The sequence below is a fragment of the Hordeum vulgare genome, chromosome 4H (assembly GCF_904849725.1).
Source record: "Hordeum vulgare subsp. vulgare chromosome 4H, MorexV3_pseudomolecules_assembly, whole genome shotgun sequence".
In the NCBI taxonomy this organism is placed as follows: Eukaryota; Viridiplantae; Streptophyta; class Magnoliopsida; order Poales; family Poaceae; genus Hordeum; species Hordeum vulgare.
The window spans coordinates 216,451,540-216,523,628 of record NC_058521.1 but is presented as its reverse complement, the minus strand read 5'-3'; the positions used below and the strand labels follow the sequence as shown (position 1 = coordinate 216,523,628).

General features: G+C 45.2%; 1 protein-coding gene across 2 annotated transcripts; it reads right to left on the bottom strand.

Moving 5' to 3' along the window:
- Positions 1 to 43,664: 43,664 nt before the first annotated feature.
- On the bottom strand, positions 43,665 to 49,427 carry LOC123448410 (auxilin-related protein 2-like). Of its 2 annotated transcripts, none has more exons than XM_045125269.1 (8): positions 48,724 to 49,427; positions 45,449 to 46,838; positions 45,208 to 45,361; positions 45,006 to 45,103; positions 44,779 to 44,844; positions 44,484 to 44,573; positions 44,197 to 44,373; positions 43,665 to 44,115 (listed from the first exon to the last, which is right to left on the bottom strand). In XM_045125269.1, exons 1-8 carry the CDS (start codon positions 49,332 to 49,334, stop codon positions 44,077 to 44,079), a joined length of 2,625 nt encoding a protein of 874 aa, XP_044981204.1. In that variant the 5' UTR covers positions 49,335 to 49,427; the 3' UTR covers positions 43,665 to 44,076. The 2 variants fall into 2 exon arrangements, with proteins under 2 accessions (XP_044981204.1, XP_044981205.1); XM_045125270.1 differs by having other exon boundaries at positions 44,197 to 44,298.
- Between the last annotated feature and the right edge of the window lie 22,662 nt (positions 49,428 to 72,089).

Here is a 72,089-nt window from a genome sequence, read left to right as displayed (position 1 = left end):
AACCCATCTGATTAGCCTAGAATTAGCGTCCTTCTTCTCCATAAGGTACTTAATGGCAGCATGATCAGAGTGAATAGTGACTTTGGAGTCAACTATATAAGATCTGAACTTTTCACATGCAAACACGACTGCTAAAAACTCCTTTTCCGTAGTGGCATAGTTTCTTTGGGCACTGTCTAGAGTTTTACTAGCGTAGTGAATAACATTCAACTTCTTGTCAACTCTTTGTCCTAGAATAGCACTAACAGCATAATCACTAGCATCGCACATGATTTCAAAGGGCAAGTTCCAGTCAGGTGGTTGAACAATAGGTGCGGTTATCAAGGCCTTCTTAAGTATTCCGAAAGCTTCCTCACAATCCTCATCAAAAACAAACAGAACATCCTTCTGCAAGAGGTTGGTAAGAGGCCTAGAAATCTTAGAGAAGTCTTTTATGAACCTTCTATAGAAACCAGCATGACCTAGGAAACTTCGTATACCTCTGATATCTATGGGGCAAGGCATTTTCTCAATTGCATCAACCTTAGCTTTATCAACTTCAATGCCTCTTTCAGAAATTTTATGTCCTAAGACGATGCCTTCATTAACCATAAAGTGGCACTTCTCCCAATTCAAGACGAGGATGGTATCTTTGCATCTCTGTAAGACTCGATCAAGGTTGCTGAGGCAATCATCAAAGGAAGACCCATAAATGGAGAAGTCATCCATGAAAACCTTGACAATCTTTTCACAAAAGCCAGAGAATATAGCCATCATACATCTTCGAAAGGTGGCAGGTGCATTGCATAAGCCAAAAGGCATACGTCTATAAGCAAAGGTACCGAAGGGGCAGGTGAAAGTGGTTTTCTCCTAATCAGATTGTGCAACAGGTATTTGCAAGAAACCTGAATAACCGTCTAGAAAGCAGAAGTATGTGTGTTTGGATAGCCTTTCTAGCATTTGGTCGATAAACGGTAAAGGATAATGGTCTTTCCTGGTTGCCTTGTTCAGTTTCCGGAAGTCTATCACCATCCTATAGCCAGTAATAATCCTTTGTGGGATTAATTCATTCTTATCATTAGGAACGACGGTGATACCTCCCTTCTTAGGTACGCAATGTACTAGACTTACCCAATCACTATGAGCAACATGATAAATGATTCCTGCTTCCAGAAGCTTTAATATTTCTTTTCTCACGAACTCTTTCATCTTAGGATTTAATCTCCTTTGATGATCAGCAACTGGTTTGAAGTCAGCATCAGTTTTAATCTTGTGCTGACATAGAGTGGGACTAATACCCTTAAGATCATCACGAGTATATCCAATAGCCGCATGGTGCTTCCTCAAAGTTTTTAGTAACTTCTTCTCTTCGTGATTCAAGAGGAGAGCACTAATAATAATAGGATATATCTCCTTCTCATCAACATAGGCATACTTAAGAGTATCAGGCAACTGTTTAAGCTCGAACACAGGATCACCCTTCGGTGGGGGAGGATCCCCAAGCAGTTCAACGGCCAGATTATTCTTGAGAATAGGATATTGTTCTAAGACAATTTTATCTATCTCATCTCTTTCATCCATATGCATATCATTTTCATGCTCAAGCAGATATTGCTCTAAAGGATCCGTAGGAGGTACATCAATGGAGGCAAGAGCAATGATTTCATCCCTACCAGACGACTCTTTTTCATGGGGTTGTCTTCCAAACTTGGAGAAGTTAAATTCATGAGACACACCCTCGAAACTAACAATGACAGTCTGCTTAATGCAATCAATGTGACCATTGACAGTGTTGAGAAAGGGTCTACCAAATATGATGGGACAAAAGCTATCTTGTGAAGTAGCAAGGACGAGGAAATCAGTAGGATACTTCGTCTTACCACACAGGACTTCTGCGTCTCTCACAATTCCCAGAGGGCAGATAGTGTCTCTATTAGCTAGCGTAATAGTGACATCAATGGGTTCTAACTCAGCAGGTGCAATCTCATCTTTGATTTCATCATATAGGGAACGGGGTATTGCACTAACACTAGCACCCATATCACATAAACCATGATAACAGTGATCTCCTATCTTGACAGAAACAACGGGCAGGCCAACTACAGGTCCGTATTTGTCTTTCGCGTGAGGTTTAGCAATTCTAGCAGAGTCCTCACAGAATTTGATAACATGCCCGTCTATGTCTTCGGCTAAGAGATCTTTGATAATATCAACACTAGGTTCAACTCTAATTTCCTCAGGGGGTGCAAGTGGTCTAATGTAACCCCTACGTATCATAGTTGGAGCTTTAGAATAATCCTTTTTCCTAGCAGGGTATGGTGGTTTCTCAGCGTAGGCACAAGGAACAATAGGATCACTAAAGGCAATGACTTTCTCCTCAACTAGATTGGGTTTAGCTATGTTGACTTCTACAGGGGGATGATATTTAAACCACTTCTCTTTGTCAAGATCAACATGAGTAGCAAAAGATTCACATAGAGAAGCTACTATCTCAGAGTCAAGTCCATACTTAGCGCTAAAATCTCTAGAAGTGTTTGTTTCAACAAAAGATTTAACGCAATCAAACTGGAAATTCATACCTGACTCCTTACCTTCCTCAAGCTCCCAATCTTCAGAGTTACGTTTGATTCTTTCCAATAAATTCCACTTGTGGTCAATATCCTTCTTCATAAAAGAACCGGTACAAGAAGTGTCAAGCATGGTACGATCTTCAAGAGAAAGCCGAGCATGAAAGTTTTATGTGATAATTTCTCTCGGGAGCTCATGATTGGGGCATGAATATAGCATTGATTTAAGCCTCCCCCAAGCTTGAGCTATGCTTTCCCTGTCACGAGGCCAAAAGTTATAAATATAATTCCGATCACGATGTACTAAATGCATAGGATAAAACTTTTGATGAAATTCCAATTTCAACCGATTGTAGTCCCGTGATCCAGTATCATCACATAGCCTATAGCATGTCAACGCCTTATCCTTCAAAGATAAAGGAAAGACTTTCTTATTTACCTCATCCTCGGGCAAACCTGCAAGCTTAAATAAACCACAAACTTCATCTACATAGACCAGATGCAAGTCTGGATGTGAAGATCCATCTCCTGTAAAAGGATTAGCCAGCAGTTTCTCAAGCATACCCGAAGGAATTTCATAAAATATATTTTCAGTAGGTACCTCAGGTTGAGGAACAACTCCTCGCGCTTCCGTTCTGTTGAAGATACCCCGAACAAATTCCTCAAAGGAACACTTTCCATAGTGACAAGTGACAATAAATTTCATCATAGTATATAAATGTTTCCTTACCAAATTCCACTTACCAAAGGCGCTTCACTCCCCAGCAATGGCACCAGAAAAGAGTCTTCATGACCCACAAGTATAGGGGATCAATCGTAGTCCTTTCGATAAGTAAGAGTGTCGAACCCAACGAGGAGCAGAAGGCTCTCATAAACAGTTTTCAGCAAGGTAATAACTGCAAGCACTGAAAGTAGCGGTAACAAGTGATGGTGTAGCAAGGTGAAACGTAGCAAGTGAAAAGTAACAAGTAACAAGTAGTAGCAACAGTGCAGCAAAGTGGCCCAATACATATTGTAGCAAGGGACAAGCCTGAACAAAGTCTTATAGGAGGAAAAACACTCCCGAGGACACACGGGAATTTCTGTCATGCTAGTTTCATCATGTTCATGTGATTCGCGTTCGTTACTTTGATAGTTTGATATGTGGGTGGACCGGCGCTTGCGTACTGCCCTTACTTGGACAAGCATCCCACTTATGATTAACCCCTCTCGCAAGCATCCGCAACTACGAAAGAAGAATTAAGACAATGTCTAACCATAGCATTAAACTAGTGGATCCAAATCAGCCCCTTACGAAGCAACGCATAGACTGGGGTTTAAGCTTCTGTCACTCTAGCAACCCATCGTCTACTTACTACTCCCCAATGCCTTCCTCTAGGCCGAAATATGGTTAAGTGTCATGTAGTCACGTTCACATAACACCACTAGAGGAAAAGACAACATACAGCATATCAAAATACCGAACGAATACCAAATTCACATGACTATTATCAGCATGACTTATCCCATGTCCTCAGGGACAAAAGTAACTACTCACAAAGCATAATCATAATCATGATCAAAGGTGTAATGAGTAGCATCAAGGATATGAACATAAACTCTTCCACCAAGTAATCCAACTAGCATCAACTACAAAGAGTAATCAACACTACTAGCAACCTTACAAGTGCCAATCGGAGTCACGAGACGGAGATTGGTTACAAGAGATGAACTAGGGTTTGGAGAGGAGATGGTGCTGATGAAGATGTTGATGGAGATGACTCCCCTCCGACGAGAGGAGTGTTGGTGATGACGATGGCAACGATTTCCCCCTCCGGGAGGGAAGTTTCCCCGGCACGATCGTCCTGCCGGAGCTCTAGATTGGATCTTCTCAAGTTCCGCCTCGTGGCGGCGAAGAATCCACGAAAAAGCTCCGCCTTGATTTTTTCTAGAACGAAACCCTTCATATAGCAAAAGAGGGAGGCCAGTGGGCCATCAGGGTGCCCACAAGCCCTGTAGCCGCCACCACGGGGGCGGCGGCTACCAGGCTTGTGGGGCCCTGGTAGCTCCCCTCTGATACTTCTTTCGCCCAGTATTTTTTATATATTCCCAAAAAATTCCACGTTGATTTTCAGGGCATTTGGAGGTGTGCAAAATAGAGGACTCAGACTTGCTCCTTTTCCAGTCCAGAATTCCAGCTGTCGGTATTCTCCCTCTTCAAATAAACCTTGCAAAATAAGAGAGAAAAGGCATAAGTATGGTACCACAAGGTAATATAACAGCCCATAAAGCGATAAATATCAACATGAAAGCATGATGCAAAATGGACGTATCAAGCATCAACGTCCAGCATGTCTTTTGCATCCTTTGCCCATTCCCGAGTGGAAGTTCGACCATATTGAGATGGATTTCATCACTGGGTTTCCGAAGTCCAAGAAGGGTAACGATGCCATCTTCGTCGTCATTGACAAGTTGAGCAAAGTAGCTCATTTCCTTCCATTCATGGAGTCCATCTCGGCAGCTCAACTTGCAGAGCTGTACACTTCGAGGATAGTCTCTTTGCACGGCGTGCCAATGCTGATTTCTTCGGATCATGGAAGTATCTTCACTTCCAAGTTCTGGGACTCTTTTTAGTCCGCGATGGGTACGAAGATTCGATTCAGCACAACCTTTCATCCTCGGACTAGTGGGCAAGTTGAGAGAGTCAATCAGGTCCTCGAGGGTATGCTAAGAGACTGTGTCATTTCCTTTGGCATGAAGTGGGAAGACTGTCTACCTTTTGCTGAGTTTTCATATAACAACAACTATCAGGCAAGTTTAGGCAAAGCTCCGTTTGAGATTCTCTATGGCAGGAAGTGTCATACCCCGCTCACCTGGTCCGAGACCGGCGAGCGTCAGATTCTTGGGAATGACTTGATCGAAGAAGCAGAAGAGATGTGTCGGGTCATTCGGGATAATCTCAGAGCAGTGCAATCCCGTAAGAACACCTACTATGATAGCAAGCATCATGACATGTCTTATGAGCTCGATGACTTCGTCTATCTCAAAGTGTCTCCTATGAAGGGCACTCAGCGTTTTGGCATCAATGGCAAGCTTGCTCCTTTTTTCGTTGGTCCTTTCAGAGTTGTTGGCAAGAGAGGCGACCTTGCTTATCAACTTGAGCGCCCTTCAAACTTCGCAAATGTGCATGACGTGTTCCATGTCTCTCAGCTCTGGAGATGCTTCAAGACTCCCGAGCACACAATTGATCTTCAGGATATCGACCTTCAACCCGACCTATCCTATCGTGAGCATCCAGTTGCAGTTCTTGAGACGACTGAGCGCAAGACCCGCAATAAGTCAATCAAGTTTCTCAAGGTGCAGTGGTCACATCATTCCGATAAAGATGCCACTTGGGAGCGTGAGGATCACCTCCGTTTTGAATTTCCAGATTTCTTTCAGTCCTAGATCTCGGGACGAGATCTTCTTGTAGTGTGGGAGAGTTTGTAATGCCCCACATGTAACCTTGCCATATTTGGAAACCCTTCATGTTTGGATCCATGATGTCATGCTTTGGAGTTATCATTTCATGTGATCATGTGGCTTACTTTCATGTCTTCTCTCATGCATCATACCATTCAATGCATCATGTCTTCTCCCTATGTTGTTGTTGTTGTTGGATCTATGAGGAGTGCATGTGTTATGTGGTGTGTGATGATGTGGTGTTTGCAAGCTTGGGTTTTAACCTATGTTAGTTTTCAAACTAGATTTCAAAGGACACCCCTTCTTCTTATTTTCTTGAGCTCAAGTTTTACTTGCTCCAATCCTGTTTTAAAAATGTAAATCATTTAGTGCCTTTTCTTGTGGATGTGGAGATGTGACTAGGGAATTTTAAAACTTTGCTTAAATGGGGTTTTATTTACAAAATAGATTAATTAATTCTGTTTTGTAATTATTTTATTTGCTCCACAAATCATCTTTGTACTTTATTTAATTGGGTCATAATTACCTTATGACCAGGTTATTCTTATTTTTATTTTTGGAGACCTAGATTTCCCTAGGTGATTTAATTGTTGCGGTTTCGTTTTAAATGGAAAAACCAGAAGGTTTTTCCCTCTATGTTATCTGGCGCCAGTGGATGGGCTTCCTCCCTCCCTCTGGCCCATCTATCTTATTCTCTCGCGCAGCAGCCCATCTCCCCCCGTGCCTCTCTTCCTCGTGACGTCGTTTCCCCGTGCTTGCTTTCCGTCAGTGTGGCAGAGAGAGAGAGGGGCGACGTCGTGGCTTCACGGGCGAGGAGCAGTCCCCCTCGCCCTCTATTTATTCCCCCTCGACGTCCGGACCCGTCTAGGGTTCCTCCTCGCGCCGCCACCTCCTTCTCATTCCTCCATCTCCCTCTTCCTCCCCCTCTACAGGTGAGTATCAGAGAGGTTCAGAGAGAGAGTGCAGTGCAAGGTTCAGTTAATTCAGAGAGCGCCGCCGATGCCCGCCATCCTCCTTGTCGCCGGCAGCCTTCCCCGCGGCGTCTGAGGCATCCGCCAGGATGCAAGAGCCTCCTCCAACCCGTTCCCGGTGCTAGGAAGGTCGACCCCTTCCTCTATCAGCTCCTCCTCGCCGTCATCGTCTCGGGCAGAAGGAGCAGAGCGTCGCCGCTGCATTGCCTCTTCTTCCCCTTCGTCGAGCCGTCCTCTTTCCTCGATGCCAGGGTGAGTAGCTTCTCCCCTCCTTACTCTTCCCCTCGCGCGTAGAGTCCCTAGATGTCGTAGCATCGCCGCTTCTGTCGCCGTCGCCATCGTGATGAGGCGCACAGGTGCGCCGCCGTAGCGGGCCTCCTCCTGCTGCGGTTGGTACGGGAATGGATCCCCAGGAACCTCCTCTTCCTCCCCACTAGAGTCGCCGTGCCAATTTGGCCCGTAGCAACGCCGATGTGGTTCCCCTGTTCCGGTCGCGTCCATCTGTAGAAGGAACAGAAGGGGATGCTCAAAAGAGCAACGCCCTGATACGTCTCCGTCGTATGTAATTTTCTGAACTCTTTTGCCCTTATTTTGGACTCTAACTTGCATGATTTGAATGTAACTAACCCGGACTAACGCTGTTTTCACTAGAATTGCCATGGTGTTGTTTTTGTGCAGAAATAAAAGTTCTCCGAATGTCCTGAAAATTTACGGAGATTGTTTCTGGAATAAAAGAAAAATACATGCGCAAAGATCCACCGGAGGGGGCGTGCCAGTGGCCCACAAGCCCACAGGCCACGGCCACCCCCCTAGGCTGCGCCGTGAGGGCTTGTGGGGCCCACGTGGCACCACCGCCCCCAAACTCAGCTCTATTTATTCCGTCTCGCCCGACAAAAAAACAGAGAGAAGGTTTCATCGCGTTTTACGATACAGAGGCGCCGCCACATCTTGTTCTTCATCTAGAGGGCAGATCTGGAGTATGTTCCGGGCTCCGGAGAGGGGAAATCGTCGCCGTCGTCATCATCAACCTTCCTCCATCGACAATTCCATGATGCTCTTCATTGTTCGTGAGTAATCTCATCATAGTCTTGCTGGACGGTAATGAGTTGGATGAGATCTATCATGTAACCGAGTTATTTTTTACGCGGATTGATCCCTAGTATCCACTATGTTCTAGATTGATGTTGCTACTACTTGGCTATGCTTAATGCTTGTCACTAGGGCCCGAGTGCCATGATTTCAGATTTGAACCTATTATGTTGTCGCTAATATATGTGTGTTTTAGATCCTATCTTGCAAGTTGTAGTCACCTACTATGTGTTATGACCCGGCAACCCCGGAGTGACAATAGCCGGAACCACTCCCGGAGATGACCATAGTATGAGGAGTTCATGTATTCACCACGTGTTAATGCGTTGGTCCGGTTCTTTATTAAAAGGAGAACCTTAATATCCCGTAGTTTCCATTAGGACCCTGCTGCCACGGGAGGGATGGACAATAGATGTCATGCAAGTTCTTTTCCCTAAGCACGTATGACTACATACAGAATACATGCCTACATTAGATCGACGAACGGGAGCTAGTTACTTATCTCTCCGTGTTATAGCTGTTACATGATGAATCACATCCGTCATACTCATCCATCACCGATCCACTGCCTACGACTCTTTTACTACTGGTCCTTGCTACGTTACTTTTTCTAGGCTTGTCCATTGCTACAAAAGGGATTGGGCCACTTTTCTACTACTGTTGCTACTGATGTTACTCTGTTGCTGCTGCTACTGTTGTTCCTTGCTACTTTGCGGTCACTTGTTGCAAGACCCTTTTTCGACACCCTTGTCGGGAAAGAATAGTTCCTCGCCCACGTGCAACACTGGCGCCATTGATACAACAGTTAGGAATAGTCTGTCGTCAACAGTTCTGTTTCTGACACCGTTGCTGTCATACTACTTTGCTACTGATACTTTGCTTGCAGACACTAATCTTTCAGGTGTGGTTGAATCTGACAAACTCAGCTGCTAATACTTGAGAATATTCTTTCGCTTCCCCTTTGGCGAATCAACAAATTTGGGTCGAATACTCTACCCTCGAAAACTATTGCTATCCCCTACACTTGAGGGTCATCAAGACATTTTTCTAGCGCCGTTGCGAGGGAAGCACAGCTATATTCTCTAAGTCACTTGGGATTTTCGTCTACTGATCACTATGAGGAATCCCAAAGATTCAAGAACTAAAATCTTGCCTTCCACTACGAGGAGAGGTAGGGAACTGCCATCTAGCTCTGCACTTGATTCACCTTCAGTTTTGAGTAAGTTTGCGACTTCGCCTCCTGCTAGAAATCTTGATATGTCGCCTGTGCTTGATGATGCTACTTCTGCTGCCCATGATGCTATGGTTGATACTATGCCTGATGATGCTATGCTTGATACTATGCCTCATGATGTTATGCTTGATACTGCTTTGCCACTAGGTGCATTCCTTGATGCACAAATTGCTAGAGTTGCTGCTAGATGTGATGATACTTCTGAAACTGCTAATACTATTGAAGTAGAACCTGTTACTATGCCTGCTATGCCAGATACACGCTATGTTATGGAGGGAGAGATAGCTGGGATTTTCTTGCGTGTAAGGATAGCTATGATGTTGAGAAACTACTGCGCAAGTGGAAAGAAAAATCTCTGAACGCTAGGATGAAATACGACCCGAAGTTTGCTACTTCGCCTATCTTGGTGACCGATAAGGATTATGAATTCTCTATCGACTCTGATCCCTTTAACGGTTATGAGTCTGAAACGGTTGTAGCCCATCTTACCAAACTGCACGATATAGCCACCCTATTCACTAGTGAGGAAAAGATCCGCCACTACTATATCCTCAAGTTGTTTCCTTTCTCGCTAAAGGATGATGCTAAGACTTGGTTCACTTCTCTTGTTCCTTGATGTGTGCGTAGCTCCCAGGATATGGTCTACTACTTCTGTGAAAAATATTTCCCTGCCCATAAGAAGCAAGCTGCCTTGCGGGAAATATACAACTTCGCTCAAGTTGAAGAAGACAGTCTCCCACAAGCTTGGGGGAGGCTCATCCAGCTGCTGAACGCTTTGCCTGATCACCCTCTTGAGAAGAATGAAATACTTCATATCTTCTATAATGGACTTATCGATGCTTCCAAAGACCACCTAGATAGTTGTGCCGATTGTGTTTTTAGGGAACGAACCGTAGAACAAGCTGAGATTCTACTGAATAACATCTTGTGCAATGAGAATGCTTGGACTATTCCCGAACCACCTCCTAAGCCAACTCCGAAGAAAAGAGGTATTCTATTCCTCAGTCTTGAAGATATGCAAGAAGCCAAGAAATCTATGCGAGATAAAGGCATTACATCTGAAGATGTCAAAAATCTACCACCTATCGAAGAGATCCATGGTCTCGATAACCCAATACAGGTAGTAGAAGTAAATTCTCTGCGTAGGTTTGATGAGAGTGATATTCCTTTTGATAAACCTGCTAGCTTATGCATGGATGAATTTGATAACTTTGTTGCCAAACAACAAAGTTTCAATGATTATGTTAGCAGACAATTGGAACAGAATGCTCGTATGCTTAGTCATTTAAGTGTTTGTGTGGATAGAAATGTCAATGATCTTAAGCTTTTGAGTAAACTACTCAGGTAGAACAAGTACTTAGCTTAGTGTGAAATTCTGTCCAGAAGTTTATCTTCTCATCTCATGCATATGAAAGTGACTAGAATAGTGATGCATGCTTCCTTCTCAATTCATGCATCATATTGTTTGTTGCATCATGTTGTGTTGGTGTTCATTGGCTGTTATGTTTACCTTGGGTAGCATCGGGATCGGAGAGCGAGTACGTGGATTCTGGAGAGTACGTGCAGGACGATCAAGAGTAGTTCCAAGATGAAGACATCACAGGCAAGATGACCCTGACCTTGATACCGTATCTAGCTTTGTTATGCTTAGAATCACGGTTCCTTCAATATATGCTCGATGCCTACCACTTTATAAAATGCCACATGTCATTGCCATGAAACCCAAACACCTTCCCCTCCTAGCTAATGTTGTTTGGCTATGTAGGCTTGCTCAGCTTGTAATGTATAGCTTTGCTATTTGTAGGTGCCAGCTGTCTCATGTGATAACATGAGTAATTTTGATATCATTATGATTAAACTGCTATTTAATTAATGCACCTATATACTTGGTAAATGACGGAATGCCTAGACTGTTGCCGGGTGATTTGTTCCGTTGTTGCAGCCTTAGTTTCGGCTACCGGTGTTTGATTCCATAACTGATCGCTCCTAACACGGTCGGGGTTGTTATGGGGACCTCCTAGATAAATCATGTAGTGTTAAGGCTTGTCCGACAGGACCCAACATTGGTTTTAATTTTCTAATCGCCTAATAATAATTTGCATAGGGAATAGCTACCCCAAGGATTTAATCAACAACCTGGGCCAGTGCTCCTCATGAGTGTTGGTCCAAATTGAGCAGATTATGGGGCCACCACGGAGCAACCCGAGGTTTGGTATAACCCGTAGTGTGAATCATTCGTCGTGTCCTGAGACTGAGATACGCGGTTCTTATCGGGGTCGTTGACACGACAGGAGGTCCTGCTAGGTTCGTCTTACCTTAGCGATATATCTTGCGTATAGGAATCCCGGTGAAACTTTGGGTCTCCTCATAGTTGAGGTTTTCCTCTAAGGAATCCGACGAGATCAAGAGATTCGTGATAGAGGATTACTTTGCGGCCCGTGGCAGTTTGTGATGGACTAGTTGGAGCACCCCTGCAGGGTTTAATCTTTCGTAAAGTCGTGCCCGCGGTTATGTGGCAAACATGGATAATTTGTTAACATCCGGTTCTAGATAACTTGAATTAACTCTAATAAAACTGCCAACTGTGGGCGTAACCGTGATTGTCTCCTTCGAAGACCTCTCTTCGATCGGGAACACGGTGGGGTTATGTTTGACGTAAGTAGGTGTTCGGGATCACTTAGTGATCACCTAGTCTTCGACCACTCGCGTAGACCACCATATCAATAACTCTGATCATCGTAAGTTAGCCACCATATAAGCTTAGGATGCTGCAACCTAAACACTAAACCTTCCTCACCTAATAACTTGATTAGTTTCGGTACCAAGGTCATCCAATTGCTGAGTTACCGTGGCTCACAGTTTACTACAACACCCCAACAGGTACAGGTACGCCCGACGCAGGAGATCCATATGGCACACAGTTGGCGTGGCAGTACGATGAGGAGAATGACCGAGTGTACGCGAACTATCCGGAGGACTGAGGCTGTGGTCATGAGCGTGAGCCAGCATGCGGGATATCATAGTCTTTTCCTTGTTTCATGTTGTCCGTAGAGGGACTAACTTGTCTTAATAATTGTGTGGATGTAACCTTATATTATACTATATCAGATGGCAAATGTATGCCCTATTTGTCATTCTTCGATTATGTATTGCTATGATAATCTCGCTTGCGAAACGTTTAGATGTGCCTCTTTCCCTTTTGGTGCAGCGCCCCCAAAATAGGAAAGGGCCGCATCTTAGTCATTACATCCTCCCACCGAGATGCATGCACCAATTGTGCACATATTGCTTGCCTTGGGGTTGATCTCTTCGGACTCTACCATGGGTTCATGGATGGTGCAGTTGCTAAACCCACACTTCCCCATGACCATGAATGTGTCTTTGACGAACTCAAGTCGGTTTCCATTGGCGATGACCTTGTGCAGGTCGATGGGGATTGCCTCCGGCTTATTCTCATCTTCCTCGTACTCAACCTTGAAGGGCTCTTCCCCTTTGGGTTCATCTTAAAAGGAGAGGGGCAACCGCGAATGTAACGAGTCCTCTTCTTCTTGGTTGTTGGAGAGTAGTAGCTTTCTTGTTCCAGATCCTCCTCCTCTTGAGACGAGGTTTTCCTCTCATCCCATGAATGAGGCATTGCTTCCTGTAGTTGAAAACTCAAAGAAGGAAGCTATAGCTCATATATAAGAGGTTAGGGGTGCATGTTTTATGAGATAATGAAGTTAAATAGAATGAAAAAACAAACCATACAAAATCAGGAGAAATCATGTTAAGGAATGGAACGATTACGATCAATGACCTTCCATACGACCGTGTCTGGTCCTTCGAGCGATCGTATGCATTACTTCGATCGACTTCTTCCATCACAGATTGTTTGTTGGTCTTTCGGGCGACCATGTCTGCTCGTTTTAGCGCTTGTTTGACTTCCTTCGCCATGCTTGGACTTTTTTTATTAAGAAACAACAAAATTTAGCGCTAGGTGACAGAGTGATTGACGGCCTACCATACGACCATTTTGCGATTGCATGGGCGGTCGCATGATCTATACGACCACTGATGATCGTATGGGAGCCCATATGACTTCAAGAAACACAAAAATCATTACACAAAAATTAAGTGAAACCAAATAAAGTACTGCCTAAGATATATATGGAAGAAGTTGTGTGAATTTCCATGCCTTCTCCATCCGTGTTTTATTTGAATTCCTTCGTACCTGGTTTCTTCTCCCTTCTTGGACGAAGTGACTAATATGTCTTTTGGAGTTTACCGGGATTCAAAGGGTTAGTATAATCAAATAAATCACCTTCTTCTCTTACCCTCAACTTCACTAATGGTCCTTCCAATCCAATGAGTGGAGGTTGAGTGTCCCCAAAGGTACAGGTGGTCTCCCTATCTAGGGCTACCACCGTCCCATATGGGATACATATTCCCATTCCTCAACATTTATGCCCTTCTTCTAGTAGGGAGACATTTGTCAAAATTCTACTTACCTCTTTGAGATATAGTATCTCTCTCGCAATCAAATTCCTGCAAAAGAAGAGACCACTTCATCCAAAGAAGTTTCATATTTGTAATATCAAGGAGCTCCTTTATTGCTTGACGGTCCGTATAGAATATGACCTTAGTGTTAGTAATGTAAGGCCTAAATTTTCACACGCAAAAATTATTGCATATAACTCTATAATTTTTAGCATCATCCTTTGAGGTTTTGTAATAGTATGACTAGCCTAGTAAATGATATTTAACTTGTTACCTTCTTGTTGGCCTAGCACAACACTTACCGCATTGTCATCAGTTTCACACACTACTTCAAAAGGTTTGTACCAATTTGGTGGTATGATGATGTGTGCATTAAGATGTGCAAGTTTAAGTTCCTCAAAGGAAGTTTTGCACTCTTTTTGAACACAAAGTAAACATCTTTCTGCAAAAGGTTAGTCACTTGTTTTGAAATATTATAAAGTTTTTAATGAAGCGTCTATAGAAGCCAAAATGCCCAAGAATACTCTTTCTCCCTTTTATATCTCTTCGATAAGAGAGTTTCCCTATTGCATCTATTTTTTGTTTATCCACCTCAATACCTTTCCCAAATATTTTATGTCCTAAGACTATAGCTTCATTAAACATGAAATGGTATTTCTCCCAGTTTAAAACAAGATTAGTATCCGCACATCTCTACAAAACTCTATCAATATTGTAAAGGCAATCATAAAAAAGAAGTCCCATAGACATAAAAATCATCCATGAAAACTTCCATGTTTTCTTCAACGAAATCAGACAAGATAGAATGCATGCATCTTTGAAAGGTAGCATGTGCATTACATAAGACAAGCATCATACGACGATAAGAGTACATACCAACGGACAAGTGAGGATTCACCACTATCTGCAAGAAGCCCGAGTATCCGTCCAGGTAACAAAAGTGAGTATACTTAGCTAGTCTTTCAACCAATTGATCAATAAATGGCACATGATTGTGATGTTTATGTGTTTCCTTATCCAGCCTCCTAAAATTGATGCACATCTTACACCTTACTATTGTTCTAGTGGGGATTAGTTCATTATGCTTATTATGCACTATAGTAAATCCTTCCTTTTTAGGTACATAATAAACATGACTTACCCACTTACTATCAAACACGGGATATATAATACCTGCATCTAGGAGGCAAACGCTTACCACTTCCTTCATTTCAGGATTCAACTTCCTCTGGAATTCACAAACTGGTGTTTCTCCTTCTTCCATATATATTCGATGAGTGCAAATGGAAGGGCTTATTCCCTTGAAGTCATTCATTGAATATCTGATGGCCTTTCTATATCTCTTTAATGTCTTCATTAGCCTTTATTTTTATTTCACAAAGATAAGCACTAATAATAACAGGATATTTATTTGTTTCATCAAGGAACTCATACCTTAAATCTTTTGGTAGAAGTTTTAATTTAGGCAGTGGAAGTTCTTCATCTCCTTTTTTCTCCGGTACTTCATATTTTTCACTAGCCACTTCATCCTGCACTGGTGCCTCATTTAAGTATTGATCAAACTCCACCTTAACTGGGTATTCGGGGCTCTTCCATAATCTATTAGACTTCGTTCTAGGTCATCTTCAGGAGTCTTGAAGTAGATGGCAGCCAATTGTGCAATAGTCTTTTGTTCTTGGTTGTCACATTCTCTTGGTTGGGGGCGATTCTTAAATCTTGTGAAATGAAATTCTCTTACCTCTTCCCCATACTTGAGAGAAACAATCTCCATTTTACAATCAATACTCGCACCTGCAATGTTAAGAAAGTGTGTGCCAAAAATGATAGAACAAAAATCATCCTCGGGAATTTCCATTACAACAAAGTCCACTTGGTAAGTGAAAGTCCCAAGAATAAAATAAACGTCAAGCACCATCCCATATCGTTTCCTCAAGGTGCCATCTGGTTGTTTTATCTCCATATATGTAGGTTGTAAATCACAAGCATAAATTTCATCATGAAGTTTATCATAAAGAGTATAATGTAATACATTAATAGAGGAACACATATCACAAAGCCCAAAATGAGATGTACTACCAAATGAGCAAGGCACTTACAGTTTAACAGTGTCGGCTGCCTTGATGCAACCTTTTAAAAAATCAGTTACGTCCTTCTCCATCGTTGCAATAGGCTTATCATTTTCCTACTTTTCCAAGCTCTACCTAAATATTGCATATACTTTTTTCTTCCTCCTGATTATGCTCCCTAATTAGGTACTCAAGTTGTGCTTATATAACCAGAAAGAGTAATTCATGTACTAGCTCATAGTCATCTTCCATGGAAGTCACGGATGCTTCTATTTCTAAGGTCTCTACAACGACCCCTTCTTCGGGGTCCTCATGGGTGTAGAACTCCCATTTTTCTGGAAGTTCTGCATAGCTTTTAGCAGATCTCAAAATAATATCAGGGTCAAGATAAAGTTCATCGCTTACTTGGTTAGTTCTCTCTAACTTAAGATAAGCTTTTGTGCAATCAAAATGTATCTCAACCTTACCCTCTTATTCATCATCACTCCCCCAAGATTCGTGATTAGAAATCTTACCATTTAAAAGTTCCTTCTTGCATTATGAGGACTTTAATTATTAGACTTTCTGTCTGGTTGAATGTATTTCCTTGTTGAAATCCATAATTATATTACCCAATGCCTACGAACAAAATAAAGCTTTTACTAAACATATCGTAGAAGCGATGATAATAGCTCATGAGGAGAAACTTGAACTAGAAGTTTCTATACCTAGAAAACTGCATGATGAGTGGTAACCTACTATAAAATTAAGCTTAAAGAATATGAATGCAATGGTTTGTGTGACATTGGTACTAGTGTTTGAACTATACCTAAATCTCCTTGTGATGTGCTTGGTCTTACCGTTATACAAGATTGTTCCCTTAACTTGCATCTTGCGGATTCTAAAATTAAGAAACCTTTGGGTAAAATATATGGTGTGCTTATTCTTTATAATATATATTATGTGCATGTAGATTTCATTGTGCTTGATATTGAATGCAATCCTTCTTTCCCAATTATACTTGGAAGGCGTTTCTTACGAACTATAGGTGCTATTATAGATATGAAGGAGGGAAACATAAGATTCCAATTCCCATTGAATAAAGGGATGTAACACTTCCCTGGGGATAGAATTAAACCAACTTATGAATCTATCTTGAGTTCCACTTATGGATTGAGTGTCAAATATGACAACACTTGAAACTATGCATTATGCCTAGCTAGGGGCGTAAAATGATAGCGCTTGTTGGGAGGCAACCCAATAGTTATCTTACTTTTTGTGTTCTAATATCTGTTATTTTAATTTAACATGATTATTGGTACTGTAATGATTGTGATTTTATGTTTCAGTTAGTGTCTGTGCTAAGTAAATCTTTGGGAAGATTTGGATGATAAGTACAATTGATACGACACAAAAATAGAAACTTTTACGTTGAGTGCAAAATTTATATGATTTTACTGGAGTGATTTTTTATCTAAATTGTTTAAACAATATTGGTATACAAATTCCCCAGGTTTACCAAACATTTCACATTTTTTGGAGTTACAGAAGCATGGTTAAAGTGCTGATCACTACAGTGTGTTCTGTTTTGTATAGATTTTGTTTTATCTTGCATAGTTTGCTTGTTTTGATGATGCTATGGATGGTATCGGGGTTTCTAATCCATGGATAATTTAGAATACCGTACTTCATGCAATAATTAAATATGAATCAATTTATAACATTACCTAAAGTTTATGATTTTCCTATTGTACTAACGGATCTCGCGAGGTTTCTCTTGAGTTTCAAGTGTTGGGTGTGATCATGATGGATGAAGGAATAAGGAGTAGCAAGATCCTAAGCTTGGGGATGCCCAAGGCACCCCAAGGTAATATCCTAAGAATAATGAAGCGTATAAGCTTGGGGATGCCCTGGAAGGCATCCCTCTTTCGTCTCTATTCCATCGGTATGTCACTTGGAGCTATATTTTTATTCATCACATGATATGTGTTTTGCTTGGAGCGTCGTGTGCTATAGTTTGCTTTTGTTTTAGTTTTCCACAATCATTGTTTTTGGACACACCTATTTTAGAGAGACACATGTTCACCATGATTTGTTAGAATACTCTATATGCTTCACTTATATATTTTGAGCTAAGTAGTTGCTCTAGTACTTCACTTATATCATTTTGAGCATGGTGGCGTGTAGATTTTATAGAAATAATTGAACTCTTTTTATTCACATATATTTGTTTGAGAGTCTAATAGGGGGTAATGGTAATTTGTATGGGTTATAAGACTAGTCCAAAAAGGATAGGTATTCAAGGTTGATATAATAGAAACTTTCATGTAGCACATAAAAGAGAAATTATGGGTTAATGGTATTGATGTGGTAATATGAAAGAGCTTGAGTGTGTGGTTGTTGTTTAGTAGAAATATCAATATTTAAATGGTCTTAAATTATTGTTCATCTAAACATTGGTTATGGCATGGTTATGATGTGTGAGCATTCTTATTCCTTGTTGAAATCCTAGTGTTGTTCAGGTCGGGGGCGCGTGACGGTTAACTCCTACCAACCTCCTCCCTAGGGGGCATACGAGTAGTACTTTTATAGATCTAATAAAGCTTTGCAATAATTATATGAGTTCTTTATGACTAATTCGAATCCATGGATGTGTGCGCTCTCACCTTTCCTTATTTTCTAGATTGTTCAATATTGTGCATTGCCCATTCTCACCTCGAGGATCGGTGCAAACTTCGTTGGTGCCTCCAAACCCCGTGACGTGATATGCTCTTTTGCACATAAGCCACCTTATATCTTCCACAAAACAGCCACCATACCTACCTATCGTGGCATTTCCATAGTCATTCCGAGATATATTGACATGCAACTTCCACATCACATGACTTATGTGTTCATAGTCATATTACTTTGCATGATCATATAGCTGACAAAGTGTGTGGCAAAGCAACCACTCATCGTTGTTTACATGTTATGCTAGATCATTGCACATCCTCGTACACTGGGAGCGGCATTCATATAGAGTCATCTTCTTTAGTAGTTTTTCATATCTGGTTGTAAGTAGATTGAAGTGTGATGTTTATCATTAGTAGAGCATTGTCTCGGTGAGGAAAGGGTGATGGAGACAATGAGTCCCACACAAGTCGGGATGATACTCATTAAGAAGAAAAGAGAAAAAGGAAATAAAAGAAATAAAAGAAATAAATAAATCAGAGAAAAGAGAGAAGGGACAGTGCTACTACCTCTTTTTCCACACTTTTCCTTAGTGAAAGCACCATGTTTTTCATACAGTTAGTCTCATGTTTTGACATTTCATATGCTAGTGGAATCTTTTATTGTAGAACTTGTCTTGTATATTTCTATGATGGGCTTACTCAAATGCCCGTGGTCTTCATGAACAAGCAAGTTGGATGCACACCCACTTAGCTTCCGTTGAACTTTCATACACTTATAGCTCTAGTGCATATGTTGCATGGCCAGCCCTACACCTTGCAGTGATATCGATTGATGGGCATCTCCATAGCCCGTTAGTCTGCCTAGTTGGTGCCAGACTTTCTTCTCCACTTTTACTCCTTTGATACCTACCACCATATTGTATTCCACCTATATGATATGTCCATTGTTCACGCTCATGTATTGAGTGAGTTATAAAATGTTGAAGCACGTTAAAAAGTATGATCCAATTGCTTGGATTAACACCGTGGTGCTTGACATTTGTATTTATGTGGTGAAGACGGAGCCATGCCATGCTAATATGATAAAATGAATGGGTTGTAAACATTCTATAGGGTTCATATATTTTGGAAGTTGATGATTATGTTACTTATGTTTATGGATATTAATACGTTGATGTTTATTGATTCATCATTTATCAATGATTATACCTTAAAGAGATTACATGTTAGATAGCATGTCACATAAAAATTTTGTTTTTATCATTTACCTACTCGAGGACGAGCAGGAATTAAGCTTGGGGATGCTAATACGTCTCCAACGTATCTATAATTTTTGATTGTTCCATACTATTAAATTATCAATCTTGGATGATTTATATGCATTTATTTGTTGTTTTATATCACTTTTGAGAACTGTCCTATTAACCCAGTGCCCAGTGCTAGTTGTTGTTTTCTGCGTGTTTTTGGCTTTTCACGAAATCAATACCAAATGGATTCCAAATGCAACGAAACTTTTTGATGATTTTTTTGGACAAAAATAAGACCTAAAAGCTTAAGAGGGAGACCTGAGGGCACACGAGGTGAGCCCAAGTGAACAAGGCATGCCTAGGGAAGTGGCTGCACCCTGATAGCTTGGGGCCACCTCCCGACGCCCCTTTCCCTACATCCACTCCTATAAATCCTATTTTGTTTGGAAAACACGAAAGATCCACCCGAAATACTTTGTCCACCATCACAAGTCTCTGATCCGCCGTGATCCCATATGGAGCCCTATTCTCATTCCCTATCGGAGGGGGATCAATCACGGAAGGCCTCTACATCAACCTTGAAGCTCCCATGGTGATGTGTGAGTAGTCTACCACAGACCTACGGGTTCATAGTTAGTACCTAGATGGCTATATGTCTCTCTATGTTCTTCAATGCAAATATCACTCTGATTCCCGCGGTGATCTATCTTATGTAATCACTCTTTGCGGTATGTTTGTTCGGGTCTGATGAATTGTGAGTTTATGTTCAGATTATTCATGAACAATATTTGAGCCATCTCTTAACTCTTATATGCATTATTATGACACCTTCGCATTTCTTTTGATCTATTGGTTTGGTTTGGCCAACTAGATTTATTTATCTTCAGTGGGAGAGGTGCGTTGTAATGGGTTCAATCTTGTAGTGCTCAATCCGAGTGATAGAAAGGGACATGACAAGTATTTTATTGCTTCCATTAAGGATAAAACGATGGTGTTTATTCATATTAGATGAGTTTACTTTGACTACATCATGTCACTTTGCCCCAAGCATTACTCTGTTTTTACTTAATACTCTAGATGCATGTCGTACAGCGGTCGATCAGTGGAGTAATAGTAGTAGATGCAGGCAGGAGTCAGTATACTTGCTTATGAACATGATGCCTATATGTGTGATCATTGCCATGAATAAATATTACATAACTATAAGATTTTCTATCAATTGCCCAACAATAATTTGTTTACCCACCGTATACTTTCTTCTAGCGGGAAGCCTCTAATGAAAACTATCGCCCCCAGGTCTTCACAAATCAAATTACAAAAACACTAAAAATAATTCTGCATTTTTATTTCTATTATTTTATTTTATATTTATATTGTCTAGCTATCACTACTTATCGCTTGCAAGTAACGAGTTGAAGGGGCTTGAATACCCTCTTGCCCGCGTTGGGTGCAAGTGTTTAATATTTTGTTGTGTAGGCGGTGAAGACGGCCATTTGTGGGGTCCACCTATTGGTTCGATAACCTTGGTTCTCACCGAGGGAAATACTTATTTGTACTGTTCTACATCTCACCTCCTCTCAATGAAAATCCCAACCCAATTTACAAGTAGCGGGAGGGGAGAAATCAACTCAAACACAATAGAAAAACACTCATGGCAAGTCCCAATTACACATCCACTAAATCCACATACACATATGAGATACAAGATTCAAATCCAATAAGAGTAAACTCAAAAGACATAGATAGTTCTTCCAAATATATAGGAGAGAGGGGCCTTTAATCCAAGATGGTTCTTCCCTTAGAGGGGTCTTTAATCCAAGATGGCTCTTCCCTTAGAGTGGCCTTGAATCATCTAGGGATCTTCTCACCTCGAGGCTTGGATCTCCATGAGAGAGGTTGGAGAGGAGCAAAGCTCTACTACATCTAATCTATCACTTTGCTAACCCTAATCATGAGCTAGGAGACGAGTACTTGTACTCCAAGGGGTAAGTTAGGGCTACATGGGACATGGACCTTTCAGTCCGCATAGGCAAGACGATTGTACCCATTGGCTTGTAGTCAGTGAGAGAACCAGCATGGTACCTGCTTCTACCACTTTGATATCCGAAAGGATTCTAGGCAGAGAAGTAGTTGGAGCGATGGCTGGGGCCGTGGTATCGGTCCAACGGTTGTACCACCTTTCCTTATAGGTCGTACCTATCCTTCTAGGCTGGCACAATCCTCTCCATGATATTGGGATCCATCTTTCACCATGGTTTTCCTTTACTCCTTATCTTCTCCTTGGATGATTCCTTCATATATAAGCACACAAAGTGTATCCATTTGAGGTAGTAGCCGTGTATCATGTGGGTCAAAGGGTAGTCCAACAAGGAGAGAGTAAACCTTAGTTTCGGTATCTCCTGCATGAGCTCTTTTCATCGGTCCTCTTAGTGATTGGGGCGATGATGGCATGTTCGTGGGGCTGCATGTATAATGCTCTGCATCATCTCCCCTCCCGCCTTGGGAAAGATCTGCTCTCGGATTGATAACCGCGTCACCATGGAAGGGAGATAGATCCTTGATGTTGAAGATGTCAATCACGTCGCACTTGTGACATGGGAGATAGATCTTGTAAGCATTATCGTTTTAACGTGCCAACACCTTCAATGGTCTGTCGGCTCGAGGAAGTAGCTTTGGGTTGTGCTTGGTGGAGAAGCGTTCCTTGCGTTGGTGTAGCCATACAAGACGTTCGGGCTTGAACACCATTGGGTGCTTGTTGGTGTTGTTCTTGGTGGTGAGGCGTTCCACTTGGCATTCGATCATGCGCCTTGTATCTTCATGCACCCTCTTGAAGTAACTTGCTCTTGCACACGCTTGCATGTTGGTTTGCTCTTGTAGTAGAAGTGGGAGGATTCCCAAGGGTAAAAATGTGTTGAAGCCATAGACCACCTCGAAGGGAGACGTGTTGGTTGTAGAGTGACATGCGCGCTTGTAAGTGTACTCGACGATGGGTAAACATTCTTCCCATTATGTGACGTTCTTCTTGATCAACAGCGGAGAAGTGTATATATAGTCTAGTTGGTGACTTCCTTTTGGTCGTTGGTTTGTGGGTGATATGGCAATGAGAAGAGTAGCTCGATTTCGAGCTTGGCGCATAATGTCTTCCTAAATTAGATTAGGGACTTGATGTTGCGGTTTGACACAATTTCTTTGTAACTCCATGCAACCTCAAGATTTCCCCATAAAACAATTTGCAACATGTGAATCATCCTCGACTTTGTTGCATGGAATGAAATATGCCATCTTAGAGAAATGGTCCACAACTACAAATACGAAATATTTGCCATTCCTAATTCTAGGCAAGCCAAGTAAGAAATCCATGCTTATATCTTCCCAATACAAATATGGTACTAGAAGAGGCATGTGAAAACCATGATAATGAGCCTTAGACTTAGCTTTGCGACATGTAGAGCAACAAATGTGGAGTGCGCCACATCGCGAAACATCTTAGACCAAAAGTACTTTTTTAAGAGCGTCACAACGGTCTTTTTGTGGCCAAAGTGTCCCATAAGTCCTCCACCATAAGCCTCTTGCAAAAGCCATAAACGCAAAGAAGACTTGGGAATACAAAGTTTGTTAGCATGCATAAGATATCCATCTTTCATGTAGTATCGCTCCCAACAATTGTTAACTTGGCATTTTGCATCTGGAATTGCAAATGAAGTATAATGTTGATACAATTCTTTGATATGCTCAAAATCAATCGCATTCAGTTAAATTTGAGTGAAAAACATGCAATTTTGGAGAAAGAGCATCCGACATGAAATTTTATTTACCCTTAATGTACTTAATGACATAAGGAAAATACTCGATGAATTCGCTCCATTTGGCATGTCATTTATTTAACTTGGTTTGACCTTTAAGGTACTTGAGAGTTTCATGATCAGTATGAATAGAAAATTCACGTGGTCTAAGATAATGCTCCCAAACATTCAAAATGCTCACCAAAGCATATAATGCCTTATCATATATGGGGTAGTTAAGTTGTGCACCGGGATGTTTCTAACTAAGGTACGTAATAGGTTGTTTCTCTTGCATTAACACGCCACCTATGCCATTGCCACGAGCGCTGCAATGCACTTCAAAAGTTTCGTCCAAATTTGGTAATAAAGCAAAGGGGCATGCTTAAGTAATTTTTTGACCTCATTAAACGTTGTATTGTGTGAGGGTCACCATACAAATGGTGCATTCTTTTTACTCAAGGCATGCAACAGGGATGCAATGGTGCTAAAGTCCTTGACAAAGCGGCGGTAGAAATCGGCTAGGCCAAGTAAGCTATACACTTGTTGGAAGTTGGTTGGTTGGGGCCAAGTTTTAATTACATCAATTGTATATTCGTCGACTTGAACACCCATAGATGAGACTACAAAGCCCAAGAAAACAAGCTTGTTACACCGAAAGTGCACTTATCCATGTCGCATAAAGTTGCTCTTTTCTAAGAACTTGCAACACTTATCTAAGATGTTTCGCATGCTCTTTTAGAGATTTGCTAAAAACAAGGACGTCACCAAATTATACAAGACCACAATAACCAATGAGGTGTCTAAGAAAATAATGCATCACACACATGAATGTGTTAGGCGCTTGAAATAATCCGAAAGGCATGGCCAACCATTTATAAAGGACAAATTTTCTTTTGAAAGCCATTTTCCACTTATGACCTTCTTGCATGCGAATTTGGTAATAACCACTTTAAAATCATTTTTTTAGAAAATGATGGCACCACTAAACTCATCAAGCATGTCATCACAGCATGGAATGGGGTGTCAATACCTAACAGTGATAACATTAATGGGGCTACAATCCGAACACATACACCACCTACCATGTTTCTTAGACACAAGAATAACGGAACCGCGCAAGGGCTAAGGTCCTTAGTGTTGAACATGTATGTACATATGTAGGTCCGGGTTTGTATGGCGTACCTGTAGTGTCTCTCTCCCCCTTGTGTTTACATGTTTCTTGGGAGACAAGACACCGGTCGCACCCCTTGTACCTATATATGTGCATGTTGCACGATCAATGAAATTATCGATGCACACAATCCTTTCTCTCCAAACTAACATGGTATCAGACACCGTATCAATCCTCTCCTAAGCTTCTGCAACCCTAGCCGCCGCCCTCGGCCACCGTTGTCGCTGCCATCTGGAGTCGTCGCCGCTCCCATCTCTCCATGTCGCTGCACCTGCTCACCTGCAGCCGCGCCACACACCAGCCGCCTCCTCGGGCCGCTGCCGCCGCCCCGCGCTGCCTTTAATTCCTTCCCCACCACTGCACCTCCCCCCTCCGCAACCGCACCATCATCACCGCCGCGCCGCCAATCCAGCTGCGCCGCCCTTCACCTCGCACACCACCATCATGTTCGTCGCCTCATCCCGCACGAACCCCTTCACCGGTCCCGATCATGACGTCATCCGCGACATCACCATCCAATACCGAGTTCTCGTGATCCTCGATGCCACCAACTCACGAACTACACGTGGAAAACCTACTTCTCGCTTCTCTTCCATGAGGAGAATCTCGTGGATCACATCGAAGCCACTGTCGACTCGAGTCTTATGGGAGATGATGCCGAGTGGCTCGCGATCGAAGCTACTCTCATCCGGTGGTTCTTCACTACCATCTCCAAGGACCTATTTCACACGGTCATGAGTGATGGAGATGGTGCCCGCACCGTGTGGGACAAGCTCAACAGACTCTTCACCTCCAACAAGCTTCAGCGCCGCGTTTTTCTGCAGCAGGATTTTTTTCCCTGTCACCAGGATGACCAGTCCATCCAGGACTACTTCCGCCACCTCAAGTAGTTGCCGGATGAGCTCCATGACATTGGCGCCAAGGTTGATGACGACCTTCTTCTCAGCACTCTCATTGCTGGCCTCAATGAGGACTTTGGTAACGCCGCGGCAACCTCACCTTGATGTCGGACCCCTCCTTCCCCAAGTTTGTTGCATACTTGAAGTTGGAGGAGCACCGGATGGAAGGGGTGAAGAAGTGTGTGCACCACCAGGCCCTCACCGCCAGCACTTCTCATGGTGCCCCGCAACATCCCGCCCTGCCTGCGCCTCAGCAACAACAGTCGCCTCACCTGCCTCCGGGGTTCTACCTGTCGGCGTTCTCGGAATGGGGGTACCCAGACCTGCCTGCCTGCAGCCCAGGGCTGTCCTGCTTCCTCAACCTAAGACCAATGCGCCCGACATTACTCACGACAAGGCCCTCGCGAGGGGCCAAGCCTCGCGAGGGGGGGCAGCATCAAGACCTGTAGGGGCCTCCTTAGGACTTCCAAATCTTGAGTACCCCACGCTCTTCCGGACGACTTCCAAATCTCAGGATGAGATTCTTCTGAGTGGAGGTGAGTTGTCACATCCCTAGAATTCTTATTGGTGTTTAGTTGATTGTGCTTCATATTTTATTTTGCATTAAAATTGAAATAGGGAATTAAAGAAACCCTAGCACCTCACCTTGATTAAACCAATTTAAATAGTGTGTGATTTCAATGAACCCAAAATGGCCTACATAAAAGCCCACCCTTTTTGATAAATATTGGACACAATACTACAGAGGTGGATATTATTTTTAAAACACCTTTGGCATTTAATTAAACCACAAAAGCCACTGATAAATACCCAAACAATTAGTTATAAATATTCTAGGGTGTTATAAAAAGTTGAAATACTTTGTGGAGCCTCGAAATAATCCAAATAGGCCCCACAAATATATTCACTATTTTCCAGGAAATAGTTTGGAGCCAAAAAGAAATAAAACAAATGTTAGAATTGTAAAATAGAAAGAAATAAAAATAAAATGGGGAGAAGAAACTTACCAGACGCTCACCTGGCCCAGCCCATCTGGCCCTGCCGCCTTTTTCAACCTCGTGCGAGTAGGCACGAGGGCGTGGCACTGGCACAAGAGGCGCGGCCACCTCCTGATTCCTCCTCCTGCTTGCCGTCCCCGAGCCTATCTCTGCGCAACGAGGCACCGCGAGGCATCCTCCTTCCATTTCCCTCCTCTTTGACCTCTCTCACCGCCTCCTCGAGCTCGTTCCCCATCTCGGATCTGAGAAACCACCGCCGCCGTTGCCCGCGATTTCGGCCACCAGAGCGCCTCCCCGAGCTCGTCCTCGGCTCCACAAGAAGCACTGTGAGCCCCTGGTTGTATTCCACCGCTCCCCTTACCTTCTCGTGCCCTGCAGCCATCGCCCGCCGTGGCCGAGCTCCGACAGCCGCCATGGCTCGTCGCTGGTGCTTCTCCGGCGACCCAGCACCCCCTCGAACCCCGTCCGCGATGCGGTCGAGCCTGGGCTTCGTCCCAGTGCCTCCAGTGCATCCAACCGAGCCCCGTAGCATGTTTATAGCAACTCCAGTGAGGAACCGCCATGGATTTGGTCGCCGTCGGCGAGATTCCGACGAGCGAAGACGCGGGGCACTAATTAAACACTAAGCAGCCCCTTACTCGAGCTCACAGTGGGCCCTAGAGGTGGGTCAAACCCACTTAGGGGTTGGTCAACGCGGGATTACCCCGTAGGTCACTGACCAGACCCAGGGGCTTTTGACTTGATGACATCATCATGACGCAATAATGTATTTCTGTGATTTAAAATAATTCCAGAAAATATCGTAAACTTCAAAAATTCATAGAAAATAATCTGTAACTCACATTGAAATAATTTATATATGAAAAATGATCAAAAAAATCCAAAGAATCCAATGGTGCTATTTTCATGCATGACAAACTAAGTTCTGAAACAGCATCAGGTCAAATCAATTAAAGGAATTTAATAAATTTCCTACTTTAAATAATATTTGAACTTTGAATTCAAATCAGCATCAAACAAAGGTTTTCATAGCCACACTAGCTCATGCTACATTTCATTTCATGCCATGATCATGCATCATATTGTTGCATTTGTATGATATTGATTGTTGCTATCATTTGGTAGGCTGTGCCCTATCAGATACATCTGAATGTCCGACTAATGGTATGTATCCTTCCACTGATTTCCAAGGCAAGCACCATTTTTTATCATCACGATAAAATCCCATCTTCCCGCTCCTGCTCTCACTTATTGCATTAGGACAAAATACTTCAAACGCTTTTACTTCGGTAGCTGAACCCATTCCTTTGCATGACCTGTCATTGTCAGAGTAAATAGCTAAACCTTGCAACCTAGCATACTTGGTAGTTGCTTGATCCATGATGTGTTTTATCCTGCTATGCTTGCTATGCTTAGAGTTGTGTCAGGTCTGTTTCATCTGGGTGATGAACAAGAATGGACGAATGTGTTCTAGTGAAAAAAGAATAAGTGTAGAACCTGATTTGGTAAAGGTATCGATGAAAGCCTATGTAGGAGTACATGGTGGGTTGTTTCATTGGAACCGTCCTTAGGAACTGAGTTCCATGTATGAAATCCACAACTAGATACTACCACATGTTGGGATACTTAACTGACCCTCTCGGCTTATTAATCGCCTAGTACTCGGTCCAGGAGTTGCAAGTAGTTTCTAGTGTTTGTAGTCATGTTGGAGGTCGTGCATAGTGTTGGCCTTGGAGGTGGGCTATGATGCGGTAGGCAGTGGCACGGTGTACCAAGTGGCACCAGGATGGTGGGCTTGGGAACCCTGCGCACATCGTTTGGGGCCGTTGCGGAACCTTCGGCCGGACTTCCGCGCGGGTTCACTCTCAAATAGGCGATAAACCTGGACTAGGTATTAGTGTGGTTAACGGTCGTGGCCGACTCCCTCGCTAGGGTTCCGCTTGAAGGTTGTCGAGGTGCGTAAATTGCACATGGCGATAAGTGGCGAGAGCGTGTGTGAAGAAGTACACCCCTACAGGGTTATGATCTATTGAATAGCCGCGTCCGCGGTTATGGACTACTTGGAGACATATGTTGTTCATAGATAACCTTAATGGCTACTCTTAAAAGTATCAAGATAAGTGTGAGTATCATGTATGGCATTACCGTAGGGAAACGGGAAGGCATCCATGATAGTGTATTGTTGTGGTGGTAGTGGACTCGTGTACGACTTATCAAAGTTGTATAAACCTATTTAAAGTTGTAGTATAGGCTAGCCAAGAGTCAAAGCTGGCTTGCTGCATGAAACCCCACAACCCCCTTTATTGATACATGTGCATGAGTAGATAGATCTGTTCTAAAGTATTGCTGAGTACCTTTGTACTCATGTTTGCTTAATAATTGTTGCAGAAGACACCCACGAGCCCTCAGGTGGCTTCTACCTAGACCTCGATGATGACAAGTAGGTGGTGTCCCAGCTATGACCTGGCTCCTTTCAGAAGGGATCTATAGATAGTCAGGCTTTATGCCTTTTCCTTTCGCCTGTTTGTACTCAGACAGCTTTAATGCTTCTGCATGGCTTGTATGACTTTGTTTGTATGACTTGAGTGCCTGGTCATGTGACCCCTACCTGTATGAACTTACTATGCAAGGCTCTTCCGAGTCTTCTAAATAACGTTTGTGATGTTGTATGGTTATGTTGTGATGCCATTGTTGTATCTATGTGTATCGAGTATGTCATGCATACGTGTGATGTACTGTGATATGTATGGGGTTTGACACCTAGTCGTATGCCCTTAGTAGCTCTCAATACAGAGAAATGCCCCTTTGTGCTTCCACCGAGCCTTGGTAGTTCGCTACTGCTCCATACACATTGGTTGACCGGAATGTATCCTTCTTAGTTGTTGTGTCTGTCCCTATGGGGAAATGTCATGCGATGTAATGGAGTCCTTGTAGCTTTCTATGACTCGTCTACACTCGTTGATGACCGACACCTGCTTTGTTGGGTTATGTATGCTTGTCTCTATACAGTTGAGCCACTTGAGTTTATGACTAGTTATGTCGGCCCGGGTTCTTTGACATTGGAATTCTAGCGACACAATTGCATATGTGAGTCAAAAGGCGCAAACGGTCCCGGCTAAGGTAAGGTGGCAGCCGTGGGGTTAACCGTGCGTGAGACCACAAAGGGATGCGATGTGTTACAGGCTGGATTCCTATGGCTTAGGATCGGGGTTCCGAAAGAATTAAATGCAACGACGAGACGCGAGTGGCACGGGTCACCCGCAGCAACCACGATGCAGGCGTGGGTGCCGAGGGCCAGGCCTCGCGAGGCGCTCCTCAGGCACAAGGAAGCTATTCTAGGTAATTTTTTGGATTTACTGCCTTAGGAAGCGTCTCCTGACCGCAGGGACTTGAAATATTCAGGGCATGCTTCTGTCGGTCGTATCGTTTCTGCAATCTTCTATAATTTCTGTTGCATCCACTTGGCGACCTGACACATTGCCTTGCTTGTATCTTCGGGTGATCCATCCCCCTCGCTCGGGGGCTCCGGCCGGTGCGCGTCGCCCCCACGCGGGGACTGGGGAAGCCCTGCGGCTCCCCAGGACCACAATCGACAGGATAAAATCAGAGTCGCTTGAGCGTCAAAAGGGGGCTATTGAGCATCGCGCCTTAGGGGCCTTACTGGTCACAAGGCCACCTGCCGCCTTTGATATTGTCCTCAGATATCTGGTCGTTATCAGTGGTGGTAGGGCTTAACCCCGTAGCTGAGATCATTCATTCGGTCGCGAGCAGCGGTGGTCGAGAAATGTGTGGGACCGGGTCCTAGCGACGCAGAGTCGCTTGAATGTCAAAAGGGGGCTTTTGAGCATCACACCTCAGGGGCCTTAGCGGGCACAAGGCCACCTGTTGCCCTTGATATCGTCCTCGGATATCCGATTGTTATCAGGGGTGGCAGGGCCTAACCCCGTAGCTACATCTGTTCACTCGGTCACACGCAACGGTGGTTGGGAAATGTGCGGGACTAGATCCTAGAAACGTAAAGCCGCTCGAACGTTAAGGGGGGCTCCTGATCATCGCGCCTCAGGAGCCTTACCTGTCACAAAGCCACTTGACCACCCTGGTGCCGTCCAGTTTTGGTCGGTATCGAGGGATGTCGGGGCCTTGCCTCGTGAGGTGCCTCACAACGGCAGGGAAATGTGCGGGACTGGGACCTGTCGACGTAGAGCCATAGACAACCCTTAACTCGCCTCCGAGGAAGGATCACGCAGGACCTGCATCGACCCATCGTACCTCTGCATCGTCCTTCAATCCTTCCGGAACCTACTTCATCCCGTGACACTCTCACATAGTGACGAGCCGAGGCTGTATACGCCCAGGGCCCCCCGAGGACGCGGAAGGGGTCCACCCCATGCCTAGTGGAAGACCTATGCTCCTCGCTGGGTACAGACGGAGGAAATCAACACAGTCCACCAATGACTTCCGGAATCAGGCACCTATGCCTCAGGGGTAGGGACACTCGTGAGGCCAAAGCTTCCTCGTGACCTCCCATATACACACCCACCGTCACACTCTCACGTAATAACGAGACGAGGATGTATACGCCCAGTGCCCCCCGAGGACGCGGAAGGGGTCCATCGCACGCCTAGTGGAGGACCTTTGGTCCGCGCTGGGTGCAGACAAAGGAAATCAACTTAGTCCACCAATGGCTATGCCCGCAACGGGCAAGGAAATCCATATAGTCCACCAATGACTATGCCAGCCTGAGTGCCGGACGTGGTGTTTTCTTGCTTTTCTTGGATTTTGAACTATCTTTCACTGAAATTAAACTTGTCGGGTTCAAAAGTTGGTTTCTAATTCTCACTGCCTGACATTCGAAAAACAAAAAGGGGGAAACTTTCTTTGGTGCTTTCTCATTTCACTGGCTTTAAAACCTCCCGTCCGGAGGACGTGTTTGGAGATGAACGCTCCGCACCGCCCTAGGAGTCAAAGAGCATGAAAGCAAGTACTTTCCACCCTAGGGGCAATCATTTTTCAGTAGTCAACCCCCGCTCGGGGGTCCGGACCGAAACTTGATACCACCACAAAGAGTCTCGGGAGGCCTCAGGGCCCCCTGGGGGATGAACAAAGGAATGGAGTGCGGAATCACTCGAGCGCCAGAAAGGGGGCTCCTGGGTGCCGCCTCAGGAGCCTTATCGGTCATAATGCCACTCACCATTGTTGGCGCCATCCGGGAGCCCCGGTCGGCGTCAGGAATGTCGGGGGCCCGCCTTGTGAACCGCGAGCCTAACGGCGGTGGGGATATGTGTTGGGCCGGGGCCTGATGACGTAGAGCGGCTTGCGTGTCAAGGGAGGCTCGTGAGCAGCACGCCTCAGGAGCCTTATCGGTCACAGGGCCACCTGGCCTCTGGGTCAGGGCCTTGCCCCTTGGGGGGCAACCTTGGTAACGGGTTGCGCCTTACGGAGGCAGGGAAATGTGTGGGACCGGGACCCGCAGACATAGAGTGCCGAAAGGGTCTTCACCCCGTCCCACCTACAAGATAGGAGCTACTCAGGAGGGGCTATGCAAGGGACCAGCGCAAACCCGTGAGCTAAGTACCCCGCAAGCCCAGGATGGGACCCTCTCGTCTTATGTCAAACTCACAATGAATTAAAAACATGCGTACTAACGAAGGGATGCAGAGCCTAAGGATTCAGCTGCGGCAAGGAAGGAGGCCATCGACCGAACGTACGGCGACACGAGCGGTGCCTCGGGAGGACAGGACCTCCTGAGGGTCCCGGCCCCCGTCACCCCCGAGCGATGGTTGGGGCGGTGACGGACCCTAAACCTCGAAGCCAAGCCGCAACGACCACCGACAAGCAAGCCGTCAATTCAGGAGCAAAAGAAAAAGGGAGAAGGATGAAGGTAACGAACAAAAGTTTAAACGCCCGACAGGGCAAGGTTCTTGATCCACTATTACAGTGGAAGGAGACGGAAGCTGAGAATGCCCAAGGGGAGGGGCTGACGACGTCACCCACGGCACCAGCAGGCTCGGTGTCGGGCCCTCCTCCTCGCTCGAGGCAGGCACCTGGACGTACCGCTCCACCAAGGCGTCCACACGTGGACGGACGTCGTCCCGAAGAGGACGTGGGGACGCAGCAGGCACGGGCTCGACGACGCGCTGGAGATCGAGCTCCGGGACGAGGCGGCGCAGGTTGGAGAAGACGAGCCTCAAGGCAAGGCCCAGAAGCTCCCGTGCGCTGGACGCGCTCTCCTCCTCCACCCGGGAGACGCCGGCCTCCAGTGCCTGCACCACCTTCTAGAAGAAGGCGAGGTAACCCCCGTCGCTCCTCACATTGGGCAACGTCGGGGCCTCTCCCGCGAATCGGCGCGCCGCAGCATCCGCTCGGCCGGTGATGTCCGCGAACTGTTTGGCGCGTTGTGATGCCATCAGCCAGGCATATGACGCCTCGTCATGGGTAGCTTGAACAGCATCGGTCGCCTCCTTGACCTGCTGCTGCTCCAACTTGGCCTCCGCCTCGCCATGGCGGGCGGCCTCGGCGCTGTCAAGCTGGGCCTGCAGACCCTCGACCTCCTCTTGAAGCTTGCCAAGCTTGGGCTTCTTGGAGGAGGGCTCACTGGAGAAGAGAGGAGATCAACCACCAAGCAGCAAATGAGGCGACAAGTAAAGGAAATACAAACAAGGGGCTTACTCGCCGGCCAGAGCCTAGTGGTGATGGACACGCGGAGGCCCCGAGCGCCCTAAGCCGCTGCCTCCGGGAGCAGACGAAGGCGTAGGAGGCGTCGCGCGCTTCCCTCGGCCGAAACTGTGTACGGGATACGCCATGAAGACGAGGAACGAAGGGGAGAGGAGGTTTTTTCGCGGCGAGCAGAGGAAGCAGAGAGGAAGCTCAAGATTGCAGTGCCTCCCCCCTAGTGGGGGCGGGGCAGATTTATAGGCGAGCCACGGCCACCAACCGTCGTGGGAGCGCGAGGGTCGCGAGGTGGGCCGACGGGAGCGCTGCCGCCCACGTAGCCTCACCTGTCCATCGAGCGATCACGTCCGCGAGGGCCATTGGGCGTGGTCAGGTTGCACCTGTGCCATTCAATGGGAGCAATGATAGCCTGCGCGGATCTAGGAGATCGTGTCATCATGGCATGGCGCACCCCGGACACCTCGAGGACCCCTCGAAGAGCGAGAGCATCGCCACATGGCTGCTGGACATGTGTGCCGCTTGGCCCGTAGGCAAATAGGGCCCGCGACGTTTCAGGCCGCCCTCCAGGCTTCGCCAAGAAGCCAACCACGACGCACCTTGGGCCCGGGGGCTACTCTCGACGTTCTGGGAATGGGGGTACCCAGACCTGCCTGCCTATGGCCCAGGGCTGGCTTGCTTCATCGACCTAAAACCAATGGGCCCGGCATCACTCAGGACAAGGCCCTCACGAGGGGCCAAGCCTCGCGAGGAAGAGCAGCAGCAAGACCAGCAAGGGCCTCCTCGGGAGCCCTCCGGAGCGGCGGATATTCTGAGGCAAGGCCCGACCTCAGGAGTCAAGGGTGACGCAAGGGAAGGACAGGCGAGCAGCAGACAGTAGAGCGGAGCAGTTTCCCCTTTGGTGCAAAGGGGGCAAGGACGAACGCAGGTTCCCAAGGCATCTTCTAAAGGTTTCCATTTTGGTGCAACAAGACCCTGGCCGCCCGCCGGCAGGACAGACATCATCCCTGAGCCAACCCGTGCAATGCTCGCAGCTACTTTGCACGCGAAGACCACCTTTGGACAGGGGAAGCATGTTCCCCTGTCCCCCTTCGAAATTGGTCGTTGTTGGATCCCTTCTCGCCGAAACTATGAGGGAAGAGGACCAGGGCCGCCGGTATAAATAGAGGATAGGTTGCTTCGTAGAGGGGACCGGATCGACTCGGATCCACAAACCCACGCACCACTCACGACACCCAGCCTCTGGAGGCCGAAGAACACTGTACTAGTTCATCCACCAACCTCCACGAGAGGCAATCCACCAAAGCAGGAGTAGGGTTTTATGCTTCGCTGCGGCCCGAACCTGGGTAAATTGTTGTGTCATGTGTTTCCCTCACCACCGAGTGAGCTCTTCGCCATTCACATTGAGTAGAGAGCTAGGCAAGGTCAAGCCGTGAAAGATCTTCGTACATGCCCTTGAGTTTGAATCCTTAGGGTTTTACGGAGCCGGAAATCCGACACTACCCCCTTTCGCCCATGGCTCCCTCTCCTCCTGCCTCTCCCCAACAGCAGCAGCAAGGCGGTGGGCGATACGACAACCGCCGCGTTGGCGGCCGCAAGCATCAACAGCAGAAAAGGGGCTGCCCGGCGTCCGGGGGGGCTCCTCGTCAACACCAGCCCTCCCCGCCATGGACCTACGGCACCAACCCATGGACGGACGTAGTTCTTGCGTACTCCATGCCTGTGCCTCGGCCCCCCGCCCCGGGTCTCCTCGGGCCTGCTCCGCCGAGCCATCAGGCCTACCTCGCTGGGCTAGGAGTCGCTCCTCACGTTGCGCCCTACCTAGCTCTTCATGCATCCCTGGCCCCAGGTGGCTACGGTGTCGCACCCGCGCCACCTTACGACGGGTTCTACCCGCCCCAGGTGCCGCCTCCATGGGATCCCTCCCTCCTCTCTCCATTACACTCGGCACTGACCCCTGGCAACTACGGTGGCGGCGGTGATTGGTACATGGACTCGTGCGCCACTCCTCATATGACATCTCATCCCGGTAACCTCATATCCTCCACTGCCGTTTCTACCCCAACTCGTATCACCATTGGCAACGGCTCCTCTTTACCCATTATACATGTCGGTCATATGTCTTTTCCGTCTTCTTCTACTCCTATTAGCATGTCTAATGTCCTTGTCTCTCCTGACTTAGTCACAAACCTTTGTTTTGTTCGTTGTCTTGCTCGTGAGAATCCTCTTACTGATGAATTTGACGTTGTTGGTTTTTCTGTGAAGGACGCATGTACACGGATGGTTCTCCACCGATGTGATAGCCCCGAGGACCTCTATCAGGTGCATCCCTCCACCTCCACCACCACCACCCGTCCAGCAGTCCTTGCCGCCAGTGTTGATCTTCAGCACGCTAGCCTCCGTCATCCCAACTCCACAGTTTTACGTCAGATTCTTCAGAGTTTTTCATTCTCATGTAATAAGGTTGACAACCATACTTGTGAGGCCTGCCGTCTCGGAAAGCATATTCATCTTACCTTTAGCGAGTCTACAACTATTTACACCTTTCCGTTTCAGTTATTGCATAGTGATGTTTGGACGTCCCCGGTTGCAAGCAACACGGGCTATCTATACTATTTGGTGATATTGGATGATTTTTCTCATTATGTGTGAACATTCCCTCTTTGTCATAAATCTGACACCCTTGCCACACTCACCACCATTTATTCTTATGTCACCACACAGTTCGGTCGTCCTATGCTTGCATTGCAAACCGACAACGGCAAAGAGTTTGACAACGCCGCTGTTCGGCACCTCCTCGCGTCTCACGGCACGGTCTTTCATCTTACTTGTCCTTACACCTCTCAGCAAAATGGTCATGATGAGGGCGTCATTCGCACTCTCAATGACTGTGTCTGCACATTGCTCTTCCACTCCAACGTGCCCCCTAGGTTATGGTCGGATGCTCTCGCCACCGCCGGCCTTCTCGTTAACATCCGCCCCTGTCACCTTTGCTGGAACTATCCACCTCACCAACTCCTCTTCGGTACGGCCCCATCTTATGATGGTCTTCGTATTTTCAGGTGTCTCTGTTATCCTATCACAGTGTCAACCGCACCTCACAAACTTGCTCCACGGTCAGTTCCTTGCATCTTTCTTGGTTATCCGACTAACACAAAAGTTTACCGGTGCTATGATCCAGTGGCTAACCGAGTCTACACATCCCGACACGTTTGCTTTGATGAGTTCGTGTTCCCGTTTCAGCAGGTACCATCACCACACGTGCTCCCTTCGGCGCCTTCTGCGGTGCGGCTCGCCCCTGCCACCACCTCTGACGAGCCCCCCGCTTCGCCGCCGAGCACTGCCCCGGCCCCGGTTGCGCCTCCATCTTCTGCCGAGGCTGCCCTGGGTTTGGCCGCACCCTCCCGCGGCACTACGGGCGCGACTGTCCTCTTGGACGCCCCCATTGTCGCTGCCTCCGGCTTGGTCCCGCCAGGCGCCGTCATCGCGCTGTCGGAGCCCGGCTCGACAGCATTCTCGCTGATCTCCCCTTCGGCTCCGTCGGTGGCGGCCGCACCTCTCACCGATGTGGTCACTCGGGCTCGGACAGGGACTCTCCGTCCTAGCATGCGCTACCCTGAAGCCGAGTACGCATGTGTTGCATCCACATCAACGTCTACCTCGGCTCTGTCTCCACTACCCACCTCCGTTCGCGCAGCCCTTCGGGATCCGAACTGGCTAGCTGCAATGTAGGAGGAGTTCGACGCTCTACAGCGTAACCGCACATGGCAGCTTGTGTTGTGACCTCCCCATGCCAATGTCATCACTCACAATTGGGCTTCTCCCACAAGACTCGCCCTGATGGTTCTCTCGAGCGCTATAAGGCGCGTTGGGTAGTGCGTGGCTTTCGACAATGTGCCGGCTTGGACTTCACCGACACCTTCGCCCCGATTGTCAAACCGGGCACGATTCGTGTCGTTCTCCAGCTTGCTGCTTCTCGCGCTTGGCCCGTTCACCAGCTCGATGTGTCCAATGCTTTCTTGCATGGCCATCTCGATGAGCAGGTGTTCTGCCAGCAGCCTACTGGTTTCGTTGATGACACTTCGCCAGACCATGTGTGCCTGCTCTCCCGTTCTCTTTACGGGTTGAAGAAGGCTCCTCGGGCTTGGTACCAGCGGATCGCGGCCTTTCTTCACCAGCAGGGATTACGGTCCACACGGTCCGATGCCTCCCTATTTGTTTACCGCCAGGGCGCCGCAACCGCATACCTCCTTATCTATGTCGATGACATTATCCTGAATGCATCATCGCCAGCGCTCCTACAACAGATCACGACTCGTCTTGGCATGGAGTTCTCCCTCAAGGACTTGAGGGCTCTCCACTTCTTCCTCGGCATCGAGGTTGTTCGACGTGCCACTGGATTCTTTCTGCATCAGCAGAAGTATGCTCACGAGCTCCTGGAGCGAGCAGGTATGCTTAATTGCAAGCCTGCTCCCACACCTGTCGACACGAAGGCGAAGGTGTCCGCCGTCGAGGGATCTCCGGCGTCCGACGCCCCTTTCTACTGCTCCATCGTCGGTGCTCTCCAGTACCTGACACTGACGCGGCCGAATCTTCACTATGTTGTTCAGCAGGTGTGCCTTCATATGCACGCCCCACATGACACCCATTGGGCTCTTGATTGACTCATCCTGCGGTACATCCACGGCACCACGGCCATGGGTCTCACCCTGACGGCCTCCCCCGACACCAGCCTCGTCGCCTACTGGGTTGGGTGTCCCGACACCCGATGATCCACCTCTGGCTACTGTGTCTACCTCGATCCCATTCTGATCTCGTGGTCGTCTAAACGACAGCCCACGGTTTCGCGATCGAACGCTGAGGCTGAGTACCGAGCTGTGGCTAACACCGTCGCCGATTGTTCCTCGCTCCGACAGCTCCTCCAAGAGTTTCTATGTGAGGTTCCCAAGACCACGATTGTCTACTGTGAAAACAACTCTGTGGTGTACCTCGCTGCCAACCCTATTCATCATCGCCGGGTGAAGCATATTTAGCTCGACATCCACTTCGTTCGAGAGCATGTCGCCCTTGGTCGTGTTCGAGTCTTGCATGTTACCACCGATCACCAGTTCGCCGATGTGATGACGAAGGGACTCCCTACCTCGACCTTTGTGAGTTTTTGGCCCAGTCTTTGCGTCACTGGCAACGCCTCGACTGGGGGGTGTTGAACATGTATGTACGTATGTACGTCCGGGTTTGTATGACGTACATGTAGTGTCTCTCTCCCTCCTGTATTTACTTGTTTCTTGGGAGAAAAGACACCGGTCGCACCCCTTGCACCTATCCTTTCTCTCCAAACTAACACTCACGATACATACCCATTGTGGATGAGTTTTCGTACTTGCCTTTGGATTCCTTTGGTATCCTTGGGGTTGTGACGGTATGGTACTTTGTTCGGTAATGATGCATCAGGGATGAGGTCGATGCGGTGCTCGATTCCGCAAAGTGGAGGTAGTCCCGAAGGTAGCTCATGAGGCAAAACATCAGCAAATTCCTGCAAAAAAATGAGACAAAACCGAAGGTAGATGTTGTGAAGTATTAGTCCTCGCGGACTCATCTTTGCACACAAGTACAAAATGAAGAACACTCGATGGGTTCTTACTCACATCCCTCAAGTCTCTTTTGGTGGCTTGAAGCACAAATTTTTTCTTGGCTCTCCTCATGGGGTTACTCATATTTGGCTTGTGTCGATCACTCTCTTTTAGTTGTCTCGCTCTCTCACTAGTCTCTCCACGATGGCTCAAATCTTTCTTGTCGGCAATCACTTGACTTGGCGACATTGGTCGAAGAACATACTCCTTGCCCTTCATCTGGAAGCTATAGTGATTGATTTGTCCGTTGTGGATGACGTCGCGGTCGAATTTACAAGATCTTCCTAGACGAAGATGACACATGAACATTGGTACCATATCACACTCCAAGGTGTCTCCAATCTTGAAGGAGACTTGCACGCTATGATCGACTTGGATGGTGTTGGGGTCACTTAACCATTGGACCTTGTAAGTACATGGGTGCTTCTTCTTGCACAAATGTAGCTTGGAACAAAGTTCCTCACTCGCCAAATGGTGGCAACTTCCATTGTCTATGATGACCTTAACGGATCTCCCTTGCATGCCCGCTTTGGTGTGGAATATGTGGCAACGTTGGTCCTCTTGTTGTTGTTGAAGTGTCAAGATCTTGGAGACAACGAGAGTGGGGCTCGAATCGTTAGAGACTTGACGGTCGCATGCATTGGAGTTGTAGAAGATGAAGCTCTTCGCCTGCAGTTGCTTGTAGGAGGATGACTCCAAGAGTCCTAGGTTACTTGTAGCTTGATATTCCACCGCTAGTGGGTGTAGCATGCGTCGGTGTAGGCGTCGAAGTTGGAGAAGATTGACTACTTGATACGTAGGTCTTCAAGGAGTACTTGTAGTCATCTTGCACTTGTCATTCCACTCTGGTCGCTTGGTGCACTAGCTCAATAAGGTTGGAGTAGGGTTGGAAATGCATGATTTTCTTGACTTCGCGGTCGCGACCATTCAAGAAACACGCCATATTTTGCTCCTCCTCTTCCTTGACGTTGGCTCGTATCATTTCAATCTCCATTTGTTGGTAGTAGTCCTCAACCGACTTTGAGCCAAGCTTGAGGAGTTGTAGCCTCTTGAAGAGATCACGGTTGTAGTGTGTAGGCACAAAGCAAGCTCTTATGATTTCCTTCATTTGGTTACAAGTCATGATCGTTGGCTCGCCTTTTTCCCTTCATCGCTCAATCACTTGGTCCCACCAAATGAGAGCATGCTCGGGTAAGTCCATTGGGGTCTTCTTTTCCTCTTCATAGTTGTGAAGACGGAATATCATGTCCACTCTGAGGGCCCATGAGAGCTAGTCTTCAGGGTCGGTGCTTCTGGAGAACTTAGGCATGTTGAACTTGAGCTTGCCTTACCGTTGGTCCTTGTTATGATGGTGACGGTGATGATGTCGCTCACGTCTTGGAGGAGGGACTTCATCTTCTTGTTCCTCATGAACTGAGGTCGTGAGCGAAGGATTCTTGCCTGGTTCCTCCTTTCTTGGCGCTCTTCAACGCGAGTGTCTCCATCTTGTTGCTCTTGTCAGAGCACTTCTTCTTGTTCGCGCACTCGGCGATTGTCTGCATCCATGGCGCGAGTGGCTTCTCAGAGGGCACGTTGTGCTTGAAGCGCTTGTTCCTCATAGCATTGTTGTTCTTTTCGTAGTGCATGTCATCGTGTTCTTCTTGGCATTGACATTGTTGTTCTTACTCTAGGTCAATGGCGTCTTGTTCTTGGCTAAGGCATCGTTCACGCTCACGAGGGCGGTCTTGCAACCCATTGCCATGGAATGGATTTTTTTTTGAAGCTTAATGATCTTGATGGTTGCCTTGAAGACGAGAATGAGATCGTGGTTGACTTGTGTCGTAAGAGGTGTTCGGAGAGGGGCGGATTGAGTGTCGTCTTGACGATGAAAGTGTTGAGGAAACACGCGTGACCATCATGGCATGAATCTCTTCCATTTGGGTGGATAGCTTGGCGTCGAGATAGTCCCGTGTTCTTGCTTCAGATTGGTGCAAGTCGGTGGCGAGTTTCTCGATGTGGTTGCCCAAAGCTTCATTTTCTTGATGCATAGCTCGTTGGACACCAGAGAGATGAACCTTGGTGACATAGATGTTTGTGTCTTCTTGCTCATAGAAGAGCGGATTTGATGTGCTTGGCCTGTCCATTATACTCAAGCAAATGTGAGTGAAAGAATGAGAGGAAGAATACAAAAATTACCTTTCCCGATGTTGAAGATGGATCAATGATCACTTGATATGGTATTATGGAAGTAGTAGAATTGGTACGAGATCTTGTCAATTTCATGCCTACACAAGTAATGCTTATCGAGGAACTTGGTTAAGAAAAGTGGAACAAAATTCAAGCAAGTGTTAGTCAATGTATTGTTAGTGTTGGAAAAGAGTTGCAAATTGCAAATAAAGCAAATAGATCAAAACTATCACTTGGAACACATACGAAAGATAAATGGGACTCACGCAACCAAGGAATGAGCACAAAATGTGTAACCACGGAAAAGCTCTTGTTGCATGAATACAAGAAGAGACGCTAGCACGATTGCTCAAAAGGGCGAGATATGTACTTGTGCACGACCTATGAGTGACAAACATGTCGCCTTTCTATCTCAAGTATGTTATTTATGCATGATCCGAGATGATCTATAGTATGCAATGTGGCTCGATGCTATTGCTTATAAGCCATTTGCTTTCTTCAAAATCTTTTCTCGTCTTTTTTAAGCTTTTTCTTTTGCCACTTATGCAAAATGTTTGATCCAAGATAGCAATGGTGTATGCATGGGAGTAACTTATGACACAATAGATAATATTGAGATGTTTGCATGCAATTGAAGCTATGCGGAATATATAACACTAAAGTGCACAAGTAACGTCGCTTGACAATTATCAGGTCGCTAGTCTATGTGGACAAGTAATGCAAAAGGATCGAGCTCTCAATGCAGTGGTAAGGAAATGAGAAATGTTGTCGTCGAAATTACCATCCTTGCTTACGGTCTTGGTGTCAAAGGATCAATTGGTCGTTGTCGATGACGAGTTGGTAGGCGGGGAATGGTTGATGTTGTGTTGCACATATCTCTGGTTCGTTCGCAAAGATGCCATCGCACCAAGGGTGAAGATGCCCAACTTGTAAAAGCATCGAGGTTGTGGAAGTCGTCAGTTGGAAGCGGTTGTACCATTGGTTAGGGCGGTAGAACCGGTCGAGCGGTTGTACCTCTCATGGAAGCGGTACAGCCGATGTTCATGGGGAAAATTTCCATATCTCAAATTGGGGTGAAAAAATATGAATTCCAACTCAAAAATTGAAGAGGGTAGAAAATTTTGGGGGTGGGGTGGGAATTTCGTGGTGGGGAAAGGTGGGAAGGATGGTGGGAAGGCTAGATCTACTTGCCAAACAATAAATTCGTGGATCCAAGTCAACAAAATCTCACAAGAACAAACAAATTGCAAAAAAAAATGGCATGGCTATTTTTGATGGGATTTTTGAAATTAGGTGAAAAGAAACAAAAAAAATGGCTAAAAAGTGGGGGGATACTCCAAGATATGAATCAACCTATGCTTTGATCCAAAGATGTTATAGGGCCAAACCATAGGAGGTGATTTCCTTCGCACTTGGAGGTGGGGAGGAGAGAAATCAACTCAAACTGTTTGAGGAAAACACTCATGACAAGTTCCAAGCACACATCTACTAAATTCACATACAAATATGAGATACAAGATTTAAATCCAACAAGAGGAAAAGCAAAAGAGATAGATAGTTCTTCCCAATCTCTAGGAGAGAGGGGCCTTGAATCCAAGATGGATACTCCCTTAGAGGGGGCCTTGAATCCTCAAGGTATCTTCTCACATGGAGGCCTTGATCTCCATGGGAAAGGTAGGGAAGGAGCAAAGCTATACTAGATTTGAGCTATCACTTTGCTAACCCTAGTTCAGAGCTAGGAGACGAGTACTTGTAGTCCAAGGGGTAAGTTAGGATTACATGGGTCATGGCCCTTTCACTGTGCACAGGCGGGACGGTTGTACCGATCGAAGGTCCAGTTGTACTAGTTGGCTTGTAGTCTTGTACCGCTTTGATATCCAGAAGGAGTCCAGGCGAATCGGTAGTTGAAGTGATAGTTGGGGCGATTGTGTCGGTCCACCGGTTGTACGTCTCCTCCTAGGTTGGGCACAATCCTCTCCATGATCTTGGGGTCCATCTTCCACCGTGATTTGGGCTTGCTCCTTATCTTATCCTTGACCGATTCCTTGGTACCTAAGCACACAAAGTATCTCTGTTTGAGGTAGTAGCAATGTCTCATGTGGGTCGAAGGGAAGTTCAACAAGGAGAGAGTTGGGTTTCGATATTGTCATCTGTCCTCGATTGGGTGATAATGACATGTTCATGGGACGACTGTAGGATGCTTCACATCACAAAGCCTCAACCTAACCTGCTAAGGCCCATCGCATCCCCCCCCCTCCTGCCGAGGAGGAGGGGGGAGGAGGCAAGGGCGACTTGGAGACTCCCAAGGAGGAGAGGCAAAAGAATGAGAGCCAATTCTATCAGCATAATGGCGGACTTCTAGCCACCTCCCCCTCCTCCCAGGGAAGAGGCAGGGGCGACTTGGAGACTCTCAAGGTGGATGAAAGGGGAAAGAATGAGACATCCCCCCCACCCACCCACCCACCCACCCACCTAAACACACACACAAAGCAAAATCTTACCTGGACAAAAGCAAACTAATTCTTGGTAGTAGATTAAGACAACACATTTATTCTGTACTTATTCAAGAGGAACATGGAATAGCATGGAAAATCATGAGGAGGCAAGCAGATTAAGCTGTGAGTATTTGAGGAAAACTGCTGGGTAATCCAAAATTGCAAATCATGTCGAGAATTGATAGTCAAATGGAGTACAAGAGTGAGAATAATGACAGGGCAAAACATAATTGTACATCTGTTTCTTGTAAGATCTTAAGCATAAACTGTGGTTTCGACTTTCTGTGGTCTGACTATAGACAAATGGTATTGAAGAAATACATGTAATCTTGGCCCTCCAAGATATATAATATAAAAAAGAATCATCCCAAAGTAATTGGGTCATCAATCCTCAAAGAACAGAAGTCTGTATTTGAACATAACCTATTATACACTGATAACTTTGATGGAGCTGCACCAAGAAGATCGGCTGCATCTTAATCCTCCAGGGCTTCACGTGGGTACATTTAGTTAAAAGCTGGCTGTATATACACAAGGATGGCTTAAAAGAGCTCTTCAGAATTGAATTTGTTCCATGCCTCCTGTTTTATATAAATATAAGAAGATAAGTGAATGTTACAATATCGCTGTGATACTTGTTGCAAAGCAGTAAGAATACACACCTTGAGCATGTCAAAGACCATCTCAGCAATATATTTCTGTTGAAGAGTCGCACCCTTCTGTTGCACCTTATCAGGATGGATGCATAACGTTGCCTTTCTGTACTGCTTTTTAACAGAAGCACCAGTAATCAAATCGGTCAAGGATACAGCCTGCCATCCACACTCTGGCCAAAGTATCTATTCGCAAGTAAAGTATTAAGGAAATAGTGAGCGTGTTTATGCAACAAAACAATGATAGCACCCAAAAATAAAGCACAAAACCGGGGAAACCACAAGTGTTGACTCACATATTGCAGAGTTGATAATAAAGCACGCAAGTTGCCCTCTTTTCCAGCAGCCCACCTCTTAATTTCAAAGTCTAATGAGTCACCAATTCTCTGGAATGAAGAAAAATTCAAAATGAGTAGAGTACCTATGCAACCAAGAAAATCAAGCTTAAAGGGTCAAGACATGTTGCCCTATGAAGAATTAAAGAAAATGCCAGCAAAGTCCATGAAATATTGAAAATAAATGTGCAATAGCAGACAGCACAGACTGTTTACATCAACTAAAATAAGCAGAATCAAGCAACACAACACTTACATCTCTTTCTGCTTGTTCCCTCTGAACCTGCATATCTCTTTCATTCTTCTCAGCCAAAGCTTTTGCCTGCAGATATGTTATATGACGAACAGTGGTAGCAGAATGAAATGTCCATCATTTCTTTATAACAGGGGAGAAGGGAGAACAATATGATACGGAATCAGCAATATTAATCACTGGCAACATCTATCTACTATTCTACTGACAGGAAGAGGTGGGAACATTACCGCTCGTTCACGGGTCCTCTGATGACGTTCTGACCTAGCACGTCTTCTTTCTTCACTCTCCCCCTCAACATCTTGAAATACGTCAGATGATGATCGGGCTGAAAAATAATACAAAATGAATCACCAAAACTGCAAAATGTGGGAACTGAATATCATTACGAAGTTACGAGCTAAGTATTATTTTGGGAAGACCAGTGCTTACTACTTTCAAATTCAAATAAGTCAGATAGACCATTGCCAAAAATATTTGTGGCTGGTGGTGGGTTTGCTTTTCTGGTAGAGGCCAAGGTAGAGGTTGTTCTCTGTGATCCATTAACTGTTCCTCTACCTTGCGGTTGAGAATCAAACATAGAGTCCTGAAACATCCAACATTAGCAAAAGGTTACAGTAGTAAATGGTATCTAGACTTTATTTTATGTAAATATTTTGGGGCTCGAATGTACCACTGTTGGTGTTGGGCCCCTCTGCTTTGCTGCACTAGTATCTCGAGCATCCATACGAAAGAAAGACTCAACATCATTTGGTGTGCTCTGTTTTTCTTTTGCCGCCGCCGCCGCTGCTGCCTGCCTTTGTCGAGCCTCAGCAGCAGCTCTTTCGACCGCAGCTCGCTCAGCTCTCTTCCTTGCTTCCTGCTGAACTCTCTCTGCAGCAGCACCTTCTGCTGCAGCCCTCTCCCTAGCAGCAGTTCTCTCCCTTTCCCTGGCCTCAGCAGCAGCCCTCTCCCGTTCTTCTGCAGCAGCCCTTGCAACCCTATCTTTAGCCTCAGCTGCAGCCCTCTCACGGGCTTCCTGGTGAGCCCTCTGCACAGCAGCACGCTGTGAGCGTTGGCGGGCATCCCTTTCAGCTTTTGCACGTGCTTCAGCAACTGCTCTCTCCCGTGCCTCCTTCGTAGCCCTCTCAACTGCCTGTTTCTCTCTTTGCTGTTCCAATACCCTCTCCTTTTCAAGTCTTCTCTGTTCCTCCCTTAGTCTCATTTCTCGCGCATGTTCTAATCTTTCCTGGCTTTCTCTCTCTTCACGAGCTGATGAATTTGAATCAAACTCTTCGTCATCATCAAAAGCATTTTTATCATAATAAGCTGGCATCTGATGCTTTCCCATGGCAACACCTTCTGATTCATCTACTGAAGAATCATCTGCTTGCTCTGGCGTATCTTTGTAGTGGTTGTGCTTTTGGCTAGACCGCAACACATACTCGTCATCTTCTCCATTTGCTTTTGCACCCAGGGGTTTTTGTTTAAGAAGAGGCGGAGATTTGGAAGGTGGCGGAGCACTAGTTGGCCGTGTGAAGAGGGGGATCTCAGAAACTGTAAGCCATATATCGTCTTCGGATTCAGTAGATATCGGTGACTGATCATCCATACCATTGCCACTGTATCTCTCTGAAATGTCATCGACATGAATATCAGAGTACCTTGCAGATTGTGATTTTGGCATGCCATTTCTGAAGTCCTCCAGAGAAGATCTGCTTGCTGGATTTCTCTTCACTGAGCTTTGTACAGAACTTGACTCTTGGGCTTTGCTTTGTAGATGACTATTCTTGGTGTCGCCATTGATTTCTGAAGTGAACGAAGGATCTGATTTTGGGACCTGGTTAAAAGCACTAGAATCCTCAAATAGACTATCAGCAGCAGCATCACTATCAACATTCTTGCCTTCAGTGTTATCAGACTTATCAAGATCTTCCAAGGGATCTGTGAATCTCCCCGGGGATGGACATGCGGAACCTGGAACAGAAACTCTTTCTAGGACAACAAATGGATCATCTACGAAGCTGGTTGTTGATTTTGAAGCTGGAACTGCTGGCTTCTTTTTGTTATCATCATTAGGGTTCCTAAAAGTTATAATGAATATTATGGGAACACATTTTTTTTACAGAAATGAGGTAGCAGATATCATTAAATAGAGGCTTCAGGTTTATGGAACTAAAATGCACAGCTTATGGTCTATTCTTTAAATATGCTTCTATCGTCAGATCTTTTGGTAACAGTCATCTTCCTCAAGGTTTTTGACCCATCAGCACAGGGGAAAAGGTTTTCCAATTGGCATCAGCAAAGTTGAATACCACAGCTTCAGAAAAAAAATACCGTACTACTGAAGAAGTAATATACGTGGAAGAGAAAAGTAAGAATTTACCAGCAAAGGCACATAAGACTCTAATAGTCGGAATGCATGGCATGTATATAATACTGCGTAGTCTATACTCCTTTGCAAAGTTCAAAAAGGGGTGCTTAATCGTGCGCCTATGCGCGCCTACGCGCGGGGCGCTGGCCTAACGCCTCGCCTAGGCCGTATGCGCTCGGAAAGGCATGATGCGCGCCTAGGCGGAGCACATTTTGCGTGTATGCGCGATTAGGCGCAAAAAGTTGCGATTAGGCACGCTGATTTCACGCGGAACTGGAAGCAGGGGCAGCGTCAAAGACAATAAAAGCAGCGGGATCTCCTCGCAGGACACATGCAAATACCAAATATTAGGTTTAGGTTGCTCTCCTCGCACCACCAGATCTCCTTGCGCCGCCAGATGCCAGAGCCTTCAGCTCTGCTCGCGCCGCCAGATGCCGGAGCTGAAGGCTCTCCTCGCGCCGCCGCCTGCCGGAGCTGAAGATTCTCCTTGCGCCGCCGCCTGCCAAAGCTGAAGGGTCACCTCACGCCGCCGGATCTCCTCGCGGGCTGCCTGCCGGAGCTGAAAATTCTCCTCGCGCCACCGGCTGTAGGAGCTGAAGCCTCTCCTCGCGCCACTGGCTACTGGACTTGGATCTCCTCCGCCACGCATCGTCGGCTACCGGTCTCGGAGCTTGTCCACCTCGCCAAGCACTACTCCTCCCCCCGCCTTCGATCTGCTCCTGCCACCTCCTTGTGAGCTCTCTGCCTCTCTCCCCTCTCTGTTTCTTTCATTGCTGGTGCGAGGTGGACTGGTGGAGTGGAGTTGCTTGCGAATTGCTGATGCTAGTTGCTCCGGTGCTGTCGATGCTTGCCTGTTGCTACTGCCGTGTGCTCCAGCAAGCTGCTGCTCCTATCTATGCACTTGTACTGCTACTAATGTGTGCTATCGGTCAGCTGGTTGGAAGTTGCTGCCTGTGTTGGCCACTTGGTCTCCTGGCTATTGATTTTGTTGGTATGCTGCTTGTCTGCTTGTAGACTTCTCTGTACAATTTTGTAGAAAACGACTAATTGCGCCTAATCACGCCTAAGCTAAAAAAGCGCAAATAGGTGGCCAAACGCCTAGCGCTTTTTTGAACTTTGCTCCTTTGTGGAATAAGGAAGATGACATAGAGTTAACCTTCCAGCATGATTCATTTATGTCTGCAATTTAATTATTTAGTCTGACAACTTTAATTGTTATTACCTTATGCTACACCAAATGGATTGAGATTTTCGTAATCTGTTGTGTTGAAAGCAAAGTTTGTTCTCGGTCCCTTCCTCATGTTAGGCTCAATATCGTGCATACATTTTTCTTATAATCTCAACTGCTTTAAGATACAAACAAATGCATCAGCACAATGCACAAGCATGGAAAAAAGAAGATCAGCATCTATTTTTCGTCAATTCAATCACGGAATCCCGCTTTGCTTAAGGTCGCCTCTAACATTCACTAAGATTTGGTGATTTTCACATTTCAGTTCAACCTATCCAACATCACACTATGACAGAGACTGAGCCACAAGAATGAACACCCAAACCCAATGCAGATCTAAACAAGCAAAAGCTAGAGCACTCACCTACTCTTTGGCGGGCTGCTACTGGCGAAACCTGGGATCAGATCATCGAACCCGGTGCCCTGCTGGTCCTCCTCCACCACCGACTTCTTCTTCTCCCCGGCCGGCTTCATTCCAAACCCTCCCAACAGGTCGTCGTCGTCCTCGACCACCACCGACTTTATCTCCTCCGCTTGCGGCTTCCCGCCGAAGCCCCCTAGGAAGTCGCCATAGGAAGGCGGAGCCGAGCGGTTGCTGCTCGTGAACACGTCGTAAGCGGGAGCCGCCGAGGGTGCCCCCATCCCGAATACGCCGTCACTGTCGTACGTGGAGTTGGAGGCCCTCAGCCCGCGGACCGGTTCGAAGAAGTCGTCGTCGAACACCGGCTTGGTTCCAGCTGCCGACGACGATGACGAGGAGAGTCCCTTGAACGAGTCGAAGATCGAGCCGAGGGGCGGACCGGAGGCGGAGGCCGCGGGGATGGGCGCGCCGAAGAGGCCGTCGTAGGACGGGGCGGGGGTGGATCTGGGGTTGGGCCAAGCGGGTCCACCGCCGCGGGCGGCGGCCATGGGCGCGGCCTTGCCCTGCGGCCGCACTCCGAAGTCCCTCGCCAGGAGCCCTTCGATGCCGTCCATGGCCGGCGAATGGCGGCGGCGGCCTCGCCGGAGAGGGGAAGGGGGAGAGATCGGGAGAGAGAAAGTGGTGGGAAAGGGGAGGAAGGTGGTGATGTGTCTTTCTCCCTCTTTGTTGGTACGTTCGGTGACACGGTCGGTGTATGAGGGGTGGAGCCCACCGGAGGTTGGCATGCATGACAAAATCTTTTAAAATGATTGTAGTGCAGGTTTATGAACGGAAAAAGTTCAAAATAAATCTTTAACTTTACACACAAAAGTTAAATTAAACCCTAAACTTCTAATCCATGAAATCAGCCCACCAAATTTCCTAATCCTGGTCTATTCTGAACCTTTATAGTGTTATCAAACAGGAATTGCCAACATGGCATGTTGAATCCCGATATTGTTGACTGCAAGCATGACTGGCCGGCCCAACGCGTATGAAGCACGATTATTTTTATTTTTCATTTTTTTGAGTCTGCTTTTTTATTTTTTTCATAATATATTTAACTTAAAAATATCGAGAAATAGACAAATGATGAATGCGAACGCGACTAGGCCGGTTACGCACAAGTTTTTTTTTTCTTTTTCATAAGAAACCATGTAATAAAAATACAAAAGAAAATAGACAATTCAGAGGAATCGAACTTAAGACCAGTTTTTGCCAAACTGATCGAGGAAGCCACTCGAACTAATGGTTGCTAGTGCTTGATTGAGAGGCCCGAAATTATTTACCACACAAGGGAAATTCAAGATTAAAAAAACATTTTTAAGGGCAAATAAATATGAAAGTGTGAATATTGTTTAAAAATCCTAAAAATGTGTGAGAAAATTGTATATACTTTTAAAAAACTGAACAGTGTTTTGAAAACAGAATCAGTTTTTAAAAAGTAAACAATTTTTAAAGAATGTTGAAAATACGTATTGACAGAAATTTTACATAATGTATTTGAAAAATGTTGAAATTGTGTCGAAAAATGTTTCGTGCGCATGTTAGAAATGTACTTTGTCTACTTGGAAAAATTAAAGATGTGTACAAAGAAACAAAAAGAAAAAAATAATGATAAAAAAGGAGCGAGCACGCGATGGAGCGACTGCTCTGATGGATCGGCCCGATTTGATCTGTCACGTCAGCAAATACCGGCGAAATACTCTCAAGGTTTAAAATAGGTCGAGATCGAAGAATTTGGTGTGCTAATTTCAGGGATTGGAAGTTCAGGGTTTGGTTTAACTTTCGTCTATAAATTCAAGGTTTGTTTTGGACTTTTTCCTTTATGAAACATACAAGTTGCATGAAACTTTATTTCGAGCCGTCCACGCGGAAGAGGAGACGTAGCTCCGAGGCAAAGATGAGGGCGCTGCAACCTTTTAAAAAAAAGATGAGGGCGTTGCAACGAGGTCGAGTCGGGAGCAAGCTATAACCAAAGCCAAAGATTGACAATTTGAGTGTGAGGTCGGATGAGGGCGCTGAAACGACGACGCAATGGCGAGGGAGGCATGGGCAAAGGCGAGGAAAGGGTGGTAGTTTATGAGAGGGCGTTTGGAAAAGTAAGATAAAGGGAAGCTGAAGAAGAAAGCCAACCCTTGGATTTCAATCGAATGAATGAAAAGATCCACTGATGTTAATTTTTGTTAGGTGTTTGACATATTGTAACGCCCCAACCATATCCATCGATTCTCGACCATTACATCTGACGGGATCTAGACTTGCCCCACACATCAACACTAGTCCTTTTTACGCACTTTGTTCTCATGGGTGCGCATATGGGACAAACTTTCTGGTCGGTCATCCATCCTTAAATTGCTACAACCTAGCACACTTAGCTTCGGAGTTCGTGAATTGGCTTCTAGAAAAGAAAGAATTTCTTTTTGATATGAGAAATATATATTATTCTGAATAAGCTACGTTCTCACACATATAGTAGGCCTATTTCTACATTGATGTATAACTTGAATCGGTGGTGTAGGACCCGTGATCGATGATACTCTTCAATGTATCAATATTTTTAATTATTTCATGTTATTATATTATCAATCTTGGATACTTTATATGTAATTATATATTATTATATATCATTTTCTGGGACTAACCTATTAACCCAGTGCACAATGTGAGTTCCTATTTTTTGCGTGTTTTTGACCTTGTCGGAGAAACAGTACCAAACGAAGTCCAAACACGATGAAACTTTACACGGGTTATTTTTGGACATAAAGAGACACTCGAAGCTTCGGGGGGTAGACGATCCACGAGGGAGCGACCCACATGGCGTGCCTTGGAGGGTAGGGCGTGTCGTCCAGGTTCGTGACTCCCCCGCGCGCCCTCCTTATCTAGTTACACTTCTATATATTCTCAAATACCTCAAAACCAACAGGGAGACACCCGAAATACTTTGCCCACTACCGCAAGCCTCTGTTCCACAGCGATCCCATCTGGAGGCCTCCACCGGTAATCTGCGGGAGGTGGAATCGATCACATAGGCCGTCTACATCAACCTTGTTGCCTCCATGATGATGTGTGGGTAGATTATCACGGACCTACGGGTCCATAGTTAGTAGCTGGATGGCTTCTTCTCTCTCTTTCATCTTCAATACAATGTTCTCCCCGATCTCCTTGGAGTTATATCTGATGTAATCTTCCTTTGCGGTGTCTTTGGTGGGATTCAATGAATTGTGGGCTTATGATCGGATTATTGCTTGAAAGTAATTGAGTCAAATCTGAACTTTATTATGCATGATTGTTATAGCTTTCTATTTCTCTTTGATCTATCTGTTTGGTTTGGCCAACTAGATTGATTTATTTTTAGTGGGAGTGGTGCATTGTAATGGGTTCAATCTTGCAGTGTTCTATATCCAAGTGACAATATGGGACAAGACAAGTATTTGTATTGTCGCCATTAAGGATAGAATGATGGCTTTATTCATACTATTTGGGTTTACTTTGTCTACATCATGTGACCTTTCTCCAAGCATTACTCTGTTTGTTATTAACTTAATACCTAGATAAGCAAGCATAGAAACGCTCTTGAAGTGGAGTAATAGTAGTAGATGCAGAATCATTTCGGTATACTCGTTTATGTACATGATGCATATATACATGATCATTATCGTGAATAACATTATAACTATGTGTTTTCTATCAATTGCCCAACAGTAATTTGTCTACCCATGGTATGCTATGTGTTCGAGAGAGAAGTCTCTAGTGAAAACTATAGCCCTTGGGTCTACTTAATCATATTGCTAAAAACCTAAACACCTTGCTGTAATTTATGTATTTTGTTTTTACTTTTATTTTTATATATCCATCACTGTTAGAATTAATCCTTACAAGTAACGCGTTCAAAGGGATTGACAACCCTCTCGCTCATGTTGGGTGCAAGTGTTTGCTTTTGTGTGTGTAGTTACTGAAGACAGGAATTTGCGTGGTTCTCCTATTGGTTTGATAACCTTGGTTCTCACCGAGGAAAATACATATCATCTACTATATTGCTCCACCGCTCCACTTAGGGGGGAAAACCCAATCAGCTCACAGATAGCAATTGACACTATGTAGATCTAGCATCCTTCATTAGCATCTGCATAATCTCGATCCTAAGGTGCCTACCGTCATGCAACATAACTCATATGAATGAACATTTCAAGTGGATGGAGTTTGAGCATCTCATAAGCGTAGCGGGTGTGCACATCAATGTTGGGGAGACTAAAGTAACTTCACCACTCCGTGAGAGAGATGCCAAAATTTTGGTCCATGAGGCAGAAAGTGATCCGCTCTCCTTCCCTTGCGGCGTTCAACCCAAGTTGTGTGAGAGATTACTAAGAAATTCAAGCGTCAACTCATGATACATTGTGAAGTTTTGAAACACAAAGTGTTGCAAATCCACGTTATAACATAAAAAATTGAAATCATTACCAATGCCAAGCATGTCTATCGTGGACAGACATACCCACTTTGATGCTTCGTCTTTCTCTTGTGAAGCACTCAGTACTTCTTCTTGCATCACAGATGATGAAGTTGATCCCCTATGAATAAAATTGTTGCCTACACGCAACTTCATCGGGTGCACGAGCGATGCGAGCGGACCTCCTCGTAAACATTTAATCAAATTAAGTTTACACTCGAGTAGAATGATGCACAAATGAACCTACGTGAAAGATAAGATCAAACTCCAATTGAACACCAACAAATTCATGCTCATCTAAACTTTGGATTAAAAAGTATGCATAACCTAGCATGGCTTATGTGCTTAGCATTGCCATGAAACCGGGTCTGGATTAATATCGGCTTTAGATTAAAGCTCCACTTGAACACCAACAAAATCTCCAAGTCGGTCTCGGTCCCACCGAGACTAACTCATTCGGACCCGCCGAGACACTCAAGATAGAAGCCATTGCATAAACCCTATAAACTCGGTGCAATCGAGATGACATTCGATCCCACTGAAGTGCATGTGCCAAACGTATGTTATCCATTGTCCTCACTTCGGAACCTCCGAGTGAAACCAATCAGAATTACCGAAGTGAGGAACTGCTTAGGTCATCACATATCGGTACCACCGAGTGGATCAACCCAGTCTCACCAAAACATTTAACGTTCGAATATTTTGCACTACTCGGTGCCTCCGAGATTTCATATCGGTTCCATTGAGTTGGGAGGAAAGTGTGTAATGACTAGATTTTTGGCGATGTCTATGTATACCCCTCCACCACCACCTACTCCCGAAGAGAGCAACCAAGACGAAGCATGCACCTCCCATATCCATTTTTTGAGGGAGAACCACATACACTTGTGTTGAGACCAAGGCATTCCACTCCAACCATATGATCCTTGATTTATAGCCTCCTCAAGTTTATTTCCACCCAATCCTTTTCTTCTACCAATTCAAAATCTATGAGAGGGTCATTGAGTGTTGAGGAGACTATCTTTTGACGCACATGAGAAATGAGTTCATCATCAACACAACATATATCACCTTTTGGAGAGTGGTGTCTCCTAGATTGGTTAGGTGTAACTTGGGAGCCTCTAAATCTTGTGGAGTTGAACCAGGGAGTTTGTAAGGGCAAGGTGATCACCTACTTCATGAAAATCTACCCAAGTGAGGCTAGTACTTCATGGACATAAGCCGTGGTGGAATAAACAAGGTTACTTCTTCGTGGACCCTTCATGGGTGGACTCGCACAACTGTTACCCACTGTGGATTGAAGTCTCCATCAACATGGACGTACGATAGAACAACATTATGGAACCATGGCAAAAATCATTGTGTCTTCATTGTGTTTGATTTCTCTAATTCCTCATTTACTTCCATATGCAATGTCTCTACTTTTCGTTGCCCACTACATAGAAATGCGTGTGTACAATGTTGGTTGATCCGTGCAAATCACTAAAACGTGCCTACAACTAAAACTGGGAAAAGGTTAAGTTTTTATTTGGTCAAGTTGTCTACTTACGAAAGTGCATTTAATCCCTTGGTGGTTTTGGTAATTGATAACAACATATATCTCATTGAACTAATATTTCTATCAAGTACATTTCAGAGAAGTTCAATGATTGGCATGGCTAGGATGTGTGATGTGGAGCCCCTATGATGCAAAGAAAACATATTGGCAAAAGCTTCAGGACTCTATATTATTTTAAGTGATCTTGATCACATTAAGTCCATGGGAAAGTCAATACTATTAAAAGGGGATGAGGTATTGATGATGATCTGGTTGCTCAAGTGCTTAGAGATTGGCCACAAAAAATACTCACCCACATTCTCGCATAGTTTATGTCCAAAACCCTAAAACCAAATCAGTCCTAGTGAAATTTCCTTTCGGTGCCACTGAGTCACCTATTACAAAGCCCTTAAGCCAAACCCTAACTTTTCGGTGCCACCGAGACTGCGTTCGGTGCGACGAAAAAGCGGTGACCAACTTGCTCGAGTCGTTTGTATTAATCTAGGAATCTTCAAGATGAAATGATCGGAAACTTTGAGTCATTGGGAATGCTCAAGGTGAACCGAATCGGTCTATTCGAGTTGTTTGTTTTGGTCCCACCGAAAAGCCAAAAGTTGCAACCTTATGCACTAATCGCTACCACCAAGTTTTATCTTTGGTGTGAGCGAGTTGGTACATAATGTTGTAATTGTTGTTTGTGAAGGTTATATATATATACCCTTTTGTTAGATCTTATTTCTCTGTATGTGGTTTTGGTAATTAATGACAATCCCTATGGACTAATAGTTTCATTGAGTTATATTCTAAGGATTTCTCCATAGGCACTTCTTGAAGTCCATCTGTTAGTTTCAAGGAGTTTATATAATGACCAAGGTGGTATTCAAAGTATTATCCAAATATTGGTCATAAATATACAAGGTTGATAAAGACTAAGCAAAGAGTAAATCAAGATTATCAACACACAAAGTGTACAATATGTACCAAGAAGTATCAAGTGATCCCATGGTATAGTAAGCATTGTCCATAACGCTTTTGTGTACTAACCCATGGTCTTTGTGAGAGTTCTATGTGGGGTTAGGTGTGTTTCCATAGGTTTTTGGCAAGAGGAAGATCTCATTCAACCTATGAAGGATGACATCAAGTGGTGATCGCCATAAAGATTGTGGTGTGCAAGTTCAAGTGGAGCATCGCAAAGATATCATGCTTGAAGCTTGCCGTCCATTGTGGTGGCAATGGACTTGTGAAGATGTGCTGAAGAGTGGCTCACCCATAGTGACTATGGGGGAGCAATCAAAAAAGGTGGTCCATCTTGAGGAAGCCAATATCATCATCATCTAGCTCAAGAGGACTAGGTTTAAGGTATAGGTTTGCCCTGCGTGCTTAGGATTTAGACCGGCGGACTGGCCTCTCTGCTGAGTCTAGGTGGGGCTGCGACGTGTCGATATTCCAAGGCCGGGCATGACCCAGAAAAGTGTGTCTGGCCAGAGTTTTATCGAGCGTGACGGGGAATATGTTGTGCACCCCTGCGGGAAGAACTTATCTATTCGAATAGTCGTGTCCACGGTTACAGGACGACTTGGAGTTGTGCCCCGATCTTATACAACTACAACTGTTACTTAACTGGAATGTTTGCTCCGGGATTGCTTCCTCGCAGGGAGTCGAGGAAGAATATCTGGGTGTGACCTCATATTAATATTGATGCAATAATATGACTATTAATTGTGTTACCTGTTCTACTCTCATTTGTTACTTCAAGACCGTTGAAGATGCTAGTCTTCGATAGGACTAGGCCTTTCCCTCTCTTCCTCGCATTGATGCAGTCAGTCCACATATAAACCCCTTCCTTGATACTGATGCATATTTAGCATAGTTCTGATGTTAGTCTTGCGAGTACTTTGGATGAGGACTCACCGTTGCTTTGCTCCCCCTTTGTCCCCTTGATCTGTTGCTGCGACCAGATGATGGAGCCCAGGAGATGGAGTATCCCGCCGACGACGACTGCTACCCCGACGGTGCCTACTACCACGTGGAGGCCGCTGAAGGCCAGGAGTAGTTAGGAGGCTCCCAGGCAGGAGGCCTCGCCTCGTTCGATCGTTGTATCTTTTGTGCTAGCCTTCTTTAAGGCACCCCATGTTTAATGTCTGTAGTTAGATATTGTTGCTTCCGCTGACTCGTGTGTTTATCGAGCTTCTGTATTCTAGCCCTCGAGGCCCTTGGCTTGTAATATGAAGCTTGTATGTTTTTATGTCTAAAGTTGTGTTGTGATATCTTCCTGTGAGTCTTTGAGCTTGGTCGTACGCATTTGCGTGTATGATTAGCATACGATCAAATCGAGGGCGTCACAAGTTGGTATGAGAGTCGACTGCCTATAGGTAGCCCCCTTTCCAACTCCTTGGCCGAAGTTGAGTCTAGTGCTTGAAAAACTTACTAACTTTTATGTTGTGGCTTACGGGCCCACAACTCAATCAGGTGGTATTAGTATCTTTTGTTGGAGAACGTCGCATGGGAAACAAAAAATTTCCTGCGCGCACGAAGACCTATCATGGTGATGTCCATCTACGAGGGGGATTTCAGATCTACGTACCCTTGTAGATCGCATAGCAGAAGCGTTAATAAACGCGGATGATGTAGTGGAACGTCCTCACGTCCCTCGATCCGCCCCGCGAACCGTCCCACGAACCGTCCCACGATCCGCTCCGATCTAGTGCCGAACGAACGACACCTCCGCGTTCAGCACACGTACAACTCGACGATGATCTCGGCCTTCTTGATCCAGCAAGATAGATGGAGAGGTAGATGAGTTCTTCGGCAGCGTGACGGCGCTCCGGAGGTTGGTGGTGCTCTTATCTCAGCACGGCTCCGCCCGAGCTCCGCAGAAACGCGATCTAGAGGGAAAACCGTGGAGGTATGTGGTCGGGCTGCCGTGGAAAAGTTGTCTCAAATCAGCCCTAAAACCTCCGTATATATAGGTGGGAGGGGAGGGGCCTTGCCTTGGGGCACAAGAGGCCCCAAGGGGTTCGGCCGAAGGGGGGGGAGGAGGATTCCTCCTCCAATCCTAGTCCAACTAGGATTGGAAGGTGGAGTCCTTCCCTTCCTTCCCACTTCCCTTTTTTTCTCTTTGATTTTCTTATCTCCTGTGTAGGGGCCTCTCTGGGCTTGCCCACCAGCCCACTAAGGGCTGGTGCAGCACCCCTAAGGCCTATGGGCTTCCCCGGGTGGGCTTTCCCCCCTGGTGAACATCCGGAACCCATTCGTCATTCCCGGTACATTCCCGGTAACTCCGAAAACCTTCCGGTAATCAAATGAGGTCATCCTATATATCAATATTCGTCTCCGGACCAATCCGGAAACCCTCGTGACGTCCGTGATCTCATCCAGGACTCCGAACAACATTCGGTAACCAACCATATAACTCAAATACGCATAAAGCAACGTCGAACCTTAAGTGTGCAGACCCTGCGGGTTCGAGAACTATGTAGACATGACCCGAGGGACTCCTTGGTCAATATCCAATAGCGGGATCTGGATGCCCATATTGGATCCTACATATTCTACGAAGATCTTATCGTTCGAACCTCAGTGCCAAGGATTCATATAATCCCGTATGTCATTCCCTTTGTCCTTCGGTATGTTACTTGCCCGAGATTTGACCGTCAGTATCCGCATACCTATTTCAATCTCGTTTACCGGAAAGTCTCTTTACTCGTTCCGTAATACAAGATCCCGCAACTTACACTAAGTCACATTGCTTGCAAGGCTTGTGTGCGATGTTGTATTACTAAGTGGGCCCCGAGATACCTCTCCGTCACACAGAGTGACAAATCCCGGTCTTGATCCATACTAACTCAACGGACACCTTCGGAGATACCTGTAGAGCATCTTTATAGCCACCCAGTTACGTTGTGACGTTTGATACACACAAGGTATTCCTCCGGTGCTAGTGAGTTATATGATCTCATTGTCATAGGAACAAATACTTGACATGCAGAAAAACAGTAGCAACAAAATGACACGATCAACATGCTACGTTCATTAGTTTGGGTCTAGTCCATCACATGATTCTCCTAATGATGTGATCCCATTATCAAGTGACAACACTTGCCTATGGTCAGGAAACCTTGACCATCTTTGATCAACGAGCTAGTCAACTAGAGGCTTACTAGGGATAGTGTTTTGTCTATGTATCCACACAAGTATTGTGTTTCCAATCAATACAATTATAGCATGGATAATAAACGATTATAATGAACAAATAAATATAATGATAACTAATTTATTATTGCCTCTAGGGCATATTTCCAACATCTTTTACTCCTTTTCTATATTGTGGGTTCTCCTCTCTCTTCTCTTTCGGGTTAAATATTTTTACTAACTCTAACTCTAGGTTCGCGTAAATACTTCCTACCGGAGAACCCCGCAATTCCAGACGATGGCTTGATTCCTCAAAAGACTCCGAAGATACTCTATGATGTTCTCTTAGAGCTTGTGCTCATTGCTTCTGCAATTTCCCTTCCTCCGTCAACCCTAATGGATGACTACATACAAATGTCGTCCATACTTTCTTTTCCAATTGCTCTTGTTTTACGAGATGCAACGAATTATCTTATCGAGGATTTGTCCATCATCAGTTGTCATGGGTTTTGAAAGTTCTTCGAATTGGTATTCGATCTTTCGGAATCCCGAGTAGCCTATTGCTCTTGACCTTCTCACCTGCTTGCATTATGGTTAAATCCATATGTCTAGCCGCATTCACTAAAATCATTTGTGATTTTCATGTGATCTTATTGATTCTGCCTTTGTGTGAATGCTTCTGCCTTTGTGTGAATGCACACAATCATCTGTTGATACTCATAAATTATCTTTCCGGCTGAGACGTCCTTCCAGACAGAGCTCGTTCTTGACAAATCAACTTTGGTTGGTTGTCCATCTAAGTCCATTCAACTTACTTGTATTTGATCGGGGCATCTGATTATGATACACCAACCTGGAAATCCTAATTCCTTTGGTAATTAAGTATCGATATTTTTCAGATATTCTATAACCCAAGGCGTTGCATCATATCTCCCTCCGATTGAGTACCGATACTCACATCAGGTCCTTTGTGGACTGCCAGACCCATTGCTGGGTTATTATCTGACGACATCTTTTACATTCAAAAAATTATTGAGATATTGTTCCCCTGATAAATAATGCCATTGGTAAATTGTGTCTTCTCCCTTTGATAAATTGTATCCTATGCTTTTGTCGGCCATGCTCTGTTGTCAAGCATTTGTTAATTACTCTTGAAGTTTGTGGTATAGGTTCCTAAGATTCCCCGATGGGTTGAACCTATGCCTTCCTACATCATATGATCTGAAGAGTTTTCACGAGTCTTCTCTTCTCATGTTTTGCCCGATATTCCTTCAAAACTGAAACCTCATCAAAGGCGAGGGGTAAATTTAAGGTGATGCATTGATGAAGTGGGAGTCGACCTTGAACTTGTGTTCATGCCCATGGAAACGACGTTGATCCTATCATAGTAACTTCTCGTATCAATAATCATTTGTTGTGTGATTTGATCTTGCATCTGTGATTTGGTACTTTGTAACTGTGGTTTAGACCATGATTGTTCTTCTTTGATCCCATATGTAGACAAATTAAAGTGCTTGTCTTCCACAGATCAATACACCAGTCTAACCTCTATTCTGATGTACCTCCGAGTATTGTCCCTGGTATCTCGAGAATATCACGGGGCTACATAACTTATGAGCTCCTCATCAACTATGATATTTTGATTAATTCCAGTTTCCTTGTGTTTGAGTTGTTGGACACTCAAGGACACTAATAACTGAATTGAGTACGCATTGCAATTCAACAACTCTTAAGTAATATTCTTTGTTTACGAGTTTGTACTTGATCTTGTCATTCCAAGCTGATTAAGCTACATCATGATTGTCATGCTAAAGCTTGACCATACTATCTATGTCCTCCATCCCTGGAACACCATTCCAACTATGCGTTAAGCTTATGTCAAGTTTTCAACGTCATGTTGGTTGTCTTGGAAGGCAATCTCAATTCTGAACTAGCATCCTTACCTGTGGTTCCGACAATCTTTCGCTTCATCATTCCTTGTTTGATGTCGTCGCTGAACGATTACATCTTCATGAAACTTCCCGACAAATGTGTCGTGATCAATCATCAGCATTCCGAACTCTTCCATGGTATCAATCAGATTCTTGATGATAATAACTACCATCCTTTCCCCTCGATGATTTGTGTTATCATCGACAAATCTTGTTGCCTCCCCTCCAAACACAAACTTGTTCATGTTTTGTGTTGTCCCTTGTGTTCCTTGCTATCCAGTTTATGTTATCTTCTACCTTGGAGTATTACCATCTTTATGTCAAGAATGTTGTGAGCATCATTGCACCTCTTAAGAATTCTTGATATAGTGATACTTCTCGCCATGACCGTTCATTCTTGGTCCCGTGTTGTTTCAAACCGGAATACCAACAAGTGAACTCTGATGTGTGTTTCCAATACTTTTGTCAACCCTATTGCTTTGAGGTTAACAACTGGTTGTTTCATTCTTAGTGTGTTGGTTGTTGACTCACCATTCTAGCATTGGTCATGTTACTCATTTTGTGTTTCTGAGTGCACCCTTCGATCGATGTTTAATTGTTATTGTTCCCTCGAGCATACATCATTATATCATTTGATTTGACAAATGCTATCTCCTTGATCTTAATTTTGGAAATTCATCTCTGTCGAAATCTTGAGGGATTATTGCCGAGCTCATCTGCCACACCCTCAACTTATTCATGGCTCAGGTTCAAGCTTTTGAAAGCATTATCTTTGTGTCTAGCTCATGAAGGGTACATTTGATAGAAGAAGTGTATTCAAGGTTCACGCGCATTCTTGCCGTGGTGAATATGAGAAAGCTTTTTATTCGCTTTCTCTCGGGTTATCCCAAATCATTCACACATGTGTGAGGTGTTATATGTTTTGAAGATTTGCTATCTTCACTTCATATAACTTCTCTTAGCACGCCAAGCCACTAACTGATTTGATCAAGGAAAATAAGTTCCTTCCTAAGAACTAGTCCAGGCTTACGCAAGGACCCTGATATCCTTGATGGTGGTTCTCAAATCAGAACTTGGTTGCATTGTATTGTAAGAACTCCACGTGGGCACGAATGTCTTGACATTGTGTTCTTGTGTCTTACAATCCAACTCATAATCCAATACTTCCTTCCGTAGTTCATATCCTGAGGATCTTGCATCACCATCTTGTCGATTTTTTTCCCCATTTTCTTCTCAGGCATCCCGAGCCTGAGGTGTCCTGACACCAATCAGATCTAAATCTCGGGCAGATATGATAGTTGGAACATTTCCCTATAATTATAACTTTGGTATTTATACGTGGTACGGTGATGTCTTGTCTGGCACACCGGGCCGAAGGACCTATTGTTATAATTTCTTCCATAGGTTAGGTTGGCCATTTTACCAGAGCAAATTGTATGACTTATTTTATAAGTTAATTTTGATGAATCCTTTGTGTACCCCAAGGTCCAACCTTTATCTGATGACCATGTCGATGCTACCTCGAAGCACGAATGTGGTACTTCAATTATCAACATGAACATTGTTCCTGATCAATTATCCAAACCGCATGGTATGGGTAAACATCACGATTCTTCTTGCCTCTTTATCTAAATGGTTATGTACTTGATGACCTATCACGTATACCATACACTATTTTTCCTCGGGAATGGTATACTTTAATACTTGTGTGTGCAAACACGTTTTCCTTCCCATTGGTCTGTTTGACCTTTCTCGTGGCATAACTTATCTAAGAAGTGTTAATTCCCTGCTTAGGTAATAACCTCGGTATACAACTGTGTCAGTAAGACCGTGGATAACATTCCGGTAGCCGCCGGTGGACGAGAGCCATGCGTATTGGTCCGCCTTGTTTCAGCGAGCATGAAAATAGTTCTATTCGTCCCCCGCCCTTGGTACCGATGTTGTTGCCAACATAGCTGGCAGGTTATCCTCTGACATGTCTTGCTACCAACACCATACAAGATATCACCCCTGTGCCTACTCTCGGCCCACATGGTGGACCCATAACCCAAAGTTCCACAAGATCGAAACCCGATTCTCATGTACATCTTTTTGACTCCAAAGTATCCTTTGCACTTGGCTTCGTATGAAATTCTAGAGCCATCGTTCAATGGACGATCACTCTTCGGTCTGGATATTATCCAACATGCTGAAGGTCAAGTCCGCATTATCCATGAGGATCTGAAGGCTGCCCAGTCTCGTCAGAGGAGTCAGTATGATCGTCATCATCAAGATATGGTCTATCAAACTGGCAAAAAGGCTTATCTTCGTGTCACACCAATGAGAGGTGCACACCGTTTTGGGATCAAGGGCAATTTAGCTCCTCGCTATATTGGCCCATTCACGGTTCTCGAACGACGTGGAAAATAGCTTATCAATTGGAACTACCGGCGAGCCTTTCTCAGGTTCACGATGTCTTCCATGTGTCTCAGCTCCGCCGCTGCTTCAAGGATCCTATTCGAGCAGTGGATCATGATATGCTTGAGCTGCAACAAGATCTCTCTTATAAAGAGCATCCGGTCCGCATTCTCGATCAGGCTGAACGTCAGACTCGTCGCAAAGTCACCAAGTTCCTTAAAGTGCAGTGATCAAATCATTCTGAAGATGAAGACACTTGGGAACGGGAGGATCATCTTCGTGATGAATACCCCGAGCTCTTTCCTTCTACCTCTTAATTCTCGGGACGAGAATTCTTGTTAGTTGGGGAGAGTTGTGACATCCCCGGATTATGCTACACTGATCATTGTAATTAAGCATAGTGATGACCATGATCAGTGCCTAATCATTTTGCTAAACAAAATACGATCAAGTTGAAAATTCATTTCTCTTTCCAAATTCCATTAAAAAGGGGCATTAAATTTATTGTGATAAAATAAATCCTCAAACATCATGGAAAAATGTTGCACCTATTATGAAAATTTCAAAACATTTAATGTTAGGGAAAACAACATCACCTTGATGTTGGTGTGGACCCCACCTTTAATAACATCACCAATTTGCAATTTAAATTGCTATTAAATTCAAATATAAAATGCAAAAAGTTCCCAAAAATGCCCAAGGTGTATGTGGCCATGTGGAATATTGCAACGTATTTTATGGACCAAGTGGAACATTTTTGCTGAAGAGAATTATTGCAATAATAATAATAATAATAAATGAAACTAAAAATAAAACAGAAAACAGAATAAAAAACACACTAACCTCACCCCGTGGCCGGCCCAGCTGGGCCTTGGCCCACCTGGCCAGCTCCACCTGACATAGTGAAAGTGCATGCTATGCCCCTAATCGACTTTTGGTGTTAATGACAACACAAACATAGGAAACTAATTCTGTTTGTTGAGTGTATCTGAGGATGGCAAGTACTTTAGTAGATTGAGAATTATGTGCCAAAGGTGGTCTGAGAAGATCGGGATTTATATTTCAAGAAGGCTCGGGATTGAGAAAAGATGATGTAGACTATCCTTTTGAGTTTACTATTATTGAGTATAGGGATCGCACACTATTAAGAGGGGATCACAGGTTTTGCGATGAACTTGCTCATACCACATCTTCACTATCCTACCCAATACCACATATTCTATTCTCTGCTCCTATCTCAAAACAGGTCTATTGCCTCGGACTTCCGGCTCCCTCCGGACGTCCGAGGGCCGGACGACCGACGGGCTTCGGAAACCCGGAGCCCTCCACCAGAAGTATTTGAGTCATATAACTCGGATTTCCGGCTCCCTCCGGACATCCGAGGGTCGGACGTCCGACCAGCTTCGGAAATCCGGAGCCCTGCACCAGAAGAACATGAGCTCTATAACTCGGATTTCCGGCTCCCTCAGGACGTCCGAGGGCCGGACGTCCGTCCCCTTTGGGAAATCCGGAACCTCCCACCAGAAGAAGTTGAGTCGAATAACTCGGATTTCCGGCCTTCTCTGGACGTCCGGTCGCTGTTCAATTCACAGTGTTTCCAGTCATATCTACAGCCCTCGGACGACCGACCCCTGTCGGACGTCCGACCCCTTGCGAACGCCCGGAGTTCCGTAAACTGCCGGACGCCCGGACCCTGTGTGATTTAAAGTGTCCCCAACGGCTGTTTTAAACTCCCCACTATATATACCCATCTCCCACTTCGTGAGAGGGTGTCCAACACAGCTAGAACACATCCAAGAACACCTTTCTTCTCACTCACTCTTGTCTACACCAAATCTTAGATCCCAAGAGCATTTGTGAGTCCCTTTGAGTGTTGTTCCAATCAAAAGATAGATCGTCTCCTTCTCCTCCTTCCCACCAAAGTGATTTGTGATTTGAGCAAGTTTTGAGCAATCCCCGTGATCTTGTTACTCTTGGAGGTTGGAGACTCCTAGGCGGTAGGAGTCTTCGGAGAGGAATCAAACCATTGTGATTTCCCCCGGAAAGTTTGTGAAGGTTTGGAAGCCACCTCAAGGCTTACCACTAGTGGTTGAGAAACGCCTTCGTGGAGTTATCTCAAAGGGAGAATAGGGTGAGCCTTCGTGGCGTTGGTGTGCCTTCGTGGTAACATCCGCCCCTCTAACGGTGACGCAGCTTCCCTCCAAGGAAGTGCACATCGGGATACATCCTTGTCTCTCTTGGAGTTTCGGTTATTCCTAACCCTAACTCTCTACTTGTGTTAATCCTTATTACGTACTTGTATTTGATTATTGTTTACTGCTTGCCTTACTTCACTCTAAATAGCTTACTCCTTGTCGTAGCAATTATTAGGCCTACACTCATATTCCGCACTTTTGCCTAAAATTGCTAAGTAATTATTAAAATTTGGAACTGTACCTATTCACCCCCCTCTAGGTCCATCTCGATCCTTTTCAATTGGTATCAGAGCCTCGTGCTCTATTCTTGTGGCTTAACCGCCCTAGAGCGAGATGGACAGGATTCCAGCTACGGTAGCTCCAGTGCAGAGGGACGGGACTTCCACGGAAGTCAAGTCTTTCACCTCTGAGGACCTGGAACGGGCCCTTGCCAAGCAAAAAGAGGAGCATGATGCTTATCTTGAGGCCTTGGTCCAAATAAGACTGGCATCACTAACCACGGGGACAACCTCGTCCCCAAGGGCCTCAGGGCCACATGTGCACGGTTCTTCATTTGGCCAACAACCTCCGGAAAGGAACCAAACCAGCGTTCCATGGCTTTATGCTAGATCTCAAATTGAGAAACCTAAGTACAATCCTGGAGGAAAACCTCCCTTGCTTGATGACAATTCCGATTTTGCTTTGTGGAGAGTTGGTATGCAGGATCATCTTAGCTACGCCAATGATGAGATGTTGGACATCCTCGAGCATGGGTACAATCCTGTAGATCCAAGGTGCCTCACTCCCAGAGAAACTTATGACAAGCATCTCAATGACACTGTGATCATGTGCATAAGAAAAGGAATGAATGACAAGCAACGGAGACCTTACATTCACATCACAAGTGCCAAGGAACTGTGGGATAGCATTATAAGGACCAAGACCGGTACCTCCACTCTTCGGCTTGCTCAATATGAAATTGCCAAGGGGCAATTACAGAATTTCTGTATGGAAAAGGGTGAATCTCCCAAGCAACTACTAGAACGGCTCATGACTCTCGCCGCAGACATTGAGTCATGTGACTGTGACAAGACGCAAGATGGTTTCAATCTGACCAAGAGATTTCTCGTGGACAAGTTACTTCATGCTCTTGCTCCGTATCACCATCAAATGGTATGGGACATGAGGCAGCACCATGGGTTCAAAGAAATGACTCCAGATGACATCATATCCACTTTCCAATTATTTGAAGAGTCAAAGGAAAATGCAACAAAGCACCTTGCCATGCATGGCACTTCAACATCAAAGATCAATCTTGCTTTGAAAGCCAAGCATGAATGTGACGAAGAAGAAAGTGAAGAAGAAGAGGGTGATGATGACTGCAAAGATGGTGATGATGTTGACTCTGATGAAAGCCCATCTTATGAGGACATTGCTCTCTTCGTAAAGAAGTTCAGTGCAGGAAAATTCAAGGGAAGATTCCCAAAGAATAAGGTAAGGAAATGCTACAACTGTGAGGAAACCAACCACTTCTCCAATGACTGCCCTTATGAGAAGAGAGAAGACAAACCAAGGTTTTCAAAGACCTTTGTAAAGAAGAAGTTGCCAAACCCTATGAACTCCAAGCTCAAGAGCACAGATGGAAGAGCAATGGTTGCACAAGAAGAATCATATCCAGAAGATGTTGGTGGAGTTGCCGGAGTAGCTCAGGATACACAAAACACCTTGAGGCTAGTCAACAAAAGTGGTGATGTAGTTCATTACAACTATATGAAGGATTACAAGGGCAACGCTCACAAGTGTTTGATGGCAAAGACTGCCATGGGAGATGAGGAAGACCAAAGCTCTCATGATAAGGTTAAGGTAACTCCACGGTTAAACTCCTTCAGTCTAGCTTCTACCCCATCTGATGAGTATCTTGATGCGGAAGATCACTATGAGGATAATGACTTAGATCATCCCATGTTTGCTAAAATAAACAAATTTATGTGCTCTCTTAAAGGAAAGAAGCTCACTATGTTTCGCATACTTATGGAAATGGTGAGTAAGCACTCCAATACCATCAAGGAACTCGAAACCCTCGTCACTGAGGAGAAGGAAAGAAATGAAATCCTTGAGCAGAAAGTCCTGTATGAGGAAGCACAAAATGATGCATTATGCTCAAAAGTAGGTGACAACCTTGATCAACATGCTAATGATCTTGCCTCCTTGAAAAAGGCTGAATCTGTGTGCAAAGAGTTACTAAATGATAAAAACCGACTAGTGAACTCTCATGCTTCCCTTTATAAGGACTGTGAGCGTCTATCTTTGTCTCTCAAAGACAAGGAAGAGAAACTCACTGTTCTTACAAAGAGCTTTGAGGCACTCAAGGTTACTTATCTTGACACTTTAGCTAAGGCCTACTCCTCACCTATTATTAATGTTGATACCTGCACTACTAACTCTAGTAGTGAACTGGCATCTATCCTTGAGGAAAACTGTTCGCTAAAGGCACAGCTAAACAGAGGTCTCATGACATGTGCACAAGGACAAAAGACTCACAATGAGATCTTAAGTCGACACAATGGAGGCCTTGCCAAGGAAGGGCCTGGGTTCAACCCAAGCACCGCCAAGAAAAGTGCATCTCCCCTCAAGTATACCACTCCGCTTAAAGAGATATTTGTACGAGAGGGACACAAGGAGAAAGGTAAGGTTGTGAGTGGGTCAGCCACTAGGGGTTCGCCTACTCACAACAAGACAACTGAATTCATGCCTCCATCCTATGTACTACGCAAATCAAAGGAAGGAGAGGTTTATGCTAAATTTGTTGGTCCCCGTAATGCATTCAGATTTTATGCTATTTGGGTCCCTAAGACTCTTGTAACTAATGTGAAAGGCCCCATGACGAAATAGGTACCTCAAACCAAGTCTTAATTCATTACAGGCTGTTTTCTCCGGAGGAGCCAAATGGGTGATCGACAGTGGATGCACCAATCATATGACCGGAGATAGTAACTTGCTCTATGACTTCATGCAAGCCATTCGACCATACATGAGCATTGTATTTGGTGGAGGGTCGAAAGGGCAGGTAATTGGGTTGGGCAAGGTGGCAATCACCAATGACATGTCTATTGCAAATGTCATGCTTGCCCAATATCTTCAATATCATTTACTTTCAGTTCGCCAATTGGCTTCCGTTGGTTATGACACATTATTTGGACTAACGGATGTGAAAGTCTTTAAGAGAGACACTCTCGAAGTGGCCTTTGTTGGAGAGTTGGATGGCAACCTTTACACGATTGATTTCTCGAAAGAGAGCACCTTCCATACAACTTGTCTAATGGCCAAGGCTGACATGGGATGGCTGTGGCATCGCCGGCTCGCCCATGTCGGCATGAGAAATCTTCAAAATCTCTTAAACGGCAATCACATCCTTGGACTAACAAATGTATCTTTAAATAAAGATTGTGTATGCAGTGCATGCATATCTGGGAAACAACATCAATCAAAACATCCACCCAAGAACGTTGTATCCACTTCGAGGCCGTTAGAGCTCCTTCATGTGGATCTGTTTGGGCCTCCTTCATGGGCAAGTCTTGGAGGGAAAAAGTATGGCCTAGTCAGTGTTGATGATTACTCAAGATATACATGGGTGTTCTTTCTCAAGTCCAAGGACGAGACGAAGATCACCTTCATTGATTTTGCCAAACAAGCCCAGCGGAAGTTTGACAAGGACATCAAGGCAATAAGAAGTGATAATGGCTCTGAGTTCAAGAACTACACCCTAGAAGAATCTCTTAGTGATGAGGGAATTGAACATCAGTACTCCGCACCTTACACCCCTCAGCAAAATGGTGTGGCAGAAAGGAAGAACCGGACACTTGTGGAAATGGCAAGGTCCATGTTAGACGAATACAAGTCACCACATAGTTTTTGGGCTGAGGCCGTCAACACAGCATGTCATGCATCAAACCGGCTCTTCCTTCGATCAATATTGGAGAAGACTCCATATGAGCTCCTAACTGGGAACAAGCCCAATGTTAAGTACTTTCGTGTGCTTGGATGCAAGTGTTTCATCCTTAACAAACGGGAATGGTTAGGAAAATTTTGATCCAAAACAACTGAAGGGATTTTTGTTGGCTATGGATCAAACTCTCACGCCTACAGAGTCTACAACAAATCCACTGGATGTGTTATAGAAACCTGTGACGTGACGTTTGATGAATTTAACCGCTCCCATGGGGAGCAAGTTGATCTAAATGATGCAGGTGAAGAAGACTCCACACAAGATATCTTGAACATGGGTGTAGGTGCACTTCTTCCCATGGAACAAAGACCCCATGATGATGATGAAGATGATGAGAGTATTTCCCATCCTCAAGATAGTTCACTGCCCGTACCTCCACAAGATACTAGCACACATATCATGCCAGTTGTTGAGGATCAAGTGGGAGAACATGTCTCTCACTCTGATCACACTCAAGAACAAGTTGATCTTCAAGAGCTAGACCCAAGTATGGGTATGTTTGATGATGAACCTCAACAGGTGCAACGCGAAGAGGAATATCTTCCTCCGCACATAAATGATCCATATGTTGAGGACGTTGATGATGGAAACAAAGTCGAACCTCGTGAAACCCTGACCTCCATCATGCCATGTGTGGCCGGTCGTGTTGATATTGATCAAATCCTCACCGGCGTGTCGGAAGGTAGAGTGACTCGTAAACAATTAACAAACTTTTGTGCTCACTTTTTTGTTTGTCTCTAGTACCGTGCCACACAGGGTTCAGGATGCATTGTGTGACAATGACTGGCTCCTTGCTATGCAAGAGGAGTTAAACAGTTTTACACGCAACGAAGTATGGTCATTGGTAGAACGACCAACTGAGGAACATAATGTCATTGGCACTAAATGGATTTTCAAGAACAAGGAAGATGAGAATGGGATTGTCCTACGCAACAAGGCAGGGTTAGTAGCACAGGGGTACTCCCAAGTTGAAGGTTTGGACTTTGGTGAAACTTTCGCCCCTGTTGCTCGTCTTGAATCCATTCGCACTTTATTGGCCTATGCTGCTTTCAATGGTTTTACTTTGCATCAAATGGATGTGAAAAGTGCTTTTCTTAACGGTCCTCTACAAGAAGAGGTATATGTATCACAACCACCTGGGTTTGTTGACCATCACCACAAAGACCATGTATACAAACTTCACAAGGTTCTGTATGGCCTCAAACAAGCACCCCGTGCTTGGTATGATCATCTTAAGAAGTTCCTACTCGATGATGGCTTTGTGGTGGGGGTGATCGATCCCACTCTTTTTACTAAGAGGGAAAATGGTGATTTGATCTTATGCCAAATCTATGTAGATGACATCATTTTTGGTTCTCCTAACATCCATTTATGCAAGAAGTTTGCGGCTTCCATGACCAAGACCTTCGAGATGTCACTCAACACAGACTTGAAGTTCTTTCTTGGGTTTCAAATACAACAATTTCAAGAAGGGATTTTCTTGTCTCAAACTAAGCACCTCAAGGACATTCTTGAAAAATTTGATATGACAAATGCTAAACCAATGAAGACACCCATGGCCACAGATGTAGTTCTAAATGAAGACACAAACGATATTCCTTTTGACCCATCTACTTACCGCTCCATGATTGGTTCGCTACTTTATCTGTGCGCATCTAGACCGGACATCATGTTAAGTGTACGCATATGTGCTAGATTTCAAGCTTCCCCTAGGGAAAGTCATCATACGGCGGTTAAGCATATTCTTAGATACCTTGTTCACACCCCAAAGTTAGGCTTATGGTACCCTAAGGATGCAAAGTTCGATCTTATTGGGTACTCCGATGCGGATTGGGCCGGTGACAAAGTGGGACGGAAATCCACTTCCGGTGCATGTCAGTTTCTTGGACGCTCCTTGGTAAGTTGGTCCTCGAAAAAGCAGAACTGTGTTTCTCTCTCCACGGCCGAGGCCCAATATATTGCAGCCGCAAGCTGTGCAACCCAACTGCTATGGATGAAGCAAACACTAAAGGATTATGGTATCACGTATCGACACGTTCCTCTTCTCTGTGATAATGAAAGTGCCATAAAGATCTCCGAGAACCCCATTGATCACCCTCGCACAAAACATATTGATATTAGGTATCATTTCTTGAGAGACCATGTGCAAAAGGGTGACATTGATATTACCCATGTGGGTACCGACATGCAGCTAGCCGACATTTTCACCAAGCCACTTAGCGTAGCTAGGTTCTGTCAACTTAGGGGTGAACTTGGTATCTTGGAGCTTGACAACATAACTTGAAACCGTGCACACATACACACACTCACATTATGTTTGTGTCTTGATGTGGGCATGCATTTAGGGGGAGTGAGTCTTAATTTTCTGTTTTTGAGCTTACAAAGTACGCATAAATCAATTTTTGTCCACAAGTAGTATATGTAATGCTTGTAGGCAACCATGTTCGTACTTTTTGTGAGAAATCATGAAAAATCATCATCTCATCATGAAAAATTCCAGAATTAGCCTCTGCCTCCTCCTCTCTCTCGGTCGTCCGACGTGTCTCGGACGTCCGGCGACAAATCTCATTCCGGTCGTCCGACCAGTGTCGGTCGTCCGACGACACAATCCTCTCCGGACGTCCGACGCTTGTCGGACGTCCGACGCATCGGGGCCTATAAATAGCTGGGCGTGGGGCTGGGCTTTGCCCTAGCCCTCACGCGC

What these genes read in the sequence shown, in the direction of transcription:
- LOC123448410 (XM_045125269.1), bottom strand. Translation starts at nt 49,334, where the DNA reads ATGGACGGCATCGAAGGGCTCCTGGCGAGGGACTTCGGAGTGCGGCCG. An exon ending in GGGGCCCAACACCAACAGTG is followed by an intron (nt 45,362 to 45,448) that starts GTACATTCGAGC and finishes TGGATGTTTCAG; the next exon opens with GACTCTATGTTTGATTCTCA. An exon ending in TGGTCTTTGACATGCTCAAG is followed by an intron (nt 44,116 to 44,196) that starts GTGTGTATTCTT and finishes TATATAAAACAG; the next exon opens with GAGGCATGGAACAAATTCAA.